Here is a 72089-nt window from a genome sequence, read left to right as displayed (position 1 = left end):
TTGAAAAAAGAATGTTGATACCCAACATATTTTTACTAACAATGTATTTCAGTTGTTTTCGAAAGATCATAGTCTGGTTTAATACAGAAAAAGTGTTTATTAACATTTCACCTAAACCCGTTAGAAGGAAGGAGGTCACAGGAGAACCAGAACCAGCACTGGGTGGGGCAGAGTGTCAGAATCCGCTGCAGTAAAATGAGAGGTTTTCTAAAGGGACTCTTATAAAGGGAATATAAAGGGAATTTTATATATATGAATAAACAAATGTAATCGTCATAAGGTATTCCGGTACACAGTAGTGAAGAGATGGCTTCTACAGGACTGAAGGTTAGCATGATGAATGTGCAACGACACCAAAATGAATGTTGAAAATGTTTGAGGTTTTACTATTAGAAAGCTGAAAACGGTGTGTGACGTGACCGGTATCAGCTGGAAAGTTTGCTGAAAAGGTTGAAAAACGTCCTCTAAAAACATCCCTGAAAAACAAATCTTGCCATCGCTGTAAGGTTGGTTTGACATCTCTCCTGTGTAAGTGTGAGTGACACTCTCTGAGGGCGAAGTGCTCGTGACAGACAGAGGCAGTGAACCGAAACTCACTTGTTGGATGAAACCGCCTTCACACTCTGCTACCCGGCCTCGTAGAAGACGCTCAGCCTGCTGACGGGAGGCGGTGACTCACCGCACCTCAAACAATGCAAGCTGATGAGATGTGACATGAAATCAGATGCAAATCATCATCATACGTACACATTAGCTATTACTTTTGTCCAGAGTGCCTCTGTGCATGAATGTCTGTATTATTATAGGATGGGTGGGGAAATTGGCAACACAATGCTTAACCCTGACAGCTATACATATAACCAATATTACAGATCAACTGTAAGTGATTTCAGGCCAGCTGAGCTCCTCAGGCAGGTCAATCCAAGTTGCCTCATGAATAAAAACGGAATTTATTTTAGTTGCAGAAAAACTCATTCAAGTGAAAGACATTTTTCCCCCTCTTGCTAGATCTCTCACATTAAAAATCTCTCTCTCCTGCACCCTCAGAGTGTGAGTTCCCAGGAAACTTTGGGTCACAGGAAGAGCTCGGTGTGCGTGCCGCGGGCTTTGGGCCAGCTGTTCATCCTGCTGCAGTACCAGACACCGGCCCAGCGCATCAAGGTGATGGTCCGAAAGGCTGAGAACCTGGCCAAGCTCACACGGATCCCAGGAGCTCCAGGTAAAAATAGATTGTTCGTCATTGCCGTATTGCCCGCATGGGAGTGTTTTCTGATCCGGTGCACCTAACAACAGGTGCCACATTTGTAGACAAGGTCTTGTTAAGTTTTGGCAACTACAACTATTTGGATAAGGTGAGGGAAAAATAGCAATGCTACTTATGTATTTGCTTCAGTACAACTGTCAAACATGTACTTTTCCCTTCACTTTTTGGACACTATGAGACAACGGAAACAAGTTACAACACAATCCTTGCATGTCATCCTTTTTAAGTTGCTACAAGAAACTTGGTAGCAAACATTTGCATACTTACACATCCAGCAGTTACGGAGAAACGGTAGCAATCATTTGGTATTTCTTGACCCTTAATGAACGTAAGTCCAATATTCACTCTCATTTTAGCTCTGTTTTTGTTCTCCACCGACTGCTGAGGGAAATATTTGTCTCTTTAGCTGCTTAAAGCTCCACTATGTTCTATAGTCACTAACTTCACCTGTCAGCTGTTTGATGCTGAGCAGGTTATGTACAGTGGATTTACTAGCTATAATGTGGAAAACAGCTTCCTGCTGCTGCTGGAAACAAGATGAGAGCTGAGAGAGTGAACCAAAAGAGTAACGCTGCAGGCGGAAAAACAAAACAAAGAGCTGAACGACGCTAAAATGGGCCGTAGAGCTGAAGGGAACTGCTGAGCCGTGTACTAATTCTCATTTGGTTAGTCACTACGAGCAACATCTCATTTGCAAGTAGTCTTGTGATCCATTTAAAATATACTCTGCATAGGCACTTTAAGAACTGACTCTTGTATTTTATGGGGAAAAAACATTTAAATTCTTAGCTTTAAATGAATGAATTAATACGTTTATTTGAACCCTTTCTCAGTTGACTTTTCAAACATTTGCATACGGCTTTGAATCCCCAAGTTGCAAATATTGTCACTATACTCACACTGTAAGCTGCTCTTGAGGTCTCACAAAACTCTGTCTTTATTGTCTGTATTCTCCTCCACTGCCTCCGCCACAGTCAGACAGACCGGATCCCTGATTGGCTTGTAGTATAATCAGTTTAGGATCCGATCAGCCCGATGTCATTTCCCCTCCTGTCTGAATCATATCTCACTGCATCTGATTTAAAGCTCTGCTTTTATGATGCTGGTGAGGAGAGAAAGCAGTGGGAGATTCTGCAAGAGGAAAACAACTTTTATGTTTTGGTTTCTCACATTTAAAGTGACAGTTCGAGGCTACGTGGTCAGTAATTTGTTTCAGGATGAAATTGTTCCTGAAAATCTGTCCCAATACATGCTGTTTACACATTGCTTTTTAATTTGAGTAAATCCAATTTGCATGCTCGGATGGATACACGAAGGAAATTATGTTTTACAAGTGATGATACAGATTATAAACAGTGACAATAGGGAGGTGTTCGGAGAGGGTCAAGACGTGTAGACCGTTTCATGTGGAGATGAAACAACACAACACATTAGATGGCAGTGAGCGTAGATTCATTCATTAACACCAGCAACAACCAGAAATGTTGATTTTCTAACCATGATTTTTACAGCTCCTATTTATTTATATACTTTTGTAGAACCATCTAAATCTGAAATAAATGAAACAGAACCACGACTGTGGATGTATTTTTTCCCCCTACAGACCACTACGTTGTCATCAACCTGCGTCAGGATGGGAAAGTAATTGGTACCAAGGAGACCAAAGGGGCCAGCGGTCCGAACCCCGTCTGGAACGCCCCATTCCTGTTTGACCTGCCCTCTGGTGACATCGCTCAGCTGCCATTGGTGCTTGAGTTTATCGTCATGCAGGTAGGAAGTTATTTGGCAAACTCCCTTATGTGCTAACACATTCTCGTGCAGCTTAGTCAGTGGTACTGAGATTCAAACTATGACGCTCTAGGTACTGCGTCAGTTTTACATGCGTCAGTGACGACGTGTTACATGCATAGTGTCTTTTCAAAATAAACCTCTGTCTTCACAGGAAGTTAGGTTTAGGCAACAAAACCACTTAGTTGGGTTAAGGAAATGAGTGGGAACAGAGCTCTCCTTGATGCTTTGAGTTGGTGTGTCGCACACATAGGCTATGCTAAATGAGCGTTGGTGTCAGACACCAAGGAGCACTGACTAAGCTGCATTATTTGGTGTGTTGCGAGTGAAAACCAATGTATATTCATTGTATATCAACCAGCGACACACAGTTTTATGTTCATATGCTGAAATATTGGTAACCGACAATCTTCATAGTTTAATCCAGCTATCTCTTTTATATCTACAGGGCCGTCTCTACACTAAGAGCAGCATTCTGGGTCGCGTGTCGATTGGCAGCGATGCCTCAGAGGCAGGACAGGGACACTGGAAGGAAATGTGCAGTCGTGGGCAAACTGAGACGGCTCGCTGGCACACCATCCAATCAGATGTGCTGTAGGACAGATTGACTGACTGAGGGACTGCGCCCGCTTGTCCCTCTGCCGCCCAGTGAGTGAAACACAGAGAGATGGAGTTCGATTGGAATAACATGCGATTGGGGCGCACACGCTTCAAAGTATTTATTTTGAGTCTTTTTACTTTAAGGTCCGGTGTTGATTTTTTGGTAGCTTTGGCAACTTTGATGGATGTCTTTATCATTACTCAACAGATAGGGTAATGAATTAAGTAACTGGTCATGCTGTTTCGGGAAGAGACAAATATCAGACAAATATCCAAATGGTCCATGAGTATCTGCAGAGCTTTAGAGAGAGAAGCACTGATTACTGTATGGAGCAGAGATGTGCGGCAGCTTTCTCCATATCAACAGTATTCTGTATCCCGGCATTGCCTTTGTGATTATTTCCACTGTGACCTCTTAAAAACTGTAGTCTGTATAACTGTATCATTCTGGTTATATGCAACTTATGCTGATGTCGTGGTACTGTTTGTTTTCGTGCCCAGAGGCTACAAATGTTAATGTTGAACGTTACGGATGTCGCCATTCGTGGTTTTTGCAGTGGTGTATTACTGTGGCAGTATTTGTCTACATACAGTACTGTAAACACCTCTTCTTGCGAATATTTAAGAGGCCATGACAGTGGTGCTGCTGAATTATTGTTTTTCAGTTCCCAAGAGGATTTGTAAGTTTTGTCCACAGGAAGCTACAATAAACATTCACAGACGCCACAGCTCCATTTGGAATACGTATTTACAAGGTTTCAAGACTTCTATAATAGTTACCACTTTATTCAACAATAAGGCAAAACAGATGGACATAAGAGTGAAGAACCACTTTGTAATGTATCTGCTGTGATGCAGTCTAACATGGGGTCTTTGCTGGTAGCAGCATTACCAAACAACATTATTGAATGTCATGCACTACTCACACACTGTGGCTGCCTTGCTATTGGCTTTTATTATTTAACACAATCTGCTGCAGTGACTCCATTTTTGATTCACGATGCCTCTCAATACAACAGAAGCCTCAATGGAGGTTACAAGTTGAATTGATTGCATGAAGACTTTAGCATAGAGCGTTTTTTCTGCGGCCAATGGAACACTGTAAAATAGAAACTGAACCTAAAGGGTGTCGTACTATATCATCTATTTTACTTACTTAAATTTGACCATAAGTTACTAAATGAACGCCACAGTGTCCAAACTTTAATTTCAATATTTGAAAAATGTAACACCTAGACTAACAAACTGAAGTGGGTTTAAACATAATTATTAATATGGTAAGATATTGTCCCTTCAGGTATTTGATGACAGGAAATTTCATGTGTTTTTGATACCGACATGTAACACTTTTTTGGTTTTAAAGGAAGGAGTTATTGTGTTGTGTTTGTATTTATTGTCTATTGACCATGTAGATGCCTGCTGGTGGCATGTATTGTCTTAACTGTATATGAATGTCTTTGCTTTTAAAAGGGAATAGTCTAAAATAATTAAAAAAATAAATTAATATATTATATTAAGGAATTTTGCCAAAGATGTGGATTTTATTGAGTTTTTTTGGACCGACAAACAATTAAATGTATGTTTGTGAAAGGGATGATGTGAATTTGGTCATTTCATTGAGTTCTCATCCTGCTAACAGTTAGACTGACACAGAACTATGGAACATAATAAAGAGAAATAAATGTTCAGTCTATGAGATGGCTTATCTAAAGCAACATGAAATCCATTGCATTGTGATTTTCATAGACTGAGCTGCTGCCACCTCCATTTGTTTTCAATTTAAAGCTCTGGGGAGCCCTGCACTAAAATGATTAACCTCTTCTCTTCGCTTTTCATTTACAATTCTACGCCACCAGGCAACAGATGTTTGCTGCACACAAACAACATGGCCATTGATGGAAGGATGCAGCTATAGCTAGCTTGGCTTAACAAAAAATGTAAAAAAAACTTTGAAAATCAAATGTATGTACCACCAGACTGTGGTGATGATGATGGCACCAAGAGACAACAGCTGGAGCTGCTCCAGGGACGGTGAATTACTGTCTTCACACTTCAGACAGCCATTATGGTGATTTTATGGGGACATTTTCTGCTTCATAGCTGAAAGTCAATAAAACTCAAGTGTATGTAGTTGGAAAGAAAATGTTGTTTAGATGCTGAATGTCCCTTTAATTCCAATTCATAAGCCTGAGCGATATGTAAAACCTGCTCTTTCCTGCTGGATTTTTCAACCTGCCTGCCTTCAAATCATCTGGTCCTGATAGAGATTTTGTGTCAGCTAAATGCCTCCTGACTAAATCTTTGTCATTGTTTCCTCCTCACAGTGGGTGACAGCCCTCCGATAGTTTTAAATATCCATAGGATGTCCAATCCAAACATGATGTAATCTAACTCCTCGGGTGTTCTTACGTCATATCAGATCACCAAACAAATGTGACGACTGCCACATACACACGGTGACAGTACACACACTACTGTGCCAATTCAATTCAACTTACGTTGTATAGCCCAAAATCACAAATTTGCCTCAGAGGTTTTTACAATCTGTACACATGCGACATCCTCTGTCCATAGATGTCATGTGTACAGAATGAACGACAAACCAGAGTTACAACACATTCAAAGCATATATATATATATATATATAATAAGAGTAAGTATAATAATGATGGAAGAATTACGACTCCTAATAATAACAGCAGAATAATTGCACACACCCACACAAAAAAATCACGGCTCGGGTCCTTGTGTGTCAGAAAACCATTGCGATGTGTAAAATGTGGAAATGTATATCTCATTAGCCCAGTTGGATGGAAAACACATTCTCGCACTTAATTACACTCATCCTATTGAGTTATGCTTCCTCATTCTGTCAAATGCATCTTGTACCATCACTTCTGTCCATGAAGTGAGGCCCATAGAAAGCTCCAGATGTGCTCCAGATTACTACCAGAGGGTCCAGAGCAAAGTAAAAAAATAGTTTCATATGACTGTCGGTTTATTCAGTGTACAACAATGTATCAGGTGTATTTTTATACCCCAAATAGAAGCTTAATAAACGCAGGCAGTAAAATACAGTCAATCTATAACCATTATTTCCCAATACCGATATACAGGATTATCTTTAACTTTGCAGTACTGACTGAATCAATTGAATTTGAGCCAATATTTTTCCAAAGATGCTTCTGTGGGACTTGGTAATAAATCCTTTCAACATGAAAGCACAGAATACTGCACATCCTGTTTAGTGTAAATATGAAATAGAATTCCTGGCCTGAGGCTGTAAAGCATTTGATACAGACGTGCCTCTGATCTGACCTCCCACGCTGGGGGAGGCTGAGTAAAGATGCTTCAAAGCAACTAAGAGGAGGATATGGGAGTATATTTGCATTTTAGCACAAATGGACCTTCCACTGTTTATTTGCAGCCGGACCATTTAATACATTTTTATTAGACTCAATTTAGACTTGGAGGTGGGATTCAAATACAAATAGTGCTTTATCATTATATTATTTATCAGAATATCATAAATATTATTTCGTATCACATGACTTACTAACTTTTTCTGATGGCTTAAGCCTTGTTTTAACGTGACACTCTTTTCTATTGATAACTTTATTAAGGCACATCACTGCAGAATTGATTGACTGCAGATAGTTTCCTAAATTACTTATTCTTTTATGACCTTTGAGATTTTCTTTTCTTTTTTTTAAAGCTTGGTAACCCAAAAGTTGCTCTTAATAGGTGATCTAATGATAAATCATTAAATGATTAATTAACTCTTAATAAAGCTATAAGCCACAACTTGCCTTGTGTAAAAGCAGTACAAACTTTCCCTATTTCATCAAGCTGCACATTATTGTCTCATATATTGTACCTTGTTCAACCAGACCAGAATGAGTTTCAGGAAACAGGTTCTGCATAATGCTACACCGTGAACCACGAATCAGTTACGCAAAATAAAACTACCAGGACAGAGAGTGGACTGGACACTTTGTTCTCTCCCGTGCAAAGACGGAAAATGAAGCAAGAGCTAACTCTGTCCAGTTCAGTAAGCAGCAGCCCCTGACTCACAGTCCCTGAACACCTCTCCATTGGTCTGGCTGTGGACCTTTCCGGCACTATTGATCCACACGTACCAGCTTCTCTGCCTGTCCGTTCACCTCTCAGGATAGAAGTCAGTACTGAGTCCCCTCTGATACAGCACACGGATCACACTGACAAAGTTTTATCCATTTGTGTGAGGGCAACACTCATGGCTTGTGTGGGGAAAATATCTGGTGCTGGTTTATAAAGTGTGGAACATTAGCATCAGTGTTAACCATTAAATCTGGCTAATGATTTTGGAGCTAATGATCTCCAGACTGATGGAGTTTCAACATCCTCTGCGCACTGAACTGCCGGATGCATCGGTGACTCACTCCTTTAGTCTTGCGCTGCTTCAGTTGCCTTTAGACCAATGGTCTGACATTTACTGCCCGTCACTGTGTACCTGCTTTCATCTGAGGAGACAGCAGGGACTGTCTGATTCGGGTTAGAGGGGACGTGTCCTCCACTACGCTAAATTGGATGCTGAGACGTATCACCTGCCCAAACCAGTTTTCCAGTGCAGCAGTGACAAACAGATTAAAAAAAACGTTCAGTTCTCTTTAAGAACACAACAAAAAGCCCATCTAGACAAAAAACAACAACATCCCACACACTGCGTTATTAGAGATGATGACAATATATAACTATGGAAACAATGTATATTTATGAATTATTATTTATGTACAGGCTGATTCACCTCTCTGTGTCACACCCAGTCTTGGCCACATGTATTGATGTGTATGGGCTTATATATCAGACTGTTCCAGCTGACTGGATGTTGATCAATTATCTCTATAAGTGTATTCTAGTTGCTCCGCCAGGAAGTTGGTCACATCTTCTGGAATATGTTTTTTTCTGCTGAAGCGTCATAAGTTCCACCACCAGTGCAAGCTGAAGAACATAGTGGAGATCAGCCGTCTTTATGCATAAGACACGTGTCTCAAAATTGTCTGAATTTAAATAGTATTTTTCATTTGCGCGGCCTTGAAAGGATTTGGAATTGATTTAGAAATCACTTTTAGTCTTACTCACTTTTGGGTGAGTAATGCGATGCAATGGGGTCCAAAAAGACTATTTTCCATAGACCTAGATTGGAAAAGTGCGTAATATTTTTTTCGGTAAATCAACTTCCCAGTAAAAACACTTAATTAGCCCTCATTAGGTCCCAAAAGTTGTAAATGCACTAAAAGCTGAATCCAGAGTTATTTTCCATCCTCAGTTCATGTGAATGAGCCCAAGAACGAGGCTGAACGAGGCTGAACGAGGCTGAACGAGGCTGAACGAGGCTGAACGAGGCTAGAACGAGGCTGAACGAGGCTGAAGGAGGCTGGAACGAGGCTGAACGAGGCTGAACGAGGCTGGAACGAGGCTGAACGAGGCTGGACGGCGGGGTTAAAATAAATGCTACTGCGCCTCTCTGTGGGCCCGTAGATGTGGGAAATCACAAGAGCATCCAGGTTATTTGATACACAGAAATCCAACTTCATTTTGCTTCACTTTTTTCAACATGTTAAACTATGACTTTTTTCGACATACTATACTATGATTTTTTAGGACATTGTACACTTTGACTTTTTCAACATAGTAAACTATGACTTTTTTAACTTTTTCAACATGCTATACTATCACTTTCTTCTGACATTTCTTGACATATACTATGACTTTTGATACAGTACTATACTGTGACTTTTTATGACATGCTATATTAAGAATTTTTGTATTGACTTTTTTCAATATGCTACACTTTGTCTTTTATTTTCAACATATATGACTTTTTTCAGACTTTTTTTGGAAATACTATACTATGACTACTTCATGATTTTCTTGTGACATACTAAATTATTACGTCATTGGATTTAAATATACTTTGACTTTTTTGGACATACTATACAATAACTTTTATAGATTTTTTGCTATAGACTTTTACCTGACTTTTTCAAACATACCATATACTTTATATGACTTTATACTTTTTGAGACTTTTTTTAGTTCTACTATATTATTCCTATACAATGACATTTTTCAAAATGCTTTAATATGACTTCTTATTGAATTTTTCGTAGTACTATCCTATGAAGACTTTTCTCGACATACTGTGATATGAATTTTTTTGAAATGCTATACTGTCTTTTTATGACATTTTTAGACACACTATACTTTGACTTTTTTGTGATGTTTTTCGACATAGTGAAATAATGCTTTTTTACTTTTTCGACACTATATCTTTTTATGACTTTTTTTGCATACTATACTATGAATATTTTAATATTTTTTCGACATACTTATGACTTTTGACATTCTATGCTATTACTTTTTTATGACATTTTTTATCATACTATACAACCTTTTCTTTAATGATTTTTTTCAACATACTATATGACACTTTACTCAACATTTTTATACTATTACTTTTTCAAACATACTATACTATTACTTTTTAATGACTTTTTTTGATATACAATACTATTACTATTTGATGACTATTCCTGACATACTATACTACGACTATTTACTTGTTATTGACCTTTTTCAACATATGACTTCCTTCCGACTTTTCTCAACGTACTATGATATGATTTTTTTACTATACTATGAATGTTTATGATTTTTCTCAACATACTTATGACTTTTGACATACTATAATATGAATTTTGTATTACTTTTTCTGGCATACTATACTATGACTTTATTATTTCTTTTTTCTTAATACTATATTCTATGACTTTTTTCCAAATGCTTTCATATGACTTCATTTTGATTTTTTTCTTAATACTATACTGTCTTTTTTATGACTTTTTATGACAGTAAAATATTACTTTCTTTTTTTTACTTTTTTCGACATGGTGTTGTTTAGTTCTGTCTGGGGTTGGGGTATCTGAAAAATGTCTTTGTGAGGATTTGTGTCTTTACATATAACCCCGACCGAAACTTGCATTTTTCATTCTTACAGTAATTAAAGTGCTTTATAGTGTTATAGTATATAGTTTTTGACATATGACTTCCTGACCACAATGAAACTCTGACCATGATTTCTAATAAAACTGCTTAAATGTCGCCCTCTTGTGGAGCTCTGAGGTAAAGCATCTGTTGGCTGAAAATATGACTTTGCTGTTGAGATGCAGCAGTCAGAATCAGGTCACTTCAGTACAAGTCAAACACACACACACAAACACACACACACACACGCGCACACACACGCACACACACACACACACACACACACACACACACACACACACACACACACACACGCGCGCGCGCATGCACACACACGCACACAATTACTAGATGGCTGTGGAACAAATAGCATCAAAGGCCTGGCTGTTGCCCTGCATCTCCAGGTGAAAGCTGCTTTCTCCACATCAGTAATACAATAATTCCACATTCAAGCTGCATTAGGTCAAAATAAACACACCCCGCCACTCGGCTCTTTGAAGGCAAAATCCTGCACATGATTTTACAAAATCCCCCGTTTGTGTATGTGTGTGTGTGTGTGAATGCATGTGGGTGTTACGTGCAAGACAATGCGTGTGCATGAACCTGTGGGTGTGTGTGAGTGATCCCGCTGTCGTCCCTCACATCTGGAGCCCACTACGGTCCTGGTGGAGGATCAGAGAGCCACAGCGTTGCCTGTATTAGAACTTTCTGTGACCATGATTAATGAACGCTCTGTCACGATTAGACCAGCTTTCATGCCCTCTTGCGCCAGCTCAGAACTTTAACCCCTCCGTCTCAGGTTGCCCTGGGCCCTGAAAGCACAGCACGGTCAGAGGTCTCGAGTCTATCGGCACCGGATCAAATGCCTGCTGGATCGAAGAAGACAGGTTGCTGGGAGTGTTTAACAGCAGTCAGAGGAAACATGTGAACTCTCTCACAGATGTGTTTTTAAAGTCCCACTCACCACATCCATATGTGGACCAAATCAATTTCATAAATGACATCGTGTACTGTACAAAAACTAAAGTAAAACCCTCCCATGCAGCATTTTTATTATTTTCTATGCACACTTCCCCAAAGAAGAAAACTGCAACACCCTCCAAGCTTGTATCTAAATAAATATGACAGTAAGGAATGGGTCCAATTTGTTTAACCATTAATAACTTAAGATGATGAAGATTTTTGAATGGAGCACTTCTATTTACACCATTTAGCCACCAAACTGTCTGACTGTTGCACTGTCCAAATATTAGAAATAAATATGAATTGTTATGTTTAAGAATAATCCCAATCATTTCCACACAGTCCCTTAACGATTAATTCCTCTGCTGCATCCTCACCACTTGAATCACTTTATTTTATATTCCTTAATGAGCAGCAATGATTCAGAATATAGTATACTTATATATAAGTTTCGCATGAGCCTGAAAAAGGGGGATGGTTTTAATAATTTACCTGCCATTATATGCCAACACTGTTACCTTTAGACTGAAGCTGACAAAAGAAACCGAAGAGTCCGAATGCGCTTGAAATGCAACAGGTGTTCCACTACACACAGTAAACTCATACACATCTCTCGGCCACAACAAACTGTCCCTGCTGTGCCTTCAGCGGGACGGCGTGGTGCAAGACTGCAGCTGCAGGGGAGGGTCGGTGAGAGCTACAATGAAGATGTGTAAAAGACCGCGAGGCCCAAATATTCCAGAGCAGCTGGACTCAGTGTGCCTCTCTCGTGTCCGTGTAAACAAGGGGCCAGGCAACGTTAAGCAGAAACACATGAGACTCGTTCCTATTCAAACCATCCCTATTGTTGTGTTTGCTGACAGGCCCTTCTGCACGGAACGCATGTTTAAACTTTTGATGGGTTTGAGGATGCTGTGAAAAGGGGCTATTAGTGGTGTTTCAACCCTGGAGAATTTCAGACCATTCAAGGACCACATTTCATGGGCGAAAGCCTTAATTGCTGGATGCTTTTCTGTGAAAGAATTTCTAATGGCAAAATCAGAGAATTCAATAATTTTTCAAAAAAGAAACACACTTTTCACAATATACGTGAGTGTCGAGTGAAGAAAAGCGTCATAACAGCACAGCCTTTTACAATATTTCTCCACTTTTTATTACAACTGTTAGTTTTTCAAGTAAAATATGTGAAGGCAGAGCTTTTAATGGAGCATTATGACATTGAGGTATTATTTTTGATATATGTAAGGACTCAACACAACACAAATACAAGTTCAAAAGACACAAATTGGGGTTAAATGCCTTGCTCTAAGGTACTACGGCAGCATTTGTTTAAGAAGATGAACACAGTTACTTTACTCACTTACTTTAGCCATCCAGACTATTACAGCTGTCAGCCGACAGGAACGTAAACTGTTGGCCTTCAGGGTTACAAGCTCACTCTTATTGGGATAACAGTTCATCCTGTGGGGGGGGGGGGGGGGACAATTAATGTTACTGAATACAACACTTATTTTATTCAGAATAAAATGCTACTCTCGCATATTTTTGTAATTTAAAATGCCAGTTTTTCAGCCATCATAGAATATACAATATCCAGGGACATCAGATCCCAGGAAGCAACAGTTAAGTGTAAAAGAAAAGATAAAGGAGAGCAACAACGTCAAACGAAGGATCGATCAGTTGGTCTCGGAATGACACACATTGATTCTTTACTTTTTTAACCACTGCAGTGTGAGCCAAGCTGTTGTCCTCACTCCTAACAGCTATTGCACACCAATCCCAGACAGCAGACTCTTGCCGCGCTGCGTCACCTCGGCTCTGTTCGCCTGCCAGGGGAAATAAATAAATAGGAGTAAACCAATAATGGAAGTCAGATGATTATGTGACAATGATGTTACGGAATACATCTGAGGCTCAACATGTGATGCACAGAAGGTCAGCTCTGGGAGTTTCTAATGTGTTATATATTGCCTCTAGCCAAATCCCTTTTAAGTGTAACGTACTTGGCACTAAACATTTATGATTCTTGTAAAAAGAAAGAGAAGACAAAGCTTTACGTAGTACCTGCAAACATACGACACCCAGTCTTTGAGGGCTTGATCATGTATTACTTACTATCCTTGCTGGATGTCTGTTTTGAATGAAATGAAACAGCTCATGTTTCATCCAATTTGATCACAATAAGTTCTTAATTTGGAGTCTCAGATCAAAGTCATGGCACGATGTGTCTGTGACACACAATAACGTTTGACACGGAGAGGCTAAGAGCCAGGGATAGAAAGCTGAGTTTAAATTGTTCTGGCTCAATCAGGCCAGTGTGACAGACTTTGTGTCTATTGTCATGACTATGTCTCTATAGACCTGAAAGAGTCTGTCCCGGATCCTATTAACCCCTTTTTCCTTATCGATCCCTTTACTGCCTTCGCTCTCTATCACGGTGGGAGGTGAACGTCAGGCTGCACAGGGATACAGACCACACAGATGTGCCTATTTATTAGCGGACACACATTCATACACACACTTAGACATTCAACAAATGCAGGTACAGTCACAAAGTTGCAGACGCACACGCACACGCACACACACACACACACACACACACACACACACACACACACACACACACACACACACACACACACACACACACACACACACACACAGCTGCCTGTTTGTCATCCGAGGTGCTAAACTCTCAAAAAAGTTGTTAATCACCAAATTCCCTGTATTTATTATTCCCATATATAGGAACATGTATTCTAAATATTTTTTACATGATCTATTTTCCTCATTGCACAGCTCCTGTCTTCCTCAGTTGCTCTGCTTCCGGCACATCTTGTTTTAAGTAGAGCTTTTATCCAATCAGATTTCACCTCTATGCTGTCTCGAGATAAAACAAATCTGCCCGGAGGCCTTCAGAATAACCAGGGGAATCCCTGTGCAGTTTAAGTAAATGGGGACGATATTGTTGATTGTCATAGTCTTCAACCAATCAGATCTTTAGTTTGATATGTTGGGCGTATTCTTTGACATGTCGGAGCCTTCTAACTGGCCTAGCCATACATGATTGGTCAGTGGGCTAGCGTGACATGTTGGGCGGTAACAATTCCAATATTTACTGCCTCTGTCGAGCAGATATTTTAGTGTATTTGTAGGTGTTGAGCTTCATTTTTACACAAAATAAATAATAACCTGTAGCTGTGGCGACATAATGAGGTTAATAGGAGGTGGTTCAACTGTAGTAGGACAGCACTGAAGGCCCAGGTATAAAATGCACGGCCCGCCACCGCAACAGGACTCAGACTGTTTGAGGGGCAAGGAAAAATACATATCAAAAGGGTATTGCGTGCAGTAGGGCACCAGCATGCAGAAGGTTTTCTAGCATGTAGGGCAGCCTATATGGCATCAATTTTAGGGCCACCTAAGAGGGCACTGCATTTCATTTTCTCCACTGGAAGGGCACCCTAAAGGGTACTTTATGTTTTTTCCACTGGAAGGACACCTTAGGGGGCACTTTATCATGTTTTATCTTCCATAGAGGCATCCAAGAGGGCACTTTTCTTGAGCTTTGTTCAAACACGGGGGAACAAAACGGGGCAGTCGCCAGAATGACACTTTTACAAATAGCAGACTACTATTGCCTTAATATACTAGAACTCATTTCATCTGCAAGAATGTTTTGCCTCCCTTTTCTTGAATGGAAACACCCATTCACAGACATGTGAAACTCACAACTGTGCGCAACAAGTTTTTACCTCTGCTCAGTTATGTTATGTTATGTTATCATAGTAGTCAAGTAGTACTCGTGTTTTTCTTGCCTCCCTCTCTATGAGGTAGAGAGTTAGAAAGACAATTATATTGTGTTACAGTCCTCCACTGTTTCCACTGTTCATTCAATAACCGATAGTTACCTCCTCGACACTCTCTGCAGTAGACTATTGTTGCTCATGATCAGATGGTTCTGATTAATGCGATCAGAGGCTTTTAATTCATCCCTGCTTGCTCGAATCATTGTTTGTTAATGACACAACTTCCTTGGTACTTGCATTTTACCGTGCTGACGACCTTCACAAACCTTCGCAAATTTACAGGACACAGTAAAGACCGCCGAATAATAAAACCAAACATTTACACAGAGCAATTAGAGGGCTTTACCACATGAAGTTTGTCCCCATCTGCTCCTGCTTACTGGAACCTTTACAGTCTTAAAAATCACCACTTCCCAACCATTGCCCGCCTTGTTAAGGACTGCAGAATTTATTTGTTGCCTGAAGTCCAATTTGTTCTACATTTGTTTATATTGCATCTCACATATCTAAGATGGGCCCTCAGTGCCTCTGTCAGGTCTCGGAGGTTTGACCTAAAAGTCTGCATGCAGGGACGAGTGCCTCGTGGTCCTCATGAAGGAAATTATGGAACACGGTTTTTATTAAGGTCAGTGACCATGGGAACACTGCTGGTCTGTCTTATATTGTTAGCATGTGTATTCTTTCAGCAAGGAGAGTAGAAGGAAATTGTAAAACAACATAGTTTCAACCGAACGCTTTGATTGGCCAAAGATGTGTTCCAGTCATACTTATAATTCCTCATAAACAGAACTAGTGTTGCTTTGTAAACAACATAGTGGCTCTTGCTGAAGCCAGAAAACCCGACTCGACTTAAGCCTCGTCATTTACCAACTGTAGTATTGCAATAGTGAAGGTTGTGATACAGCCTCTTCGCTGGAAATGGTTCAACTTGTAGTTTCTGTTCCAGGTTTCTGATGATGGGAATTCAGTTTGTGTGTCCTGTTTCCTGGTCTGTGTGGAGACTGTCCTCAAGTGCAAAAAGACAGCACCAGTTAAAATAATAATTTAACTTCCAAAAAAAGTAAACTCTTGTTTCTTGGAAGGCAATGGCCAACAACCCATTTTGTTGTTTAACTATCAGTGTAAGTATGGTTATATAGCAACACTGAATGGCAGGGAAGGAAAAGGTATTCAGATCCAATCCAATCCAGCAACGTAATATTTCTTCTTCAAGTCAAATTTACAAAGACGAAAGACACAAGGAAAGAAGGGAGATAATGAGGGACAGGTGACAGCAGGGCTGGTGAAACTCGGTGAAGCTCATGAAGACAATCACACAGGCAGGAAACAAACAAAGGCAGGAAGAGAATCAAGACACATAAGGAGATGACTTTCAAAATAAAACAGGAAACACACTCAACTAAATCTACTACAGCTAATCATGACAAAATGTCTCTTATGTGGAACGGCTTACAACTAATAGACTCATAGACATGTGACAAGGGAAACACAATATATAACAATAAATTGTATTTTATAAGATGATCACGTTTTTTAATGTCAAATCTTAGGTCTGATCAAATGTAGTCTAGAAGTATAAATAATCTCTTTCATACACTTTTTTATAACTCGGTAATAAGTAAAGTATCACAAAATTGTACTTCAGTACAGTTTGTTGTGTCTGGTGACAGAGTTTTTGTTTCAACTCTCATTCTAATAATAATATGATAATATGTTTTTTTGTTTTTTTTGTTTAGCACCTTTCATTCAACACGGTTAACAAAGTGCCTAGCAAGAATACAAAATGATCAGAAAAATTACAAAACAATATAATAAGTAAAGCAGATTACCAACACTATAGCACGAGGTGACACAAAGACTGAAGTCTTCAGCCGCTTTTTAAAGGCGTCAACAGAGGCCGCAGATCGAACGTCAACAGGAAGAGCACGCCATCGTGTCGGAGCCACCACATCAAAGGCACGGTCACCTTTAGATTTGATTTGAGCGCGAGGGACAACCAGCAAGTGCTACCAGTGACCTACTGGTGATATAGTGATGGAGCCGGTCAGATATGTACACAGGTGCCTGACCATGCAGGTTTCTAGATGGGAAAATTAAAACCTTAAAGTGAATCCTGAAGTGGAAGGGAAGCCAATGTGAAGAAAATACGATGGGTGTGATGTGAGTCGTCCTATAGTCAATAGCTTTGCAGTGCAGACGGTTCAAAGACGATATAAAACCGTGAATGATCCTCTCTATCTCAGGAAGAACTCCCAACTTTATTCTGTTTATTATTGTTCCTAATTTTCTATATTTTTACAGATTTTGTGCACCCGCTCCAAGTCTTATTTCTACCTTTTCCTTTTCTTGTCACTCCGATTGTGTCTGATACACTTTGTTTACTAACACCTCAGAAGGTATTCTTTGCTGAGACTGTGTGTACAACAGTGATGCAATACTTACATTGTGCAGCTGTCTATAATCCATATTGTGAGGGCCCCTTGTTTCTCAGTTCGCAGTTTTTAGAGCCCTTGCAATATTTCACCTTGTTTGTCTAACACAGCCACACACACACATACAGAACACATGCTAACATCATGTGGTAGCAAGACCTCACATGCAGGGAATGAGATTTAGAGCGCGGCTCTAATTAGAATTGCCTGTCCTCGTTATTCATCCAGTTGATCTGATTAGCTCTGGGTTCCCTAGGAAGCATATTGTCCATTTAATCAAAGCATGGCAATACCTTCGCCGATCTGGAGCTGGGTGGACAGTGAGCAGGCCCTTCGCTTTGGCTCAGTGTGCCGTAAGAGAACAACTGGCCCCATTAGTCGCCCTGTCTCTGGTTAGCTTTGGGGACAGCGTCACCTCCAAAGTCAGTAAAGACATCAAATATTTCTCTAGAGGGTGAACAGAACGATGAATAATCCCGTGCTTTCCATTGTGTGTGTTCTACCACCACCTCTGTGTGTGACTTACAGCGTGCAGGAATGTCTGTCCCAGGCCACACAGCTGCGCCGGGTTCGGTGCAGCCTGACTGCGCAGCCTGATTCATGGCGAGGGTTTTCACATTATCTTTTACAGAGCTGTTTAATTTGCAGTTTCACAGAGGAGATTTACACATTTTCCCCATTCAGCTCCCCACTTCATGCTGGCAGGGTATAAATTCAAAGTCAGTCGGGAGAATGGAGTTCCAACTCTGCACGCTGTTTCACTGTCATATATCTTTTTTTTGTCTGCATGTGGTCCCATTTAGCTAAAGTGGCAGATCACTGCCAGGCGTCGGGCTCTGATTCCTACTGTGACAATGCATGCTGGAAATGAAACCCGATCACACAGTATGTTACATTTGATTGTGGATTTTCGAAAGTCCTGCAGTGCTTGAGGATCAAGTATTTAACAGTTCCTGTGAAGGAGGAATATATTATGATCCTGATGCAATAAAACTAAACGCTAATCTACAATATTTGTTTTGGGGGTCAGTGACACAGTCGGCCAGGGGGTCTCTGTAAACCATGCAAGTCTGTATGTGCAGAAAAATTGTCAAGGGCTGCACTTTAAAGTCACAGAGCCTTTTCCCTTGAGGCCCTGTGATGTTGCTGATCAGCAGGTCTGACCGCAGGACCTGCCCAGCGTGTGGAAAGAAAGAAGGTCCGTCCTCTCCCACAGCTTGTAATCCCTCCCGTCCAAGGAGGTCACGGCTGCGTCGGAAGGCATTCCAGACACAGCCACCGCTTCTACCCCATTAAACCGACCACTGAACACACACAAAGCTTGAGCTCTCTCCGCCTGGCCGGGTCACGGTGCTACTGCGGCGGGATCCCCCTCTGGCCTGACTGATTAGGATGTAGTTGGGGGTTTAACCCACCTGAATCAGTTTACACAGCTTTTCAGTTATGAAAACACACCCTCCCACTGAGCCAGTACAAATCCTTACACTTACAGTAAGTACCGGTGCCGTGACTGATGGAGGTCACACATGGGACAGGATTTTTTTTTTTTTTTACAAAGTAAAAGATAAATCCCCTCCCAACTTCAAAAAGCGAACTATTACCGTATGTAAATCATTAGGGAGTATTTGTACTGTTGAATGTTTTATCTACAAGTTGAAGTTCCTTGGTAACCGTCTTTCGCCTTTCTCTCAGTAAATTAAAGTTGAAATCTTTTTTTTTTGCTGTCTAACTGACTAGTGATATCTTATTGCTGTGGTGTTTCTAAGCTGCACAGCACCTTTGGTAGAACATTGTGACATGATTTACCTAAATATATTGCATTGATAAGGATTGACTTATGAAAGTAGTACTCTTTTCAGGCAAGGTAGATATTGTTATTGCTCATGCCTAAAGGAATAGTTCAACATTTTGGCCTCTTCACTTCCTTGCCGACAGTTAGATGAGACATTTGCTGCTCTCTTGTGTTTATTATACACTAGGTTTGAGGCTACAGCCAGCAGCGTGTCCTTGGTAGCCTCACTGTGACAACCAGGCTCCAGGAAGTTACTACGCCTGCCCAAGAAATAGTCCCGCGCAGAACCCCCGAAGCACTCGACTCGTTATAATTAGGTTTACCAGATATTAATTAGTGAGATTTAGAGGTGCTGGGAGGCAGGCTGTGTTGGCATTGGACTGAACCAGGTTAGTTCTCTTTATGCTAAGCTAGGCTAAGCTAAGCTTTTATTTTCTCTGTCAGTCGCTGCTGCAGGAACACTCTTTTAAAGCATTTGTAACATCCGGGCATGTCTACTGCAACAGTTTCTACTGGGATTAACTCAATAAGCTTTACGATATACAGAACTCTGCCACTTGACTTACGAGTTTTATTTGTATTTTCTCCCTGTGTGACAGGTGTGAGTTTAATATTTATTTTATCCCACAGTATGTAAAGTATCTTTGAGAACTAAAAAGTATACGTAAATCTGATGTATTATTATTATCATTAAAAACTTCTGTTGCCACTGCTTGGATTACTTCCTGTACAGTAACTGATTTTTCAGTGAAAAAGACACACACACACACACACACACACACACACACACACACACACACACACACACACACACACACACACACATCAACAGCACAAATGAACTGATTTAGCATATTCCAAGTTCCAACATTGCACATGTTTGTTCATCATCACAGTCTCTCACCTGTGATAACACAAGGTCCTGTAATTTGTCCCCAGAATCAAACTTTTGGTTGTTGTTCTTTCTCCTTATGTAGGCTCCTTCATCACGTCATCATCCGCCGAGCAGGGCCAAATCCATCCCAGTTGACACAGCTTCAGCACAGGGCTGCAGGGCTGCTGAGGTCTGAGTCACGTCAAAGCCGAACTTGCTCGTGAGCGTCTGTGTTTTCAGCTGCTTACTGCTGGGCGCACCTGTGAGAGCAAAAAGAACTCTCCCTTTTCAAAGCATCCTGCAAAGTATAAATCATAGAAGCTTGTGCAGGTACAGTAGGGGTAGCACAGCACTCAAAGGGGGCAGAACGGCAGCATGAATTCACACGAGAGGAATCGTGTGAGCTGCGTGGAAAACCTTTACTGATTATGTCAATTTATCTCCACCATTACCTCATAAATGAGCATTTCATCAATTGTTTTCATTAGGACTGTATATCACATTGAATATACAAAGAAATGAGGAAGCGTGCTAATCAGGAGGGTAGAAAAGTACTACTACTGCCAGTATTACTTTTATGAGGCGAATATACATGAAGCAGTGTCATTTTTTTTTCTCGAAATACTACATTGTGATGCATTTTCCATCAAGAGCCAAAAGTCTACCACCTCAGCTGTCACCAACATGCACACTGAAACTGAACACCCAAGCATCGATCACAGAGCCTGACAAACGTTTGCACTTTTTATTAAACTGCCCGTAAAGATGCATTAACGGCGTGAGCTGTCTTCCCCTTAAACAGACATTTCATCCCCATCTTTTTGTGCTAAACTATCCACCGTCTTATTATAATCCAGGCCGGAGCTAACAGAGAGATTACATTCTCGGGATATTGAGTATTTTCCACTCATCATTGTTCCTTTTCGCGCACTTTTTAATGCACAAAAACAAAGTTTCATGTTGATTTCCCCATGAGCTCTCATTCTGATTTGTTTACCCCCTGCATGTTCGGAAACCCGTCTCTGTAGAAGGCCAGGAGACAGGATTTTATGATTCACAGTGCTTGATGTACTGCAGACAAATTATGGGGTACTGATTATTTGGAGTAGTTTGACAGTTCCAGGAAATTTGTGTGAATGATTCACCTTTATTCAACACAGCGAACCTGCAGCAAAGAAGTATTAAAAATTATATTTTCCAAAAGAGAAACGCTTCTCAAACTGAAAGTCAGATGTTGCACAGCAGTTGGAAGGCGGAAGGACAAAACCTTTCAAAAAACAATTTTCCATTGGCTGCGCTACATCTCTAGAGCTTTTTATACGCAGGGAGGAACTCTACTTTTTCCAGTTTGAATTTCATGAAACAACAAAAGGTTATGCCGCTGTGTTTTTAAGTTCATACCAGGTCCCTGTGGAGCAAAGGCCCCAGGTCCATGTTAGTGTGAGAATTGTGAGTCTGTACTACATGACACCTTGACCTCAACTCCTGCCGAAATGTAACAATGAGATGAAGGCACGTAAAAGTAGCAGTCTGTTGGTTGCTAAAGAACAGGCTCTCCTAAATCCATGGTTGTCTGTTGTTATACAAAACACCAAATTGTCAGAAATTATGACGGAAAGACACACACAAATAAAAGCAAGCCAAGCATTTGTCCAAAGGTCAGCCAAATGTCAATTTATTAACTTTCGTCTCTGTTAAACATAAACCAACACCAAATCATTTGAGTTGTGAAATGTGCAAAGTCGTATTCCAAAAGAGGTTTTCCCTCCACATGATCAGTTATGACACTGATGGATCACTTCTGTGTCATTTGGCTCCAACGGTCAGGTGTTTACCACGATAAGAGAGGCATGCAGCGCTCATGTTTCCGAAACTCCCTCAGTTTCCGTGCAACAGAACGACAATAAAGGCAGAATTGCAGCAACATATGTCCACTTGGAAGACATGAAAACTTTGGCCAAGTTTGCTTCATACATCTCCTTGGCAGTATTTTATTGACAAGCTGTGTCGGATGGTTGTGTTGCTAATGGCATCGAAAGTCTATTAATTATGAAAAAGTCACAGAGTTAAAAACAGGTTACAGAGATCTATTTGTCCTCTGAGTACACATGTAAAAATTAGTTATCTCTGTGACATGACTTCATGATACTTGTGTTTATCAGGCAAGGGAGATTTTGATATCGTTGCCAACAGCATGAAGAGAGATTGGGAAATGTTACTTTGTCCAATGTGCATATAGTGATGGGCCGCAGGACAAAAAGCATTGTGAGGAAATAGAATTAGTCACAGTGATTTTAAGTCGGATCCTTTGTTTTTTTTTCTTGGTGTGTAATATCACAAATATGTCTTTGATGTGCAGGTGTTTCACTGGACTAAATATTAATAAATGCCAAAAATTAGGAAAGTGCGTGCAGTATCGTATCTCTTAACATTGTGCAATGTCTGTAGTGTATAAGACTGTTTCTTACTTTGTGAAACGGGACACCAGTTCTTAAAATGACCGACAGCGCACAACTGAAAGAAAGGATGTTGGTTTGAGAGAGCGTTTGAGAGTCTATTCAAAAGGTAAACAAAGAAAGACTGCAGTGTGTTAAAAGGGACTGCTGGACATGCTGGTGGGGGGGATGCTTGCTGAGTTTCGTACGAGTGAAGGTCATGCAGTGGGAGAGATGGATTCATCACGTCCTCGAGCTGAGAGATTGCAGCTTCGTTCCCGTTGGGGCAGCGCCTTGTTTGATGAACTCAACTTGCACCAAAACCAGCGTGAGGTCATCCGCCGGCATACTTGTGTGGGTCTGTATTTTTAACTGATAACCGAGCTTTGATGCCTCTCCACCATGCGTCTTGTTTCCAATAAGAAAGAGTGGAGCCTCTCCACCCAGATACAACAACAACAACATGTTGGACATGCAAAGAATTTGTAACTCCTGCTGTCCAGGCTCATACCATTTCACATGTCCAGATAATGAACTTCCACCTGCACGGACTTGTCTGAAAGAAGAGACTCAAGAGATAAGATCTTCTAGAGAGGCTAATGTCTTTTCACTTACTCAACACAGATAGTATCATCAAGGCCTGCGCTCCCGGAGCTAATCTAGGGCAAAATATAAGCATGGAGACAACACTCATCCTTGAAGTACTCCTGATGTCATTTGGTGTGTTGTTGCTAAAAACTCCTGCTCTGAAGGTACTGGAAAGTCTGAGATTATATAGCACAAAAAAATGCTCTTTCAAATGCCTGGCATGCTATAATCAAGTCAGTTATCAAATATGTGATCTTATTTTAATGTATCGAACACGCTCCCACAAATTTGGGATGCGGCCTTTAGGTGCAGACGCCACATTATAGGTTTTCCTTATCATTAGAAGTTTGTCTTCCAATGGTGAAGAATGGTGAATTGCGCAACATCACCTTCATTCTTGCTCGTTGCTGTGGGCCAGTGGGTAGCTTGCTCCTTAGCAAACATTATGTAAAAAAACAACCAGGACTTTCACTAACAATTTGTGTGACTTAGTGCCAAACAGCACTTTGTTTTTGTTCGTTTCTGCAATTGGAGGCCGGGGAAATTGTGGCAAACCGGGGGAAAGGCCAAGCAGATCCAGCACAGGGGGTTGGATCACCAAGCTCAGGTTGGGGGAGGTGATAAAGGGAGTCTTCTATCCAGTTCAAGCGCTGCAGCCACTAAGCTCGTGACATTGGTCACACTTGGAGCCCATCAAGTAATTAGAGCAGGCATATGTTCAACGAGCTTCGAAGCAGCAGCGGCAGACAGGCCGGGGAGACAGGCTGGGCAGAAGACCAGGAGGACCTCCTGAACCACTGGAGACAAGCCGAAATGAACAGGAGGTAATTAAGAAGACTCATCTCTCTCTCTGCTCTACCCACACAAGACAGAGGAACTGCCTTGCCTTGGGAGTAGGCTGAAGGCCAAAGACCCCGAACGGGAGGAATCTTTAGTTTAGTTTGACCCCAAGCTCTTTATTGAAGGACACTTTTTATTTCGTACATGAGTCTCATGTTTTATTCCGAATCTCTCCTTCACGTCCCCTGGGTTGCCACAACATGCCAAAGAGAGACTGCGGAAACTATAGTAATGATGTTGAGGAGTCGCCAGGCAAATGATCTTTTTTCACATCCTGTGTCACCTCGAATCCAAAACACACATGAAAGAATTACAGTATTGGCCTACCGGCAACAGGCCCAGAGGCCCAAAGATTCAGAGGGCCCCTGGCCTTCATCCGTAAAAAAAAAAAGAATAATAATCAAAGAGACCGACCTTGAATAGCTTCAAAATTACCACAAAGAGAAACAAAAAGATGCATATTGACGAAAAGACGCAAAACCACCACAAAGTTTGTGTGGCTTGCTACAACGTAGGGGAGGTGGTGGGGCCTTTGGCATGTCTGTGATAGGAGCCCATTGTCTCGTACTCCACCTATGCCAGTACAATACGTTGCAAAGCCATCCACTTGTGTCTAATAGAAAATGAATAGGACGAAGGCAGCATTCAGTGGGTCTTCACTGTAAGAAAGACTGTGTAAAGAAAGCTCACATTTAGCAGAAAGGTGCACAAAATGGCTTGATTTCAACGGTCACATTCTTATTAAACTCCCAATCACAATGAATTTCCTTGTCTTCGTCTCCACACAGCCCGTATTCACAAACTGGGCCTTTAAAACGAGCCGTCAGGATAACAACTTTACAACATATAGACCATTTGCAGTTTTAAACATTCTAAATGTGTCCCAGTTTATTTCCGGTAGTTACATTAGCTAATTAGTACTAATTAGCTGATTAATGTGCATGAAAACATATATATATATATATACATGTGTATATATACATGTTTATATACTGTATGTTTGCACTACAGTATATTTTCAGTGGTTAAAGGTGATGAGCAGTAAAGCGGTGCCCATGTAATGCCACAAGTTTGAAATCCCCTCTCCATTAGGAAGTCAAGGATAAATATATTGGCTTTTATGTGTTCCACAAATTGTTTTATCCATGAATGACGTGAAGTTGGTTGCGATGCAGAATGTGGCCCCAGCTTTCAATGAAAAACACATTTCTTCGAGTCTGCTCATAAGCAGATAGACAAACACCAAATAAAAACCACAACCAAAGTAAACCAAGACAGGAGACTCTCCTTCGTGGGAACAAGAGAAACCCGTGGCTTGTGTGGTCGTAATAATGAAGCAGAAACTGCCATATCAACAGCTGCCTTTTGCTGCGGTTCTTTTATAATGTTGCTTTATATGTTTTATGAATTCATTTGATTCTGGAGGGAATGGAGCCAAAGGAGACTGTGCAGTTTAATTTGATGTGCTTAGACCGAGTTACCGTGTGCATGCATGTACACAGTGTGTGTGTGTGTGTGTGTGTGTGTGTGTGTGTGTGTGTGTGTGTGTGTGTGTGTGTGTGTGTGTGTGTGTGTGTGTGTGTGTGTCTAAGTGAGTGCATGTGTATTTCTAACATGATTCATTTGTGGTGAATAAAACCATCTGTTTCTATTGAACAGTGGCCAAGAACCCCATGCACCGGGGGGAATAGACGGCGAGTACAGAGTTACCTAACATCGCCTGACCATCCGCTGACCAGCCCGCTGTGCTTTCCAACTGAGGTGACTATTGGTCAGATCTGATCTCACAACACCGGAAGAGACATTTATTTCTTCTGAGGAATCATCAGAAAATCAAGTAATGCAACCAAGTCGCCCTGAAGGAAATATCATATTCAGGGACAACGAAGTGTTTTCATTCAAATATTGATTTATTTTACGTGTGATACACAGATACTGATTAACGCAATTAATAAATTACTAACTACACTTACAGTTCTGTAGGGATTTATGTGGAATATGTCACTGATGTTTCTTTACTACAAATCTTATTTTTTCTTAAGAGATTCTGTAGGCAAAAGGTTGACTGTCCAATTTGGCTCTGATTTCATTCAATCACTCATGCTCTAATTTGTATTAATGTTATTTTGTATTAACCATATGTCAAGCCGAGGAATAAAGACACAGCATCTTAACTGGCAAGTACAGACAGTTTCAGTCCGCAGTCAATTGAAAGACCTGTGAAAGAAATGACGAATGTTCATTTCAGCGCAAATACAAATAAACTAACATTCAACAGGGCTCGCATGAGTTCATTAATGTCTTTAACGGCAGGATGTTAATGTGCGTATTGCCATTCATCATAATAATGTGAAAATACACATTCTGTACATAGTGTGCTGAGTTAATCAGATAGCAGTATGTGTGGTTCAACTTTGAAAGACAAACGTAGAGCTCAAGTAATCAGACTGTGATTGCAAGTGTGATTAAAAAAAACACAACTAATGAGCGGATAAATATTATTAGAAAACTGGTCTCTACGTGGAGGTTTTAAATCACTTTGCTTCTTCTATTTTCGAGTCCTCGTCCCTTCCCCTTTTGCCTATTTTCCAAACCATACATAAAAGATAAGTGTGTTAGCAGAAGGTTTATCTTTGTTTCTTTCGGAACTGGCATTTTTGAAAGTCGTTGCATGATGAAACAAAACAGAAAATACAATCTCACTGAACACACTGATCAGCAGTAACTCCAATAACAAGTGCAGTCCAGTCACAGAGACCATGTCTAATTATTTGTATAAAAGTGTCAGTTAAAGTGCACGAAACAAAGCAGATCATGAGCAACACACAGCAAATCATCAACAACTTGCTTGGCTGTGAATTTGAAAACACAGGCACAGAGCACTGGGTGCGCCTGGGATTACCACATCTTTCAGTTCTTCCTGACGCTGTCTTGGATCTTGTTGTTCCAAAAGCCTTTTGCAAGTGGACCCTACTCCAAGTTTTGTCTCATCTCACGTCACGTATTTGTTATTGCTATGACAACAGCCCGCTGTTTTCTAATTTTTGTAAAGATCTTGTCCCAAAATATGGGATGCAGTTGGGACTTGAGAATGAAATTGCTCTGTGGGTCTGTGGCTGCTTGGAACGAGTGATTTTCATATCATCATTTTGCCGATGACACTCACATTTACATATCTGTATCATAAAATGAGCATTGCCTCATAGATAGCCTCATTAAATACACCGACCAAGTCAACAGTGGGGGGGAGCAGGGCCTACAATAAACATGGATAAAAGAAAAATAAATGTTGGTGCCGAAGAGGAAAGAAAGTTGCTCATGACTCTGAGAAATGGCTGTCAGACTCTATGTCATTTCTTAAGCTTTCCTTTGGTCTTATAAAAAAGGCGGACAGACAGGAGTCCTAACAAAGACCACTTCACACCAATTGTCAAATATCTGCTTTGAATTCCAGAACTAATGACAAATTACTGTTCCTTTTTAAAACACTAGTGGTTAGGGACCAAATTACATCTTCATCTGCTGCGGCATCGACAGAGGCTGGCACTGGTCCGGTTGTTCCCAAAAATGAAATCCAAACATGGTGAAACTGCTTTAAGCTGCTCTGCTGCACATACTTGGAACTTCGGGAGGTTTTTGACTCGTCTCGACCGTTTTAATTGTTTTAATCAAAGGGGAGAATGCACCTGTTTTCTAATGTTATTGAGTCAATGGGACAATTCTATCTATGCTCCTATTTCATTCTTGTATTTTCTTGATGTTTTCTTTGTTTATCATTTCGTTTGCAATTTGATTGTCCTTTGTCATTTAGTCTTTGTTTTGGTGTCAGTGTAATACTTTAAGTAAAGCCCTTTGTATTAGATGTGGTGTGTGCTTTGATTTTCAGGTAAAATTGTATTGTTGTCTTTGTGACATACTATTAATGTGTCATTAGTTAGTTTAGCCTATTTATTTATTTGTATTCAATATTAGACATATTACTCTCATTTACCTAATTTCTTTCAAATGACACAGCATCAAATCGCGCCCACTAATGGCCGATTTCCCCCCAGGCTCCCTATTACGTTGTGAGATAAACGTATTTCTTTCATGAAATTTGTACTTTGAAAATGTCAGCAGTATATATTTGGAGGTAATTTTGTGATGAGGGGGCTTTAACTGATTTCACCATTATTATCAATATTGTTGTTATTGTTGTTATAAGCATTATTATCATGCTATACGTCATCACCACCAATGGGCAGTGCGGTGTATACTCAGTCTCTTCTTTAAAGGCAGGAATGTAAATCCAGAGGGATTAGTGAGAACACACTGGGCTGTAAACCCTTCATTTGCTCTCCAAGGGGTCTCTGCCTCAGTGCGTAAAGTTGGGACGGGGCTCCGGACGCACCGCGCAGCACTTACTATCCCACTGGATCCATGTGCGTCACCTCTGCGGGATACTCGACGAGGATTTCTGATATTTTGATACCACCACCCGCGCGCGTCCCTGGCAGATGAAAACATTGGGCGTTTTGCTGATGTGAAGGCGCGTTTTCCCTGGAACAGATCATCTGTCCCGGTGCGCAGAGGGGACATGGGTCAACTTTATGGTGCGACTCTTTTACCATTTGGCGCCATCTGTGTTGTTTTCCTGTGGGAATCTGGTGCCAGCTCTATCAGGGCGACGCTTGCAGTCGACACCTCGAGGTAAGCCTCATGGACCTGATTAGAGGATCCTACAAATATCTTGATCTTCTGTGAATGAACGACAGAGTGCTGATGAATCCTTGTCAACCTCATCCATAAAGTTAATCAGGCGTGTAATGGTTTACAAACGTCGGTTTTCCATCCTGACGCAAAACTCCGACAAACTTTTCAAATAGTATTCATTTGTAAGTTTTTTTTTCAACATGAACCACAACTACTGAATAACAGTTTACTGATGTGGTTTTAGAGATTAAAGTGAGTTTGAAGCTCCATAAACATCTTGGGAACAACCACATCACTCACGTTACTTGTTTGTTTCGACTTTTAATTTAAACTCACTAGTATACAAGTACCTCCCTTGTCAGTTTAGCGCACAGTGCCAAAAGCCATAATAGAGTTTAGTCTGTGTTTTATTAGTTTCTGCTCTTTACGACATACTGTGAGAGCAGGCTGTCAAAGAGGAGACCCCTGGATGAACCGCTGCAGCGCGTCTAATCTAATGTGAGTTTCAGGGAAATGCCAGAAAAAAAGGGCAAAGGGAAACTCCAAATGGTTGGAATCGGTCGCGGTGCACGGAGCCAAATGTTACTTGTGCTAAGACAAAACATGACAGATGCTATTAAGGTGCCTGGACACAGTGGGTCGGGAGGTGAGGAGAGGATGTGAGTGGAACACATTCAGCCGATCTTTTGAGGAGAGGAAACCACTTGGAAGAAAACTGCTGCTAATAACCCCATAATAAGACAGCATGCTTTATTTTATTTTATGTAGACCTTTGTACATTCTGTCCACTTAGTCTAAAAGTAGAAAGGTAAAGTAAAAGTACAGTGTAAACTCATACTTTTATACTGTAATTGATGGACCTCCCACTGTGACTATGTATGAGGAGTGTTATTTGCAATGCCTCTATCGGTAAAATGTGCATGTATAAAATCAGACAAGTAGCTTTGTTTAAATGTTGTTATTTTTGTTTGCATCTTGAAATTTAAAATGATATATTAGATGGGATGAGTGATTTATTCATGTGTGCTGTGTATGAGCACGAACAGATAAACATTCCTGTAAAGTGTTTGATGCTAATTCTACATATTTCCTCTGGAACCTCTTTAGTAGCATTATTTTCCAGTCTGATCATTTCTTCATTTATTTCAGCATTCATTTCTTCATGTATTATCTTGTTTATTTCTGTATTTATTTCAGCATTTATCCATTTTTTTCTAATTTATTTATCCATTATCTATTCATACTGAAGTTATTTAACAATGGGTCCATGTTTACGTCCATCCCTGGAACCATGTAACTCCCCCTGTTTCATGAGTACAGTATATAACCGCTGGACAAGCATGTAAAAAGTGCCAGTGGATCACGTTCGTTTACAATGTGTCTTTCTTTTCTCAGAACGGAGTGTCCAGATGATAAGATCGTGACCGTGGAGTATCCCTGTGTCAGAGCTGGGGGGAAGAACAGCACTTGTTTCAGGTAAGACTCCCAGCTGATGTTTCTACTGGTTCTAATAATCCTGAGCCACTGAGCGAAACAGCAGGGAGTTACTATACAATATACATTTACATTTCCGCCTTTCCCAGAACTGGGATTTTTACTCAAGCACACTTTGAGTGTTTGATCAGTGGCTGCTGATGCCTGTAGAGAGGATTGAACCAGTAACTTTTTAGGGAGCTGTGGAACGATTTCTGTAACCACTAAACCACCCGCTGTGTCATTTCCCGAACTCCACACAGTATATCCCTCTTTTGGCAACTGTATCACTTGGGAGAGAGAAAAAAAAAAATGATTTCCTGAAGATCATCACTCTGAAGACTGAGACTGAATGATGATCTTAATTTGTCAACCAACAGCAGCGATCCTTAAAGAGGTCAAGATGTTTTTTTTAAGTTTGGTTTTAGCTTGTTAGAGAGCTACATTTTTGGGGAAAATAGAAGTGAATCATGTCATTTGAGAACATTTGTTACTTTTACTTTACTTTACATGTACTGCAGTTTTCCTCTGCTCTCCACTGACCTCCACCAGCCTGGCTCTGTGACAGTAAAGCAGAATCTGTACTTGAACTTCCTCAGCTTGGGTCCATTTAAGGAAGCCCCCCTCAGGGAGTTAGGCCTGCTGTATAACCTAACAAGTAGAAGTAGTGTGACAGAAGAGGATGTGATTAGTTTTGTTATTGCACTCTATCCATATAGAGAAAGACAGGGACTATAGACGCATTACAGTGATTACTAAACACCTAATTTGGTTTCGCAATTGAATCTTCTGTGTTTTTGTAATTTAAATGAGGGCAAAAACAACAACCATATAAGAAGGAAATACGGGTCCGTTTTTGAAAGGTATGAAATATTTCTTGAAGAAATTGGTTCTCTCGGTCTTCTTTCTTTTTAAGAGGCTCCAGGGTTCCTATTCATGAAAATATCCTTTGATATCATATCGTATGAGCGTCTTGAATTGTAGGTTGAAGGAAATAAATCAATTCAATGCAGGCGCTGTGGCAGGTTGTAAGACTTTTAGCTCATGATACATCACACACAACAGAAGAAAGTCAATGTAAATCGCTCATTTTTGACGTGTAGATAACTTTCCTCTGAAGCCAAACGTTGGCTTGGATTTGCTTGTTGGCGTAAGAAGATCCTTTAATAAACGAGGCACCGGGCCTGGTGTGAGGCCAGACCATCTGATCTGTTTACTATCAGGGTTAGACTGTGACAGGCTCTGTGTCTTGTTTCATTCCTGGCTCTAAGAGATGCGTGTTGCTGGAGGAGGCGGATTAGATGAGGTTGTGTTCTCCTTGCCATGTTTCTCGAGGCGGTTCAGCACAGACCTGGATCAAAATGATTTAGCAAATAACTTCGAGGTCGACCTGATTGATCCATAGTGTCTGTACACGAATATCACTTTCAATTTAATTTCAACAAGAGTAGTAATGTTGTCCAGACAGGGCAGATGAAGCAGCCACTGCTTATTTTCATATTTTTAGACAGACGGAGAGTTTAAGTTGTAGTTTGTCTGGATGGATGTTGTACTTCTTAACCGTTATGAAAGTAACAGAGATTTTCTCAGAGCCCACATGAGTCTGAAATGCCCTTACTGCAGCACATGTTTGACCCGGAAAGCTGTTTTGGATCACAGAAAGTATATTCAATCAAACAATCTTCTTGGGGGGGTATGACAGGTTGTATTTATTGTTTCATGTTTCATAGTCATTTGATGGATTATTCAGTACTTAAACACATCCGGAAGTTTGCCATGTCAGAGTTTTTCAGTATTTCAGCAAGTTGGGTTTAACTGTCAGGAGTTGTGCGGTCACACAGCATTTATTAAACCATGTGACAGATTTAACCAACAGAATAGGCCTTGAGATGTGTGGGCGCAGTGTCTGTTTTGTCTGCACTGGTCCCATCAGGACCATGAGTGACAGATGCAGTGTTACTAAATGAGTGAATGAAGGTTCTCACTTGATGTATTACCTCAGTATACATTGTTTTTCTCTCGTCTCAAGTCTTCTTCAATACAGCTTGATGTTCATTTAGTAAATTATTATCCCATTGAGAGTAAATTTGACAATATAGCAGGGTATGCTTTCGGGCGTGGCTACCTTGAGGCGTAGCAATGCGTATCCCTCCCCAGCCCCACCCACCCGTCCAAATATGGTCACTTCTGGCTCAAAAAAAGCCAAGATGGCGACGGCCAAAAAGCCAAACTCAAGGCTTCAAAATGGTAGTCGACGAAAACAATAGGAGACGTTGCGGTGGCTCTGTCCACTTTTTATATACATAGAGGATATGCTATGCTATGCTAAGATAAACACACCGTTTAACCAATTTCTTAAACTTTTGCTCGAGTGTTTTTGGTTTTGGAGAGGCGATTAAACCGCCCCACGAACTCTGCAACACATGTCAAGAAATCCTAAACTTGACAGGCCTGCCGTGCCTAGTTACGGTTGCTATGCTCTGAATGAACAATTGAGGTTTTTAAACTGTATGTGACCCAGACCTGGTCAGGCTAACAGTATAATCTCTTCCCACAGCTCTGCCGTGTTCAGACAGGCTGGACACTTTCCAATCATTTCTGGTTTGCTTCTCTTATTTCTTCACCTGGCACCACTCTCTCATATTCAAATAATCTGGGAAAGGGAGTTATTCCTACACTTATAAATTGAAGATGGCATGTTAACCATTTGGAAAAAGTCACACCTACCCAAAGAAAGCGGGCTGAGTTGCTATCAAAACAGTGAAGCAAATTATGGTACTTAATGGTACTTCAATTATGGTACCGCTTAACATGAGGCAAAAAGTCTAACAGTGATATTCAAGAAACATTATAAACAATTTCTTATGATTTATTTTTCTCAAAAGACATTTTTTCCAACCTGTGTCAGTGTGATTGTTTCTACTTTTCTGATCTTCTTTGGATAGTAAGACTGTTTGCTACATGCCCAAACTATAAATGTCTCTGTCTCAGAGGGTTTTGCGGTGTTGTGCAGAAGTAAATCCTCAATGCTCTCACCCTCTAAACAAAGTCCCCGCCGGCCGCAGGTCTCTTTCTCCTCCGCTGTGGCTTTTTTTTTTTTTTACAGCAAACCAGCTCAGTTTTTACATTTCTATTGTTCTGGCCGTTTTGTGTTCTTATCCTGTCTTCCCCAGAGGTCGGATTTCAGCCGTGCCAATCCAAATATGCACGGTTCGTACCCAGATCCTGAGTGATGCGAGCGTGTGTGAGCTTGCATGTTTGGGAGTCTGCGTGAATTGCATCTGTATTGTCGGTGCTGGCAGTTACAGCCGGTTTATGATGATGAGAGTTGATTTGCCGCTGCTTTCTGAGCCCTCTCTCTCTCTCTAAACACTCTCAGCTGTGGAGTCCACTCTGACAGGACCGACGGGCTCCACTAAACTGTAAACCGCTTTTTCAGTTGATTGGCATGTTGTTCTGGTTTACATACCCTGCATGGCTCACTATTGCAGCAGATAACACCCATGATATCACTCTACTTGCTCAGATTAAGAAATGGATGATGAAAAAAGTCGTGGTGACATGATTGATTTTTATTGCTTCCATATTTTAAGCTTCTTTTGTAGTTACAATGATCCATCTCTCCCACTGGGATCATCATCGTTTTGTATTGCATAGTACACTATGAGTTCATCAGCACTGATCATCTTCTCTTTCAGCAGCAGCATCTCACAGAGTATCTTAATAACTTCATGTGTTTTGAGGAGGGTAACATTTTACTGATTCGATTTCGTCAGAATTGAGTGTTTTTATAAGTGGGAACAATGGCTGGAGCTAAAAAGTATTATTTACATCAGAACAAACGTGCTGGCTTCCAGCACCTGATCAAATCCCCGAACAGCATGGAAGTTGTAAGTGAAAGTTTTATTGTGAAAAATTCCTCCAAATGTACATGTTTCACCTGTAACAGTCCTGTAACTGAAAGTTGAGAAGATATGCTGCTTTTATTCGTCTTAGATGATAGTAAACTGGACATCTTGGGGTTTTAGACTGATGGTAAGACAAAACAATTCATTTGAAATCCCCACAAACTTCAGAAAATGTTGTCAGGCTCTTTTCACTAATCGATGAAGCTAATAAATTCAAAACAAATGAATCAAGGATGAAAAAAACCACAAGTTGCATCCCTAAAATGATTCACAGGTGTGATGACGCAGTCTGTTTGGGCTCTACAGCATATGATCTGTGCAAATGTAAAAAGAAAAAGGTGCCGATCCAGAAGCTGACCTCACTTTAGATGATGCTTGAGAGCGGTGGTCTCCGAACACATATAACACTGTATCTGTTTCCTCGATTCCTCGAATCCTCTTTCCTCGCATTTCTCGCGCCTTAAGTGAGGCAAGCAAGTGAAGACAGTTACTGAATTAGCATCGCATGACCACATTCTTCCCACTTCTCCCAATTTACTTTCTTCCACAAACGCATACCTACAGTACAGCAAAGTTCAGAGCGTGTGGTCGGATGACAACAGCGCGACTGTATTTAAGAGAGGGAAAGAGGAAGAAAAGGGAACGCTTACAATCAGTGTTTCTTGACTTTGCTTCCAGAAATATCTCAAGGCTGAGTCACACAGGCTTTGGTCATTTTGCCAGAATTTTCGCCTCTGAAGCTCTCTGTGGGGGTCTCTGATATCATTACACTGTTGGCCCCTTACACACATTTTTGCTTTCAAATTCACCATTCATCTGTTGCAAATGAAGTGATAACTTACTCAATCACTCACTTTCCACGCATACAGATGACCTGACGACACCTTCATCAGCATCACTAAACATTGGCGCTCTTCATTGCTGACATGGTTTACCTGCTTCTGATACTTTGAGCCTGTTTGCTCTCGGTAGAGCTCGACTGTTCCAATGCATAATGCCAGCTTTAATACCATTTTAACCACAACCACTTCCTGTCTTGACTCATTATACCATCCATGCAGGGTTCGCCTCAGTGACCATGTGATTGCGTGCTGACTGTTTAAGGCAGGAAGGCATTTTTACAACTGGCATTCACATGCGTCTCATATTTGAATTGTGTCCATATCAGATACACTGTAGCTGCATTCCCTCTCTTCAGTTTGTCTATCTATGTGATTTCCACCCTTTAAAACGATATGCGTACATCCTGAATCTATGTTATTAAAGTATTGGTCTATCCAAGTTGTCTGTTCTCTGGGTTTCCTGGTTCAATGTGGATGGAATTGTGTGTCTACGTAGCTGTACGGGTGAAAATGTTAACTTATTTACCCAATCCATTTATTGCTTATGCAACGAATGATCAAATTGGAATCATGTGTGCAATTTTTCCCACAGAAATCAATCCAGTTCAGAACCATTGTTACAAGCCGAGGCAGAGCAAACCACAATTCAACCAGAATAAGCTAAATCTAAACTTTCTCTGCAACTAAAGTGGTCTTCTCAGCTCAACCTCCAGATCGTGTTTCACCTCTAACAACCTCCACTAAACAAAAGTTCCTTTGGTGTCAGTATTGCAAAATTCAAGTTGCAGATGGCAACTTCTGGTTCTGAAAAGTGAAGCCAATGTGGAAGTGCCTTGAACTTGCATTCCTTCTAATGGCCAGCAGGGGGTGACTTCTCTGGTTGCAAAACTGTGTCTGATTTCATAGAAGTCTATGAGAAAATGACCCTATTTTTTGAGTTTATCATCTCAATCGCTAGTTTCAAGTCTTCTTCAATACAGCATGATGTTTGTTTAGTAAATTATGGTCCATTTAGAGTCAAATAGATCAAATAGAGCAGGGTATGCTTTAGGGCTGGGCTATCTTGTGATTGACAGGTCGCTACCACAACGTTGTCCGGTCTGGGAGTTGTCTGTGGTTTATAATAACATCAACATCAACTCTTTCAGTATGCTTAGTTCATGAAAGTTAATGTAACATATTGGTAATTTTCCAAATGCACTAGTATCATTCAAAAGTATTGTTCGGTTCGTAAGCCTCGTACCGAATGGTTTAATACGGATACGTGTATTGTTACACCCTTAGAAACAAATAATAACCCTCAGCTGTGGCGTCATAATCAGGTTATTAGGAGGTGGTTCAGCTGTAGAAGGACAGCACTGAAGGCCAAGGTATAAAATGCACGGTCCACCACTGCAGAACAACTTGCATTGTCCTCAACTTTTAGCCTCTGTGACACCTGTAATTCCCAGTTATATGATTTCTGTGTTTTATGATGCCTAATTAACATTCTGATCACCCACCTAGGAGACAATATCAACATCTGAAGCTTGTAAAGTCTGACCAATGCAAACCCAGAAATATGATGCCATTATTTCGTAAAAGACCACATAAGTTTCAAACTTGCACTTAGTTGCTTTTAGTCAGTGAACATTGTTGTCTGCGTGACTCAGTGAGTTCAGATCTTTGCTGGTTTTAGTTGTTGAACTGCATGGTTGGAGTTTGCTTGTTTCGTTTAGTGAACCTCACTGTTTGTCTTTGTTGGGTTGAGTTAGTGGGCCGCAGCTTTAGACTTTGCTTTGCGTTTTATGCAATCCGTATTACTTTCCCAAAGGTGAGTTATTTTGCTGATCTCTACACATCTGTAGTTCCCTCTCTTTACCTGAGAGCTAAATGTCTTAGCTCATTATACAGGCCATGCCAGCTCTTAGTCATTTTATTCGGTTTCGGACATAAAGGCCTTTCACGAGGTGCCTGGAGAGTGGATACCAGTGGTTTTTAAGGTCATGCCACAGTCTGTTTATAGCATAATTTGAACATCCTGCCAAACAAATGTTTCCTTTGTTGCCTTTGTTCTTTTGTTCAGAAAGGACATGGCGAAAATTATAAAGACCATGTTTCAAAACTTTGAAAGTGGTCTTTCAGAAGAGAAGTACATTCCCGACCGAAGACCAAGCGCAAGCCCCCCCCCCCCACAGTTGCCCTGCCTGTCATACCAGAAACGTTAAACGTGTCCATTAATGAGACCCGACTGAGACCGACTCAGGTCCAGGCCTGGACTCGATCTCCACTCTTCAGTTTCTCTCTCTCTCAAATTCTCTGTTTTGCTCTGGAGAGACAGAAGCCAGGCCTCCGTCTAGTAGCCTGAGTATTAACACTGGGGTTGAGGTCAGGTCAGATGAAATAAACAACAAGTTACGTACATGCTAAGTGTTATTGGGGAGTGTGCGTAATCACAGTGCTTTGATGGTTGTTTGAGCTTCACGCTAACCAGAGAAGGTCAGCAAGGTTAGCGTTGAGAAATCGACCCTGGCCTTGTCCTTGTCAAAAATGATCATGTCTGGTACTAAAATATGATGGGAAACACTTATTTCTGTCTTGAGCTGCTCTTAGCACCAACATCCTCTATTGTGTCCTGCGAACTCTGTTCCTCCTCTTCGGACAGTATTGTCTGGTTTGGGGGGGGGGGGGGGGGGGGGGTTGGGTAGTATGAGGCTATAGTGGAGCATCTCGGGTGTCATGGACCCTCTGAGAGTTTCAGCAGTTGAAATAACACAGAGACGGGAGACACAGAGTCTGCTTGATATCCTGACTTGATCCCGACTGAACGTTTAACTGGCCAATTAGCTGACTGACTGATTGACTCACTGGGATGATTGATTAACATATTGACAGCTGTTGGCTTGGAGATCCGCTTGTATAGTGTATTTAGTATGTGATGCATGTATAAGAGTGTGTTTGTGTGAACCTTGCTCCTTGACACCTTCAATAGAGGACTGAAGATAAAGTAGCGTTATCTCATGAGTCTTAAGCTCCCTTTCATCTCCTTTGTTTCCCCTTTGGATTTACGGCAGTAAAATTGGCTCTCACCTCAACTCTGGATCCTACATGGTCTCTGCACATACTTGCAAAGCTATACTAAACTATACCCACACAAATAGACGTGCTTGTGACCCCCCCCAGTGATATCAGTAGTGATGCCTTGCTAAGTTGTAAAAGAAGGACAACTGAAAGCAGGACTCGTTTAGAATAAAGTGCACAAACAAAAGAGCCATCAGCAGTTCAGAAAAAGAGCAACAGCACAGAAGATTAGATATAAAGGAGTTATCCGGCTAACCAGACACTAACATGACAGTAATTGAGACTAACAAGACACACACAGAGTAAACTGGGTTGATAAAGACATGGAAGACCCCGTTAATGAGGGAGAACATAATGTAGTATGCTGCTGTAACGGCTTTTCTTAACTTCCTAACATCATGGAGACTTTCATGCAGCCATCAGCTTACTAAATAACTCGCCATAATCGGCAATAAACATGTATTTAAGCTATCAACAACTATGATACGATGCCTGTCTGTCACATGTAAATGAAAATGCTGATGCATGTTTCTTTGGTAGTCATCCGAAACACAGAAAACTGTTGGAACCGGAGGAGGGATGGATGAAAGAAGAACTCTCTTAACACAGTCTAGATCCCCAGAACCGGTTTTACTGCCCAGTTTTGACCATCTACTCTAGTTACTCAACCTCAGCATTTTGACTGTTTGTTCCACTTTTTAACACTTTGTAACTCTAAGTGATATTTATTTATAGATATATATACAATTGTCCCACATGCAGAATTTGGGAGACTATAGTTTCTTTAAAGTGTGCTGCTGTGGAGCTAATATCACTCCATCTGATGTACTTTTCTTCGTAATTAAATTTGTTTTCCCCAATTGGGCTGATCCATGCTAACAAGGATCATTGAGCATAATATCAAATTATAACTCAAAAGTTTGTTGCGGGCTCCTGGGCCATTCACAAACAGCGTAGTGAGGATAGGAGGTTGATACAAAAAACAAATCTGCAAAAATAAGCAGGGAAAACTACAGGAAGGTGGCAGATGTAGAATAGGGAAGGTAAGGGGGGGGTTGGTGCTTTGGAAGCGGAGGTATTTGTTTGATCCAATGAAATAAAGTTGCACCCTGGCAGGCCGAGTACACTGCTCAGTGGGGGATGTGCCTGGAAAACCACGTAAAAGTCTTTAAAAAAAGAGCAAGACGGGGAAATCAGAGCAGGGATTGTTTTTCTCTCTTCTCTGTAAGTGGCTTCCCACTGAGATGTGACATGTGGTGGGATGCTGACTGAGGCTTCTCCTGCCGAATGTCAACTGCTCAGTAGACAGACAATATTACATTTACACCCAATCTTGGATTCCTTCACAAATTCTTTCATTCATTCTTGTTTTTTTGAGTCACTGTTTTTTTCTCTTTTTTCCCCCCAGACTATCTCGATCCATCCCGCCCATATTCTTCTTTTCTTTTATCTCTTTCTGTAATTTCTCTCTGCTGTCATTTTGTCTTTTATTCAGCTTTTTCCAGTTTGTACTTCTTCTCTCTCACCCGGTCTGTGACTCACACTCACAACAGCAGCCGCCATGGAGCCCACACTGTCACAAACTGCACTCCCTAAATTCAAGTGTTCAGTTCATGTTCCCTATCACTGTAACTATCGTGGTGGAGCAAACCGCCTCAGCTCCTAGACTACAACACTAATGCAGGAGTGCTATCTTCGAGTGAATAACTCGACTTTTCAAGATCATTAATAAGGACCCTAGATTAGATTAGGTTGTCTTTTATTGAAAAAGTGTTATTCAATAATAGGCTGTTCAGTTTTCAAGCATGATATCAACTGAACCAGGGACAGGTTTAGATCTTTGTGATACACAACTTCAAATACATAATGAGAAACTATTATAAAATAGGTAACGTGCAGGGAATCTACACTTTCAGATGACACACACAGCTAACTCTGTGGAGATAAACAACATGCAACAGAAGATACACTTCACTCAACGCAAGGCAAGTTTATTTGTATAGCACATTTAAACAACAAGTTAATTCAAAGTGCTTCACATAAAACTATTAAAAGCATCAAAACATAACGCAAAAGAAAAGGAGATTTAAAAACAATTAAGAACATTCATTGAAACATTAAAAACAGTCATTAAAACACTAAAAAGCAATGTAAGAAATAAAATACAGTAGTAAAATGCAGAAATGCAGGAGATTGATTAATATCCTTGAATGTGGTTGAATTAAAGGCAGCAGCAAACAGAAAAGTCTTCAGTCTTGATGTAAAGGAGCTGAGGGTCTCAGCAGACCTGCAGCTTTCTGGGACTTTGTTCCAGATATGTGGAGCAGAAAACCTGAACGCTGCTTCTCCACGTTTAGTTCTGACTCTGGGAACAGAAAGTAGACCGGTCCCAGACCACCTAAGGGGTCGGGATGGTTCATAAGGTAGCAGCAGGTCTTGTTGGTCTTAGTGAGGACTCGAGCTGCAGCGTTCTGAACCAGCTGCAGCTGAATCTGAAGATAAAGTACAGTAACAAAGCTAGGTTAACCCAATTGATTTGTCGCTGGGACCCTTGTCCCGTCGGTGCAGCAGTCTCCCACAGTCTGGACTTCAGTTGAACACAGATTGCTACTTGTTCAAGGAGAACCAAAGGCTACAATTGCTAGCCTCGTCGATGCAAAGTTGGTTTTGTGAGCAACATTTAAAGGCTGTAACTACAGTCTAAAAGTATGAACTCTGTTTAAAGCCTACGAGTTGGAGTTTTAGCCCAAAGGTAACGTACCTGTCACATGTCTTTCTACCACCATACACCACAAACCAGGAAGTGGTTGGACCCCAGAGAACAAGAGCTGGCCATGCATGTGTTTATCTGTCCTGTTCTGTGGATGGAGAGTCAATCATTGGTTACACCTGCCCTCCTCACCAGTCCCTGCTGGCTACAACGGCTTACTAAGAGAGTCGAGCCATTCGTTAACTACATTATCATTTACACCTGTTTTTTTTTTTCAACTGTAGGAACGTCCACAGTGCGTTACGTTAGCAACATTACCGTGTTAGCCTGGCTTCACTACTCAATGAGTACTGAATGCAGTCAGAGAGCAGCCTATCCAAGCTAATGTTGGCATCTAACATAGGTCAAGACGAACGCTCCTTGGACTGTCTGGTCAAATGAGCACAATTCCGTATTTTTGCTCACAGGACGTCTGGCTCGTTGTCAAAGACAAACGGGTGTTATTCTTGTTCAGTGAAGTGTTTTATAATAATAATGAAATGGAGGGGAAACTAGTGTCTCCTTTCTCCCGCTGTGTCTGAGAGACAGATGCAGAAAGAAATGAAGCAGAATGTATCACATCATTGAAGTCCTATTCATCTTTCATCTGTAGCTGGTTGTAGAGACAGAGGGCTGCTTTCTATAGCAGGTGATGAGAAGCAGACGTGTGTGTGTGTGTGTGTGTGTGTCCATATGTTCCCTCTTCTGAGTGCTGTATGTTGCGGTGTGTCTCACACTGTACAATGCGGGCCTGAACGTTCAGGGCCTGCTGGGATTTGCAGTCAGAGGTCCCGAACTTACGAGCCATAAAACAAGCTATTACATTGCTGCTGTCGCTGATAAAATAAAATAAATAAAAATAAACATCCTACTGCATGTTCTAGTTTTTCTCAAGTGGAAAACGTGCATCTGTATCTCCTCATTTTTTTCGAAAAGACCTGCTATTTGTACAAGCTATCATCGCTCAATAAAACTTGCATGCTTTTCATTTCACTGGGATCCACAGTGGCCCGTCCTCCGCTAATGGGATCGACTCAAGAAAATGGACAAACATTAAACAGGGAAATTAGTTTAGAAGCCAGTTATGTCAAACAGCAGTAAACGTGTGACTGAAGAATGGAAGGAGGTGATTTGATTTAGGTTTTAAACAGGCAACAAGGACCAGATGCCTGCACCGGTGTGTGTGCTCCGTGCGTCTCTGCATACGTCCATGAGCAGCACGTGAATATGTTTGTGCATGGGCGGCATGTGCGGGGGTTGTTTTACCTTGTGGATGTCTGGGTCGAATATCGAGACATCGGATACTTTTATGTGCGTTTGTGCCTGTCTGTGTGTGCGTGCACAGGTGCACGCAAATATGAGATCATCCTTTGGGCTTGTAAATGTGCGCAGGAGGGCGGATGCAGTCTCACTTTGTAGATCTCTGGTGGTATTGAGTTGGACGTTTGATAAACTGTAAACATGTGTGTGTGTGTGTGTGTGTGTGTGTGTGTGTGTGTGTGTGGCATGAACATATTGTGTGTTCTGGTGATTAAATTCCCTCTAACAGCAGTCTACTGTTCATCCAGAGGCTTTTAGCGAGGCACCGACAGCTGTCTTCAGCTCAGTCCTCATCATTAGAACACAAGTCATTTTTTCTTTGGCCTTCAGCTTAATGTTAAAACAGTTGTTGAAACCTCGCTCTCGACATGTGGAAACGAATAGCCGACTCGCACGTGAGGGCAACACAATCGGACCGAACGCGATCCGCTCGCGGATTGTTTGCACTGCATCCAGAAGTCCACAGGGGCGCCCTGTTCAAACTATCGCTCTCTCTTTTCTCCCTTTGGCGTTTTTTTTCTCTCTGTGTACCTTGGACGGTGATCAACAAAGCCCAAGCTGTGGGAACGGCAACCTGTTCATTTTTTCTCACACTTCGGAGTTGACGCCAGGTTATTTTCGGCAAAAAGCTGTGCCGCTCTGAGTTTTTGCTGTTTCATTACTCTGAGAAGAATTCAAACGGCGTCTTCGTTTTCTCAGAGAACATTTTTTACAAGGCCTTTGAGTTACGCTTCCTGTGTTTAATGGAGGTAGTGTATTCGTAGGGCTGCGGACCAGAGTTGGACCTCCCCAAAAAACTCCAGTCATCGGCCTCCATCTTTTTCAGATTAGTGTGCACCTGAACGACCCTCTGGACAAGCACAATGGCTGTTTTTTTTTCCCCCCTCTCTATTTTTTTGTGTACAATCTGCTGTAGATTAGCTCTTTTCACTCCCTTTATGACTGTCACTGTCGATACCTCGACAAAGCAAATCACCGGCCAATTGATCACAGACTGGGACGGCATTGTTGATGCAGCATTGTTTGAAGTGGCCACGCCCAATGGGGCACATGTTCCTGCTTGCACGGAGCTTTTGTGTCATGTAACAAAATTGAAAACGGAGAACAGAGGAGGTGCGGAGTGTAACAGCGGAGTTACAAGTGAACAGTTACAACTCTCAACATCATAGCAATCACAAGGCCATTCCCAAGACTTAGAGGGCCCTCTTGGTCTTATCAGTCCATTACTTTGAGCCTCTGTTACATTCTCCAGAAGGGATTTATTTAGTCTGGCATGAAAACTCAACCAGACACATCATTATGAGCGATCTGTCGTTAGCGTGATCTCACCACCTAACTGCTCTCAATTACCCTTATCTCGCTCTTACCCATCCCACATTGCTCACTGTTACCCTCATTCAGCTAAAATGTGTTTGATTGGTATTTTTACACATACGTAAAAAAAACATGATTCAAGTATCCAATAAAATAAGTGTTACTTTTGACAACCTCTCTCTCTGTCACACACACACACACTCACACACACACAACTGTACAACTGGTGATTGTAGTGATGTAATCCACTTATTTTTATGCTGATATTTTATGCCTGAAATGATATGATGAAAAATGGTGGAAACACATGGAAGGTAAATAGCGATATCGCAATATTTCCTGCGGCTTCCCAGATATGGCCTCAAAGCGGGCAGGAGGCATCAACATCTGGTAACAGTGGGCCAGTGAGTAAATCAGAGTCTTTTTGGCCTAAAACATTACAGCTGCTACGTGCATTAAAATACCATCTGTTAAATATTTGTCCATCCGACAGAAAGAAATTTGTTTAGCTGACATATAAACTCAAACTGATCAATACAAAAATGTTATTATTCAAGAGGGCCGTGATTCACTTAATTCATGATGGAAACCCACATAATTTACCTTTTTATATGTGGCAACATTTTAAACATTTACTCCTATTTGTCTGCTTCGATATACATAGCAGCTCGGAGGGTCAGCGATGCCGCATTCCTGCCAGAATACTTAGCTTAGACAAGGTCCCGGAGGCCAGAGACGACTGGGAGGGCACAATACATGGTCGTCACAATCATGAAATCCTCCATTTAAAAAAAAAGGAAACATAGCAGGCTCTTGATGGGAAAAGCACTTACCAACCCAAACCACAGTACTTATGAGCCAATTTCAAAATCTGGCATGCGAGTGTGAAAATGAGTCATTCGCCTAAGTTACATCAAAATCTGGTCAGTAGTTTGAGAGAAATCCCGCATGACGAATGTAGGGTAATTTACAAAATGTCACAATGAGGTGGTGAGACTCTGCATCATTCTCAGTCATCAAGTAAATCTGGTCTGTGGTATCTGAGGTTTTGTGTGTAATGGAACAAGGAACAGACAGGAAGAACGAGGGTCTGATCACACACTTTAAAGGTGCAATATACGGCATTCAAAGCATTAATGTAGCCGCAAACAACTATTTGCTTAAGTTATAGTGGAGCAATTTCTACCTGGGCAGAGAATTAAGTCACTCGCCTTCTGTGTGTGTTGTAATCCAAGCTTCTTTGTGCTTGGTTACCTTGCAGGGACAGCCGGGAGAGCTTTTGGTGCATTTTGGTGCATGTGAGCGTTGGCCACCACTCTGCACTGCGCTCATACGGCAGCTGATAATGCCGTCCTGACCCGATGGGTTCCCCCTCAGGTTACAACTTTAGCTGTGCCATAGTCATTTTACCATAGTTTGCACCGTTAGCTGCGAGCCACCAGCTCAGCCGTCGCCATGTTGAGAGCCGTTGAGAGACCATTGAAATGCTCCCAATCTCTTAAATAGCACCTTTAAATAACGCTGACAGTTATATGATTTCACTTGTTTTCTTTCTTTGACTTGACTGATTTTAGGGAAATGGCTCAATATGTTTTGGGGCGTGGTTAGCTTAAAGAGTGGAAACATGGGGGAACAGCTAGCCTGGCTGTGTACAAAGTGAAAAAAAAGGTCTACCAACTCTCCTAAAGCTCACTAGTTAACACATTTGTAAATTGCTTGATTAATTCGTACTTAATAAGTGACTACTGTATGCTTAAGTCTTGTCATCGTATGAGGTTGCCAGGTTTGGCACCATTTTGCCTGCAAAGACGCCTATGACAAAACTGTACCTGGCGACCCACACAATAGGCAGAAATACTGCGTGGAAGTGCTGGGCAGATGGATAAACTAAAAAATGATTGATCTTAGCCAATAGCGATAGTCTAAAAGTTTATAATACAGTTCTGAGATAAAATACAGGATCCCCAGGCTGACAAACTGACTTTCTTCTTTCTCAGGCCTTCGTCAGATCATGGCAGTAGAAACATGACAGGAAACGATTGAGTGAGATTTGCATTAAAGGTCCCGAGCCAGACCCGAACAACATTCAGCATCTTAACACAAAGGCCACGGGGCCGTCCTGTCCCTAATAATAAATATTTGATATGAAGAAACGTGTTTCATCTTTCCGGTGAAATATCTCACATCTTCAAGGTTTTGAGAGTTCAAAATCTTGAGTTCAAAACGCTTCACTTTCTTTTAAATTTATATCAGTTGTTAACAGACGCTCAGAAAATGGATGGGGAAATTACATCTGATGGAGTCGGTGAGAGTTTAAAAAGCTGAGTGCGTCAGACGTTCAATGGTTGTCTCAAAATATTCCTATGATCCTGCAATGGTGGCGGTTCGGAAAGTAGAGAAAGCAAAGAAAGGTCAAAGGGTGTTTTTTTAAAGAGGGGGTTAGGATGGGAGAAGGGCAGGAGACATGCTGGAAAGATGAGAGTGGGGAGAGGTGAGGCATAACAGAGGGGAGGAGGAGGAGCGCAGGTCAGCTTGTATTCTGGTGGAAGTAGTTCAGACCTCCTGTGCTCCCAGTCAAAGCTTCCTCTGTTAGACCAGAGCTCTGATGTTCCCCCTGAGGCCTGGGTCCTGGAAGTGGGCTGGCAGAGCAAATAAACACAGCACACGCTCGCCACACTAACACCTTCACATATGTATACTCACAAGAGTACACACACACACACACACACATGCATTTATACGCCAACACTAAAAGAGCTGCGCATGCGGGTGAGAGCAACACCTTCACACCTTGAGGATGAAGGCGATTTAGAGGCAGGTTTAGTTTAATTTGTGGAGAGCAAACCTCCACGATCATGAGAGGATAACGATTTGAGGCAAAAGGGTGGGAAAGCGATACTAACTCCCAAAAGAATTTACTGTATATAAAGAAAGGACGTGGCAGCCCTCCAAAATATGTGTTATATTGTTGATCTCGTCATGCTAATGTGTTTCTGCGCAATCCATCATCACACCATCACGCGGGACTCGACCAGCCAAGTTTTTGAACTGCGTGCAACTGTGTGGGTTGCTGAGCAAATAAATCAATTACAGCATGGTTGATGAATACAGCATGCTGTAATTGTAACACGTATAAGCCACATCAGTAGGAGGCATCCATCAAACTGACAGGACGCGCACACACACACACACATGGCCTGATCTCCTGTCCTGGCGTGTCAAGAGGCCATTGACCTCCACTGAGCTCCACTTCCTGTGTTCCTCCCGCCGGAGTCCCATGAGGGAAACTCTAAGCTGACAACAACCTTCATCCCTGTCTTTCAACCATCCTCCTCCTCCTCACTCACTTCTTACTCATTTCCTGCCCCATTGTCTTAACATGCCTCCACAGATCATCCCCAGATCCAGGCGATAGACAGGAGATGGGATTTATTTCAGCCTCTTATAATCGCCCTCACATGTAGAAACTCTACCTGCAAACTAGGGGAACGACACTCTGCGATGTGAGTGGGGCTCGTAACGCATGGTGACAGCATCGCCTATGGAAAGCATCCTCCATACTGGGCCCCTGCCCTCCGGACCTCTACACTGTCTGGTTTGGGGACTCAGGGAGGCAGTGGGGTTTTCTTTCTTGGGGTGCTATAATGAATATCCCGTCTTTGTAGCGCATTCCTGCCTGCGAATGCAAAAATAAATCACAGTAACGCTGGAACAACCCCCCGCACACACACACACACTGGAAGGAGACCCCCTCGCTAAAGTACATCATCTTCAGTATGAAGTGCCTCTGGATCCTGTCTCGGTGTTTCGTCCAATGCTGCCGTGCTGATTTTGGCAGCTGACTGGGAACTAGGCAGGTAGCTGCTGGGTCAGCCACCACCAACACAAGGGACTGGTGGGAGAAGGTTGGTAGCCAAAGACTGGCAAGGAGGGTGGGGTTAGGGATGCTTTTAAATGGGATCAGGTCAGTGTGGCATGCAGGCCTTCACATGCTGGAGGTTGCATGTAAACACTATCAGCCATCCTCAAGACACACCACCGGGCTATGTCGGAGGCCTGTCGAAGGTGACTAGTATTTTTAATCTGGCTCATAAACAAATGTCTCTCTGCAGGACCTGTATCAGAGCCAATCGGTGCATTTTTTCATGGATTGGCCTGAGCTATGTAATGTCCAGTCTACTTCCAGTTCTTTGTTTTTTGTAATTTGTCGCTCTCTCGGTACACAAGCTGTCAAAAACAGCGGCCAGCAGTCACAGCGATATCCACACTAACAGTGTGTCAGGGAAACCCCTCCCAGACCATTCTATTATGCTTGTTTTTTCCTAATGCAGCTAATCAGCTGTGAAACACGCAATTTGCTACTAATTACGATATATCAGAATATTAATGCAGACTTTTTTTGGCATTTAGGAGCACGGGATACGTTGAATGTCGCCGTTTCTGCACCAAAAAAATAATTTCATGAATGTGTTTCATATCAGCCTCGTAGCACGCTTGCAGAAACGTACGATGCCACTTGGTAAACGATGTGAAACGATTGACTGGGTTCAGGAAAGAAAACTACTTGGTCATGGATAGAAAATTTGTTTTGCTTAGTGTTAAAATAATAACTCACTAATACCAAAGTCAATACGTACTATTTGTCTCACACTGGACATGAACAACGGTCTCCAGTATGAAAGTCCTGTGTTTGTTTGAGCCGTGCAGCGCTTAGTGGACTTGCTTGCTCGGTTATACTCGTTATCACACCACGTAACTTTAATGACAGTCGCTTTATGTACTTCGTCACTTGCTCTGCGTGTCGCTCGCTGTAGTACATCGCTTGCTCAGCCTGAATGCCAAAGCGCATTCAATGAGGTTTGCAGAAACAAACGGTGACGACATATTTTCCCTGGCGACATGGCTGTTGGTGCTCTAGTTTAAAACTGGCTGCTAAAGGCTTTGAGCAATCCTCCTGGCCTCAGCAAGCCTTGAGAAAATAGAAAAAAGTATTCCTCTGAATGAAATAAAGATGGTGAAGGCAGACTCTCTCATCTGGTTTCATGGACAGAGGGCAGCACGGGGCCAACAACATGTCAGTCTGAAGAGAAGAGAGAGAGAGAGACAGACAGAGATTATGTCAACAACTAGAGGACCAGTGGAGCGCACTGTAAAACGAGAGGCCGATAGAATAGGCCTGAATATAAATCTACATGTTTCAAATCGCAGACTCGTAAAGTGCACAGAGAGGACAGGAAAAAGGGAGAGAGGAGGAGAGGAAGCTTGTTAGCATCATGGATCGCTCTCACTAACAAACTCTGACTGACGTTAAAAGGCTGTACCCAATTACTGGATGGTATCCCAGCCCTCACACAGGCACACGCACACACACACACACATGTGCGGATGTGAACACACACACACACACAGTTAGATTGTTCTGGAAAGTAGGTTACTGATTTTATGCCAATATGTTTTGTGCCAATATTTCATTGAAAATACTACAATTTCATAGATACTGATAAAAGACACACACTTGCATACCAACCAGACGAACGTCTACACACACATAAGTCAGATTCCACTGAGTGTGATGCTCTGTGTTTTAGGGGCCGTGTCATGTTGACCGGGGCCTGTTGCCTGTCTGACCAACATACTTTCACATTCCAAAACAAAAACACACGGGTCACCTCTCCCTCCACCCTCTTCTGCTTGTCCAGAGGCCCCACGGCCTCCCTGTCCTGTCCATCACTAACACCCAGGGGGAGAGACTGACAGACGGCCTGTCGATGTATGTGCATGCGTAGTGTGTAGTAACGAGAGATCAGTTGGTTTTAGCTGTTCTGTTGATCTTTGATACGAGTTGTTTTTCTGCTATCTGCCACTGTCTTGGTTCTGTCCCTCGTCTGTCTTGGCTTGTTTCGCATTTTTGGGCAATGGATCAATTTGTGATGCTTTTCCACTTACATTAGGGTTTCAATATGTTAGGATGTGTGTGAGTGTGTGGGGGAAGGTTAGTCGCTTTGAAAGTATGTGCAGAGGCCGTGCACGATCCAGAGTTGAGGTAAGAGTCAAGTCTAACGCCGTAAATCCGAAGGGAAACAAGAAAGGTGCACTCAGTAGAGTGCAGATCTCCGCCAGGTGTGTCTGCAATGACCCCTGCTGTAACGTGGGATTGAATGAACACAACCCACAATTGTCTAAGCCCCAGTCTAGACCGCAACTGTATCGGACGTGTTTTTTTCGAACGCACATCTCGCACATACAGCTCTCATTTTAATCTACCCTGTTGTCTGCACCGGCTCTGCATCCCAGCTCCGTCTTACGGACGTAACCGCAAGTTGGAGAGTTTATTCAGGCTTCAAGTCTATTTTTCTGACAACATCCAACTTGTGGAAACGTGGGGTTGATGCACAAATATAAAAGCATGGAATAACTGTCCCTGGCAGCAGAACAGTGGCTGAGCGTCAGCGATGGAGTCGGCTTTGTGTGAAGTTTCGTTAGCTGGTTTGCCAACCGCACCGTCCAAAACAATAAAAGTGGGCAAGCAGGTTAAGAGTATTGCGTGAGAAGCCACTAGCATGACTGAAGGCTCTTACTGTTGCTAACTCACCTGCAGAGAGTATTGAATGCATCTCCTGTTTTAAACTTATCAGTAATACAAAGTAGTCTGCTCTCTTGGTTCTTGTTGGACTAGATACTAACACAAACCCCAGCCCTCTTTGTGGTTGAGTGCAGTGTTTTTTCTTCTACCTGCACATATCTACCTGTAAAAGAAATTAAGATATTGCAGTATTCATCTGCATCGATACCAATCTGGCTTACCCGATCGGTGCGTCTCTCGTTTTCGAGTATTTGGTTACAAGTAAGAATTGTGTTATAACCATATTAGCAATCTCAAAGTTTAGGATGGTCTCAGGATGAATTCAGTTTTTGTGTTGTGTCCTGAATTGTTGTGTCAGTCAAATGAAAAGAGAGGTCGTCCTCTTGAATAAAGATCTGATTAAATATCAATTTGGACTTTTTGTGTCACATCAGAACCAGATCGACTTCAAATAAACTTTTTTTCCTGGCCAGCAGTAGACTTGCATCTGCAGTGCATTATCCCAACTGAGACGACCGACTGATGGATTTATTGACTGATTGACTGACTGAACGAGTGACATCTCAGCGTACACTCTCCTGTCTCCACCTCAGCTCCATGCCCGGCCGTATCCATCCCTCTCAACACTCCCGGCTACAGGCTGCAGATTAAAGCTGCTCTCATCTGGATCTCATCAGTTTAGGCCGGGCCTCGCCATTTTATAGGTTATTTTTCATTCAGGAGATGGAAAGGGGGGGGGGGGGGGGGGATCTCAGAATGATTTAGGGTTACACTGCATGGAGGCTGGAGGAGAATAAAAGCAACTTGTTGTCTTGAGGGGGCCATGAATGAGGCAGCATGCTAAACTCCCCTCCAGTAACAGCGTGCAGTTTTTTAGGACAGGAGTCATGCACTCTTCTCCTTTTTCTTAAAGTGTGTGTGTGTGTGTGTGTGTGTGTGTGTGTGTGTGTGTGTGTGTGTGTGATGTTTGTTGCGTGGCTGTGCTGCTCCAATCTCTGAGCCATTTCCTCTCTGTTTTTCCAACTGTAATGTGTGTAACATGTGGTGGATTGCTGCGGGATGGCTGGACGAGTGTTATTGCCAAACACCGTAAATTAATTTGGGGGTAGAAATTGTTTCCCAATATTCATTGCACAATGCTGCAGTTAAAAAAAATACTGCATCTACTGAACAGTTACGAGCTCACGTCACAAAAGCCGAGGCTGTAAAGGAGTTGAAACCTTAAGTTTCATTCAACGTTTTTGTTTTTTGTTTTCTTTGATCAAAGTTCAACTTTCAGTCAGGGAACAAGAAGGGGAATACGCCAAATCCCAAAAAAGTAGCACCTGAACGGCTTCCACATATATTTACACACATCAGTGGACTTTTTTTTTTTTTTACTGTGAAGGGAAAACGGGAGAACAGACCAGAAGCCGTCAGACAGCTGGAGTCACAATGTGCTTATAAATGTCTGCAGTGTATAGTCTGGCTGCAGTTCCTTTATAATAAAGCCTGGGTCAACAACCTTTTCTATGAATTTACAAAGATGAATTTTGACATTGTTTGTAATAATAATAGTGATGTGGGCCATCTCTCAGTCATCACGTTGTGATGTACTGTAGGCTACTAATACGAATTATGTTAACTGGGCTTACCGATTGCGACCCCTGTCCATGACCTATAATTGGTCTGAGATGTTTTAATCCACAGCCAGTGTGCGGTCAGTGCAGCCGTTAGAGACAAGTCTCTAATCTTGGCTGATGGTGTCATTATCCTGCAGTCCGTCAAACTAAACCTCTGCGCTGTTGACGGAAGCCTCCATTAAGTATTCTGTAAATGGTCTGGCAATACAGAGATATCTGGTGCTATACTTTGCTAAGCATATTTTGACACTGCTCTCTTGGTTCACTCAGCTTTATCAGACTCATCTTTGAAGTTTTTCTCACGATTATAGTTTCAAGCACATGCGGCCTGGTCTTCTCTTGCAACACGAATAAACTCTGTTTGGGTCCAACTGGGCTGGATTTGACCCTCCGTGTCGTGTGCAAATTGGTTAGGCGTGGCCACCTCTTTGCCAGGTGGTTACTGGTTGCGGCACCTGTGACCTCAGGACCTCTCAGCGCGAACTGTTAGTTTGTAAATGAAGAATCAACATATCACCAGGCTGGTTTAATCTGTTCTATCACTGACCTAATTTAGCAACTTGTAATCATGGGACTACATTAATGAAGTCACAAAGTAGTGACATAATGTCAGTGTGGTAATACAGTATAGTCTCTACTATATCTCTCCTCCGCTGGTCGCCTAGCAAATGGTTCCGACCAAGACAGAGCCACGTAACCTCTTGTTAAATCTGCCAAACGTGTTTTTTACATTTCGGTTTTGGAACAGATCAAGCTAACAAGATGTAACGTGGTAATTAATGGGTGCTGGTATAGGATACCTTTTGTTACCTTTGGAAAGAGCCTTGCCAGATGTTTCCAGGCTTCATGCTAAGCTAAGCTAACCGGTTGCCGGCTGCAGCTTCATGTTTTTCTACACAAACACGAGAGTGGTATCAATCCAGTCATCTAACTCTCGGCAAGACTGCAAAAAAGCATTTCCCAAAATGTCAAACTCTCCCTTTGACGACGATAGGCAGACGGGCTGGCCCCCGCTGATGTTTGAAATGGCGATAGAAATGCAAACGTCTGATTACTTCTTGTTTTGTTTTTCAGGAGGAAATGCTGTGACGGATTCAGGCTTGTGATGGGCCAGTGCATACCTGAAAGTAGGTAAACCATACACACTGTCTCATGACCTCACATCTGATCTCACATGCTCCAAATCTGATATAATCTCTCCAATACAGCAGTTTCTAGATTAAAACAAGCTGCACAAGACACAGTCTGGCCACCACATTTGGCCTCCAAAGAAGTCCACAGAATGCCCATGATGGTGGTTGACCTTTGTCTTTTTGGAGTTATTGTGTTTAAGGAGTCGTGTCCGATAACGTGCACGTTGCAGCGCTCTGGAACAAACAAACGTCCAACCTGTGAAGAAACTGCACACTGGTTTGGCACAGAGAACTGACACATCTTGTCGTGGTCATCCATAAAATGTCTGATTGTGAAATCTTTGACTTACATAATCATGATCAGGAACACAAGTGATGAGTATTTGACGGGTTTAGTGTCTAGCATCAAGGCTGGACTGTGGAATTCAGACTGTGGCATGCCTCCACAGAATAACAGTGAGTCCCATCGGCCACTAGAGAACACTGTTCCTCCATGAACACGACAGCCTTCATAAAGAATGGATCTGCCAGAAAACTCATATTGTGTACAGTCATGTGCGGATTATGAGACACTGGGCCCCTGGGTACAAATACACAAAAGGCCCCACCACTGTATAGTTGTTAAGCCTCTGTCTGTTGCTGTCTTGGGTCTCTTTGTAGTCGTTTTGCATCCCTCTGTATATGTTTTGGTGCTTTTGTAGTGGTTATTTTTCCCCTATTTGTAGTCATTTTGTGTCTCTTTGCAATCATTGTGTGTCTTCGTAGTTCTTTTGTGTCTCTTTGTGGTCATTCTGTGTGTCTTTGTAATCATTATGTGTGTCTTCGTAGTTCTTTTGTGTCTCTTTGTGGTCATTCTGTGTGTCTTTGTAGTCATTTTGAGTCTCACTCTAGTCCTTTTGTGTTCCTTTGTGTGTGTTTTTACTCCTTTTCATAGTTGTTTTGAGTCTGCTTGTGGTCTCTTTGTGGTCTTTTTGCAGTTGTTTTGGCTTCACTGTAGTCCTTTTGTGCCAACTTGTCGTTGTTTTATGCTTCGTTGTGGTCATTTTGAGTCTCCTGGTTGGTACGTGTCTCTTCGAGTAATATTTTGTAGGTGATGTCCAGGGAGGCAATTTATAGTACTATATAGTTACTCAAACGTGGATCACACCAGTTTATAAGCGTCCACTGTTCCACTATGTCTTGAGATTGATCTCTTACTTGATGTCTATTTTTTTAAATGGTTAATAGTTTTACTTGATATTACCTGCAGTGGTGCCTGCTGTGGCCGATGGAGAACTATGTCAAACTTATATCTAAAGAGCTTTTTATGCAACAAGGTGTAATGTATCACTATGATTACTGTGATGTTGCTTTCAGTGATCCTGAGTGACTTGCTCAGCTAACTATCTGCCTCCTCTCTCTCTCTCTCTCTCCCTCTCTCTCTCTCTCTCTCTCTCTCTCTCTCTAGGTGTGGATGTGTGTGCAGCGTCACCCTGCGAGCAACAGTGCACTGATAACTTTGGGCGAGTTGTCTGCACATGTTACGCCGGCTATCGCTTCGACCGAGAGAGGCACCGCAACCACAAGTCTCCTTACTGTCTGGGTCAGCATGCTCCCTTCTTATATCTCCCACTTGAATACTTTTGACTATCATGTCTATTACTGTTTTCTCTCTCTCTCTCTCCTATCTCTCTCTCTTTAACTGGAAAACAGCGCCCTCCTCCTGTTGCAGTGAGATTTGTTTGTTTAATGTACATTTCATTCTCTCTTTGTCCCCCTTCACACACACAGACATTGATGAGTGTGAGCACCCAGGCGGCAGCATGTGTGACCACGAGTGTGTGAACACAGTGGGCAGCTTCCTGTGTCACTGTCACAGTGGCTACATACTCGCACCGGACCAACGCTCCTGCATCCCTGTACACAACTGTGAGTTCACGTGTTTCAATTGAACTATACAGCATTTGGATGAACATTCAGTGGCTAACCATCTATTTCAACAACATAGTTAATGATGCTGATGATTCTGATATGGACGGTGGGTGTTTTTAATGGTTGTACAGTAATTGTTTGACACTCTGGAAATGAGGGGATTTCTGATTGTGATTCAGTGTGATTTGACCCTGTTGTTCAAATATCACATGTATGGAATGTCAGAGGTTTGGTTTCCCAGTGTGGCCACATTTTAGATGTATGTTTTGTGTTGCAGTGAGTTCATCGGGGAAGTCAGACACCCTGATGAGTGCTGGTACCTGCTCCTTCACCTGTGAGGATTTTATGAACATGAAAAACAGTCTGCTGCAGCTAAAACTAAGGCTGGGCAACACACAGTCACCCAACCAGGTAGCATGTGCACTTTATATAAAATGCATTTAGATTTGTTTTATATATATATATATTCATATTTTATATGATTGATAACATTCATTAAACTTACTACAGCCGATGTGTCAACATGTTTACATGAGACTGTAAAATAGAAGTTTAGATTTGGTTTAAGGGTGACTTAAATCCCAAAGCGGGGGGCTTCACACGTTCCCTTGCTTGCTAGTCTGGCTTACATCGTCTTCCCTCTTTGTGTTTTTAGGTACCTGACCTGGCCAACAGCAGTGAGAAGCCATCTCTGGGGAGGGCGGGAAAAAGTCCTGATAGCCCTTGTCTTCCTGGTCTACCCGGTCCTCCGGGAGCTCCTGGGGTCCCAGGTAATGTGGATGTTGTTAGAGAGTAGTGTGAAGAGGCAGAAAAAGACAATCAAAGAAAAAGGAAATTATCTACACATGTTAATAAAAACATGAAGAAAGAAAACATATATACAACATATACAAAAGATTAAAGCAGCAACAATGAAAGTGAATGAAAAGCAAGTCCAGGTTTTTAAAATGAGCTGCCTGAGGAGCGTAGCTTCGTAGTATGTCTCCCTGAAGCCAATAACTATCCGATGTTATATAACTCTGTTTGTCGCTGTATCCATCTGACCTCACCAGGACACCCAGGAGAACCGGGAAAGAGAGGTGACCCAGGGGACAGGGGCCCGCCTGGTCCACGGGGAGACATGGGACCCATGGGTCCAGAGCCTGACCTGAAGCATGTGAAAAGAGGCCGCAGGGGGCCAGTGGTACGACAAAAAAAATCCATCTATCCCATAATGAAGGGGTTATCGCATCTGTTTTTCAGCTAATTTCCCACTGGAGCTTCTACTTCAGGACATCAACGTAGCGTCTTAAAACCTGGAGGTCACGTCCTCCGTGTGTCAGCAAGTCATACCAATACGGGTTTGGTGCCACTGCTGCACGTGAGACGGCGCTGTCGGCCGTTGTCCGTCACCTTTCAGTCTATTCATTTAAAACCGTGTGGTGTTTTTCTAATCGCTGAAGGAAAAGTGCAAAACCTAGTGACGTGTTGTTCAAGATGTATCTTTAGAGCTGCTGCAACTTCTTGTCATCTCAGGTTTTAAACAGACTAACGTTGACAAACCATACATGTGTCTTGTCATTCATACAGGGACCCCCCGGGGCAGCAGGAAGAGATGGACTGAAGGTCATTATTACACATCTTTATTTTCCTCATTAGTGGTTCGAATTACTCCTCTCATGTTTGTACATCTTTGATTCCTTTCCTCGCCTCCTCTCCTTGCGTATTTGTCCCTCCCACCTGAGATGCGAGTGGCACTGAGATAGATTTCCGGGTCAAAGGCAGGAGGACGGATGAGAGAGGGAGACGAGGAGACGAAGAGGCACAAAATAGAGAAACGAGAGGAGCGCCTTGTCTTTTACGTGCGTCTGTGTTTGCATGTGTAAAGCTAAATATAATCACGTTATAAAATGCTTTTCTGGACAGCTAGCTCTGTCGTGCTTCTGGTTTCTTTAGTTCTTCCTCACAGATATACATTGACAATGATTACATTTCATATATTTTTAACCTGCTTGACATTCAACTGAATGGTTTTCAGGACACTTTAGAGTTATCTGGGTTCATTTGTGTTCTCTCTCATCTGCAGGGTGACAGAGGAGCTCCGGGTCCCATAGGTCCACCTGTAAGTCAATTTAGACTGATACCTGCTAATAAATTCACATTTTATTAAAGCTACTGTATAAATCTACTCATTAACATGCTCTAGCTTGTCTTAAACCTGCCGCCTTCATCTACATGTTGCCCTCTCATTCTATAACGTAAATGACAAACACATGTAAATGAGGAACGTACACCTGCATGCTTTTTTTTCTGAGAGGCTTCATTGTGTACCTTAAAACTTGAACTGTGAATTTTTTTATCTACAAATTGCGTTTGTGAACCTACGAATAGTTGCCGTAATTTGTTTAAAACAAAGCTCTGCATGTGCATGGTGAATCTGTAATTTAACAATGTTTTGATTGTTGCTTTTAATGAAACTTTTCATTATTTGCTGCCATAGCGGCCTGGTTTTCTTTTTTCTGGATCGAGAGCTTACGTCTCATGTTGTAGTCCTGTTTGAAGTGGATGCAGTAATCAGTGAGGGGGCTGTTGCTTTTGACTTGTCATAGCAGGGATAGCGCAGGTGAAGCTAACTTCAAGTGTCCCAGCACGTAAATGGAACAGAGTCGTCAGTGTCCCTGCTATGACATGCCAATACGTCTGCCATGCTATTGGGCCTCATACCTCAAACCCAGTTTTCTGGTTGTCAAACCCAGTGAAAAGGTGACATGCAGGGCATCTTAATCATTTCCTCACTTATGTCAACCAGGGACCGCCCGGCTCCTTCGACTTCCTCCTGCTGATGATGGCTGACATCCGCAATGACATCATCGAACTGCAGGAGAAGGTGTTCGGGGAGCGCCGGGGCATCTCCCTGGACAGCCCTCCTCATTCCAGCGGGGAAATGGATTTTGTGGAGTGGGGCTCTGGACAAGGAGATCTCCTGCTGAGCACCTGACCCCGCCCCCCCCCCCCCCCCTCTCCCCACCCACAGCAACAGCCACTCAGCAAACCCTGCAAAAAAAAACTCCACACTCTTGACTCTTTTGTTTCCTCGTTGATAAAGGATGCTGGCGTTCAAGGAGCCGACATGTAAATAGACCAAAATCAACCACACAGCCAGGATGAACTGGGCGAGGAGCCTCGATTGCATTCTCGACACTGCCACGGACAGTGGAACAGAGAGATGCAAGGATTATTAAAAACGGTAAATCGGACGCTCTTAGCCACTGCCAGCGCTGGCTGGCGGCCTTTCACAATGCCGCAGCGTGAGTGTGAGCGATGTGTGTGCAGGACATGTAGAGTGAGGAAAGATGCAGCATCTGCCTTCACATCTCAGTCTCTTAGCTCGAACCACTTCAAACGATGAACTTTATCGTCTGCATCTCTTCCTGTTCCTGAGTCGGCCCCGTTGGAAGCACTGCTGCCTCCGAGGGTTGGCCTCGTACAAAGACAGAGGACCAGAGGACCAGAGGACCAGCGCTGTGAGCCTCCCCCTGCACCCTCGGTTCTGAGCTCTGCAGCTCCTCTGTACTCTGAGGCATCTTCAGACGCTAACTCATGAGATTCATGAGAGTATTACAATACCAATCCTGCACTGTTGGACAAAAACAGCAATGTCTGATGTATTTTCCTAAATTGTACAATTAAACGACTCACGCTTAAGTATGGTAAAATGTTCGTCTGTGTATAATCAGAGAGAGATGTTAAAAGTGTGAGACATCCAATCCTTTGACAGTGCATTTTAAATAATGTGCTGGTATTTGTGGCTGAGAAGGTCGTAGACAATCGAAACTTGAAATTGAAAGGATAAAATGGATTAATGCATTGGGAAAGATCCAGGGAGACAGGGAATGCCTTTTTAAATTGTCCTTCAACCCATAAATTATCAGGCGAGTTGACTGTGTGAACATATTCCTAAATCAGAGAAAATGGCCTGAAGGGAACAGTTTCAGTGGGACGAGGGTTGAATATATTCTCATACCAGAAACAAGGGCTAACGAGCTGCTCAATAAAGGTGTGTCTAGATTTGAATTAACATTTTTAGTTAAACAGATCATCAAATTTCAAAGACGTAATAAACATTACATGTTCTTAGGAAGCATGGCACAGAAAATAATAAACAATAAAATAACGAAGATGAAGCCATAAACAAACTAATTATTGGAGTCATTTGACGTTTTGGGAAGAATTTGCTTTCTCGCAAGAGTTGACGAGATACCAATCTCATCAGGGGGCGATTGAAGTCTATGACTCTACTTCTCACTTGATTTGTTACCTCAGTAAACATTGTAAACATGAGTTTATGGCCTCAGTCACTATAGTTTCAAGTCTTTTTCATACAGCAAAATGTCAAATTAGCAAATTATGGTCCCATTTAGAGAAAAACAGGGTAACGCTTTAGGGTGTGGCTACTTATGATTGACAGGTTGCTACCATGGCGTTGTCCGGTCTGGGAGTTGTCCGTGTTTTCGTCTTACACCTTTAACCCTTTCACAGTGTGTTTTCACTTCATGAAAGTTGTTTGTAACATTTTGGTTTCCTCAAAGTGACGTTAAATGTACCCAGCACCACCCTCTCGTGTCACTTCTGGTTGCAAAAAAAACAAGATGGCGACAGCCAAAATGCCAAACTCAAGGTCTCAAAACGTAATGTCATGGTAACTTCGTTCCTTCTTTTATACAGTCGATGGGCTGGAGAGCAAGCGCTTAGGCTACTAATTAACATATTGAATCGTGTTTGTTTTTCGTTACAAAAAACCTTCAGAGGAGCTTTAGATCCAGCTCATTCAACAGAAATACTTTGAAGAGTGCTGTCAATCTACCTCCCTGCAAAATGTCAGAAAACACCTTTTACTGTCACTAAAGTGGTTTTGCAGTTATATATATATTTATTTATAGATTTTACAATGTGATGTGAATGCTGCGTCAGCCCTAGATGATCTGTTGGAAATGCAGTGCCGTTCATTACTCTATAACCGTGATTAACATGGTTTAAAGAGCTGCACACATGTATTGTTTCTGAAACCTTCAGTCTGATCTCCTGCTAATTGAAGTGAAGCCTGTCGACCAGCAGAGGGTGCTAAGTCAGAGGCGATCCACCCCCTGGAAGTTGGGCCTCACCACTGGCAACCAAAGCATTAGGCTACATCATATACACAGATAACCATCCAAAAATAGTCATAGTTTCCCAAACACGCAAGTTTTTGTAAAATACGTAAATCATCCTCGAGTTTATGTACGAAGCACATGAACCCATCCGCTCATTATCCTCAGCACTGTTGAACTGTAGCGTGGCTGAGTGTCATTATGAAAAGGTGTAAGTATCAGAGGTTAGAGGTCAGATGCCTGGGTATAAACAGCTGGAGGGATAATTATAGACCACAGGCTGTCAGAGAGGAGGCCTGTCTGGGCTCGTACCCCACCACCAAGCGAGAGGGCTGAAAAATAACACGCTGAGCGATTGATCTGCTCTGCTAGAGTTCAGCCTGTCTGGCCTTTTTTTTTTTTTTTTTGCAGTGTTTGATGCTTTGATCCTGAGGACCAGATCCCCATGAATTCTGCTGTGCTTCTGTGTTTGTGTGAGAAAGAGAGTGTGATTCTGTGTGTGTGTGTGTGTGTGTGTGTGTGTGTGTGTGTGTGTGTGTGTGTGTGTGTGTGTGTGTGTGTGTGTGTGTGTGTGTGTGTGTGTGTGTGTGTGTGGGTGTGTGTGTGTCTATCCCGGCTGTGTGTGTCTTCGCACCAATAGATTCATGCATAGATAGATATCCATTGTATGTGTATTTGAATGTGTATCCTTATACCTATGTCAATGTGTGTGTGTGTGCGTGTTACTTGACAGGCCTCTCACCTACAGCCCCGCCCCCTGCCGTGCGGTCACCCGCTCACAAGCAGTGTCGTCGCCGGGGCAACCGGGATCAGGAAAAACAACATGAAACAATTTAAGAGCCGTGTCAGCGAGAGAAAGGCGAAAGAGTGAAAGAGATTATCTCATTTCCTTCACCGCTTGTCATGCAACGGGAGGCTCTCCCCTCGGCCTGTAGGGGGCAGCAGAGGCGAGGTCAACGGAGTGCACGGTCGAAGCAAAAAGGTCCACATACTGTACCACCTGCGGGAATAGATCCGTCACCATCCACCTTAATTAGATCGGCAATAGGAGGAGGAAGAAAAATGAAGGCGAATATATAATTATTTTACAACTTGTATCATAACTCATAGGCTTCAGCTTATTAAATTGAGTCATTTTTATCACTGTTTTTGTTTTTAAAATATACTTTATTTAAAAAAAGAAATCATCATATCTGGGACATAACACATTTGCGAAAACAGTTTTTCATCCCAGCTGTCAGGGATGCCAAGCTCAAGCATTGATGTCGCCACTGTGAAGCGAGTTGTGTGTGTTTTTTTTTGTTGCCATCTTTAGATGAGAATAAAGATACAACAGATAACATTTGGCCAGATGTTTCCTAGTATGAGAGGAATTTCCTCACTGGCACACTATGGCCATTCATAAATACAAGTCATGCACGACGGGGCTGTCACGTTTAAGAGTCTGCGCCTCTGTGTGTGTGTGTGTGTGTGTGTGTGTGTGTGTGTGTGTGTGTGTGTGTGTGTGTGTGTGTGTGTGTGTGTGTGTGTGTGTGTTCCGTGCTTGAGGGGGTCCGTTTGTGGGGTTGTGGGTAAGAGAAGCACGCTTATGCCTTGGGTGTTTTTTTGGAAATGCAAATGTTAGTATTCGTTAGTATGTTCAGGTCAATTATTGCAATTATTGTCTTTTCTTCTTTTGATCTACGTCTGCGAATCTTCCCTTTATAGGCTGCCTTCAGGGGAGGGTCAGGGGTCAGACTCAAAGGTGGTTCATTATTCAGTGTTTTAACTCAAGGATGGTTGTCTCCAACTCACTAGTGGTATCAAAGGGCCGTACCAATGTTTTTGCACATTTAAAAATGTTCGGTGCTAGACTAAAAGTTTTTGTGTGTTGTGAAATTGAGGAAGATGTTTCTTTATTTGATTCTGTTGTGTTGTATGTATTTTCTTGATTTACAGTACGTTAGGCTCTCAGGGCCATCGCAGCATACGCTTTCTCTAAACTATATAAAATGTGTGAAAAGATAATCACACTGACGATGAAGGTAATGGCCAATGAGGCTAAACTCTCAAAATGACATCAGAGAGACGTTTAAGGTATAATTTCCCAGTGGGCTTCCTGAAACCCCTCCGCATTTCTTCTTTCATTTTTGTGATGAAATCATTTAGAAACTGCAGCCATCACATGAGAGGGAACCACTGAGCTGTGCTGTACTTTTCGCCACAGATTCGTGTTGGTAAGAAAAAGTATTCACCCTGAAAGCAGCATAAGTAAGCCTCCAATGTCGACAGAATGAATAGTTTTCAGAACGAATGCATGCCCCAGTAGCAGGTCAACATAGCTACAAGTTTATCATTCATCTCTTTCTTTGATGGCACGTACGAATGTCTGAGATAAAAACTCAGTGGCAGGGAGAAAATATTACACATGAGCGACACAAAATCCGAGGGATGAAAAACAAACAGCAGCAGGTGAGTGCTCCATCCAGAGAGAGCTGGACTCACCTCTGTAACATCTTCCACCTCTATTATTCCTTTAGATCCCTGTGGTGTAATAAGCAAGGGATGCAAACTTTAAAGCTGCATCAGTAATTTTTTGCCTCCGTGCCGGTGACAGAGTCCAGTCAATTCTCGTGAATGTTAAGAAAGCTTGCCGGGAATTTAATCATACTTTGCACAACGGTTCACTTGGACACAAGGATGAACTTGGAATTAGAATTTGGTGGTCAAACGTCACTGTAATAACTCAAGAATTCATATGCTAATTTTTAATAATAAATTGGATAAAACAATGATGTCATTTTGGACAGGGATTCAAACTGCAACTTGTGGTGGATGGCAGAGGCATACAACTGCGAGGCGGTAATTATACTGACAAAGGACAAAATGACTGTGTGTGATGCAAAATAGCCCACAGAGAATTATCACCATCCGCTCAATTCTACAATTCTAACGTCTTAAAGCTCGTTGTTTTGATTTGCCCACAACTTAGATCAAAAAAACTTTTGATTCACTTCCATCAACCTCGTTTCAAGCGCTTGATCCAGCAAAAAGCTCTGATAAACCCACTGTACTGTACGCTACCTTGCTAGCATCAAGCTATCCACCAGCTACTAACTGGCTAGCAACTAGCTACTGGTGAGCACAGTGGGGCGTTTATAGCAGCTAAAGTTGAATGAAACTCGCCTCCAAACGAAGGCTAATGCTGCTACAAGTCTGCAGGATGTGTAAATAAGCAATTGTTTGCATGCTAACATGTTGACTATCACAACTTTATAAGTTTATACTGCCGCATTCCTGCATTTTAGATATTACTCTTACAACTGTTGTTTTGAGTTTTAGCTTGGCAGGAAGTGAAGAGAACTCATTATCTGCATGTCAGTTGTCACCTACAGGATTGCTTTTTTTTAGGGTTATGTGGTGTGAAAATTGAGACGGACAAAAAAAGCAACGTCTTTCAATCGCAACACGGGTTTGGAACAGCTTAAGTCAGAGTCTGTGAATGAAACCCACAGGCACAGGTCATTTGGAGAGTCGGAGGTGACACAGAAATTGTACAGTTTATAAAACCAGATTGAATGTGTCAGTCAACAAATGGGCGAGGAAGTTGCCGGGCCCAGCAGCTGAAATCCCTAATCAATATTTAGATGTTTCCAGGGATCCGCAGCCTTTGCAGGGGTTAGGTAGAGCACAGGTGTCCATCATCGCCCGGGTATGCAGCTGCGTGCATGGAGAAGAGGGAGCACACACGTACACACACACACATGTGGACATGTCTTACCATCTAACATGCAGCCACACACGCACACCCAATCTCCCGCACGAAAAACGCAGACATGCCACAGAACACCTGACAGGTGCAGGCGTGGTCTGCTGCGAGACACGCTATCTTGACACGCTAACTCATTCGTAAATCTGAGCTAGGTGCCTGAGGCTCTGAGTGCTAAGCACCCTAGTTTACTCTCTGAAGCCTGTTCCTCTTCCAGTCCTTGTCTCTGGGCACACCCTCTTCCGATTGTAGGCCGACTTCTGTCATTCTGTTCATAATGGAGCTGCTAAGAGGCCTGAGTATCGGAGCTTGTCCGATGAGTAATGGACTTATTAGCTGTGTCAAAAGCATGCCACCAATCCCATGATCAGTATGTATCTGTTGTCCTGTTGTCTGTTTAAGAGGCCACTGCATGAGACTCATTCAGAGAAACTGATCCCTGGCATTACAACAGTGGTTAATCTGACATTTTAGTTTCCAGGGGAAGCTGTTTACACACTGTAATCGGTTGTATTGTGTTTGAGAATGTGTTTCTGTGCAGGTCCCTCTGAGCCACACATGCAAGCTCAGTGGAGCTCAGTTTAGGCAACAAATCAATGGATAAAACACAAAATCGTTATATGTTGAAATGCATTTAGCCATGTCTGCAAGAGCACTAGATTTCCACATATTCTCACAGTTAGCAAAAGCCTGATTTATGTACCATGTATACGCTCGATCCGATTGTCCACAGCAGTGCGTCTTGGCAGACGTTACGCAGATAGAATATCCCATCTGTAAAGAGTGCATATCAAACGCTTTTTTGCCTAGTTGCACAGGAGAGCACTTGATTGGCATTGTTATGGCGGACATGAATAGAAAAATCTGAGAGGGCGGATTAATGGCAACACTTTGTGTAAACTCCCCTGGCCTGAGGCACTTGGTCTCTATACACCTTGGCTTCCTCTGTCATTTACAAGCTGTTCGCATGCACGCAGCGGAGCCAAGAGTGTGAAAAACCGGATGAGCAAGTTCACAGCTCTCCAGTCTTTTAGGGAGAAAAAAATAAAACGTTGCCTCTGGTTGCAGAGTTGCCTCGCGTGAGGACAACAGCTTTATCTTTTTAGTCCTGCCGACCTCCTGACCTGGCCTGTGGCAGCGGCACTTTTACAACTTGCTTTTTTTTCCCTTTTCACATGCTTAGAAGCATAGCAATTCTCAATGACAGGCCGTAAACATATGAGTACTATATGCCTCTTAATGACTATTTGGAGCATCTCACCACCTGAACAGAGAGGGTGTTTTAGAAAAAGGCTTTTATGTTTGTGAATTAAAGCAGATATTAGCTACATCGAAAAAGTAGGAAAGGTTGTTAAAGATACATAACACATAACAAATAATTTATCTCCTGACACTGCGGTTCTTCTCAGCTCATAGTTATGGTTTTACGGCCCACTACTATTTTACTGTTTGGTTCCTGCTGCACTGTTGTTTCCAGACATATAGCAGACAGTTGTTACAGGGTAAAAAGCTCTAAGGAATCCAGTCTACGTGATGCTACCTGCTCAGCAGACAAACACAGCAATTAGCAGCTAGAGAGCCAGATATTTCCCTCGGGAGTTGGTGGAGACCAAAACAGAGCGATGAGCAGAGTGAAAATTGGACTTATATTCATCAGTTGGCCAACAACATTAATGCTAATGCGTCTTTGCATCTGCTGGATGTGTAAATAGACAACTGTTAGCACTCTCTGCTAGCATGTCTGCTGCATGAAGGTGATATAATATCAATGTTGTGTTAACAGCTTACTGATCTACCCTTCGCTAAGTCCCCACCCCGAAAGCAGACTGGCCAATCATAGCGTAGCCTAGTAACAAGTGTTAGCACGCCTATGCTACTTGCAACTTCCGCCGCTTCCACTTAAAGTCATCATAACATCAGTTAGCCAGTTTCACAATGTGTTTATGAGCACATGATGAAAACTGATTAATGTTTCGAAATTGAGTCTGTTCTCACAGCAGCAACTCTTTACACAACGTCGCCCTGTCAATCATCTCCCTGTCAGCAGCATAATAGCAGCATTTTACACATGCTTGTTTTATGATTTAAGAAAATAATAATATTGCTGCAATGACGTGTGTTCCAAGAGTCCTCACATTCTTCAAAAGAAATGCAAGTTGTAACATATCCTGTCAACAGTGTTCGGTTTTGCAATGGCAGTTAAACTCCTATGTTTGCTTCCCACTTACCTGTTGTGTGAAACTGAGGACTATTCTGGGGGCCAGACCACAGCTTGGTAACCGTGACGGCATGCCGACCCAACCACTAAATCAACCAATGGCACTCATGTGGGCAAAGGATCTGTTCAAGACACCCTCAAGCGTTCAGGTTTAACCCCTGTTGAATGCACGGCCTCTTGTCCTGCTGACAGTGGCGCAGAGAAGCGGACACACACACAGACGCACAAGGCACAGCACAGCATCACAAACTGTTGTTTTTGGCCCCAGCAGACTGAGTTTTCTGGCATGATAGTGGTTTTCTATGATAGTGGAATTTCCAAGGGGCCTGCTTTGGAAAACAGGCAGATAATTCAATTAGAGCTTGGCAAACCAAATGCACAGACACCAGTAGCATTACGAAATGACTCCCACCATAACAAAGGTCATGCTTAGACAGCAGCTGCCTGGAACTGGCTGGAGAGTGGCACGGAGACTGGAATTCTTGTGCCCTTTTTTTGAACCGTTGTTTATCCAGCAGCAGGAGCTCACAGATTTACACTGCCAGCGAGGACACCGAGAGCTTTTTTTTTTTTTTGGTAATTTTTTCTTTGGTTGTATTTCTCCCTTTTACATGTGTTGAATACTGCTCACAGAATACGTTTTACTGTCAGGAAAGAAATTACAAACTGTAATGGTACTAATATGTACCCTTGTTAAGCGGTACTGCCCCGGTAACATTTAGACCCCTAAAGGTTTAAATTAACCACGTTATTTCTTTTCTCACAGTGGAATGTTTCAATTTTGATCAAACCTACGTCACTGACACAGTAATTAAATGAGTAGAAGCAAAAAGAATATGTGAATTTGATAGCTCCTTGAAGCAAAATAATTGGTAACCGTGTGATGTAGTTAATGCCAATAATCATAAATGCCAACAGTAGTGGAGTCAAAAAAAGAACGACATAAAAAAAACAGATGTCCATTTCCAGTTTTATCTGACTAAATACAAATATTAATTTTTTGGTCTCAAGAAATAAAGACAGAACATGACTGACACTCCAATCTTAAAGCAACCACCAACCTGTCAATATCCCAAATAGTATCCAGTAACATGTCCGGCCCTGTTAAATTGTTTTTAACACTACAACTTTCTCTTTATATCTGAAAGCATTGGAGTGTTCTGTATTCTTATTATTTCACAATCTGTGGACTGGGAAGGAAACCAAATATGTCAGAGTCAACTCATCTTTCCTCATGAGCCTCTGACAGAAATAGAGAACGGATTTGTGATTTTCCATGAAATGGATGTTTGGATTTGGTTCAGCAGCAGTCCAAACATATGTGGCTTTGATAGGAATTTAAAGGTGCAGGTTGAGCGTCTGCACCAGATTTATTTTTTGGATGTTTTACTATGTAAAGCAAAAAAAAACCATTTCATGTGAATGCATGCATGACGTGCACGCGCTAGTACATGTGCATGGGTATACTGGATCCGTATACCAGGTGTACGGACTAGAGGTGGAGTACAAGGCAGGAAACATTCCGCTTATAAAAATGTTTGACAGACAGTTAAAAGGTTTTGATCTACAGTCCATCATAGAAATCACGGAACATCAACAGGCCGTGGTGGCGTTTCATCGTGTCTCTTTGATGGATTCGCCCTGCGGGCACAGTGGCATTTCCGCAGCGCTTAGATCTCTAAAATTCTTGACTTGTGTAACAAAATTGAGTAAATTAAAGGAAATCCGTGCTGCCAGTCTATAAGATGTTAATGGTTTTTTGCTGCTGCAACACCAAAGGGGTTGTTTCAAGACTGGTGTTTCAACTGGGGACTTTTCTTTCTTTCTGTCTTCCTTTTCACAGAGAGAGAGAGACAGAGAGAAAGAGAGAGAGAGAGAGAGAGAGAGAGAGAGAGAGAGAGAGACAGAGACTGAGAGAGAGAGAGACAGAGACAGAGACAGAGAGACAGAGAGAGAGAGACAGAGACAGAGAGACAGAGAGAGAGAGAGAGAGAGAGAGAGAGAGAGAGAGAGAGAGAGAGAGAGAGAGAGAGAGAGAGAGCATGCCAATCCAGTTGATAATAGTTAAGGTAACTACAGAGCAGTGCCTGCTGGGTCATGAAAGTTCGTTAATAAAACAAGATCATGTTATTAACCCTGGCACTGCTCTCATTGGTATTTATGTTTTGTACTCAGCCCTTTGGTTACTGTAATTTTGGTTACATTCGCCATTGCGGGCATATCTCTCTGTGAATCACACACACTCATACCTGCGCTGTTGACTCATAAAGCTTATTGAAGGGTAATAGTTTTACGGGTGTTGTTTTGAGTGGAAGCAGCCAATTGCTGATATCATACACCAGAATGTATAGAATTTGAATTTGGAGAATGTCACCTCATATTCATTAATTTTCACCTTTTCACCAGACATTCTTGAGGAATTAGCCTTGAAAATAATAAAGGCATTATACAAATGTAATGGTGAAGGGAAGAGTGTTCTTCAGTTATTCTGGGATCAGTGTTTTTTGGACCCCAGTCGCATTGATGGTCAGCCAAGTCAAATCATGGTGAGTCAGGCAGACCAAAATATCCCTTATAGTCCTACTAACAGATCTCAATGTCCTTGTTGCGCTAGTTATGCAATCTAGTCACGCAAAGAGTTGGCCCAAACCCAGCTGGTGAATTATAGCAATGATGAAGGTTGTCAAGGTTGGACTAGACTCAACTGAGAAGTACAGTATTATTATAAAAAAAAAGGCTTACTGCATTAAATACTGCTGAGCTGTCATGGATGACGCATATTTGCAGTGTCGCAGGGATATTGTGAAACAATGACCTTGCATTGAGAAAGAGGGTGGTGGTCCAACGATTCTGAAAAGTGAAGCCAATGAGGAAGTGCCTTAAACTTGCATTCTTTCAATGGTTGCAAAAAAGAAGTCAGATTGTATAGAAGTCTATGACCTATATAAAATGACTCTACTTCTCGCTTGATTTATTACCTCAGTAAACATTGTAAACATGACTTTATGGTCTCAATCACTACTCTCAAGTCTTCTTAAATACAGCATGATGTTTATTTATCCAAATTATGGTCCCATTTGTTGTACTAAGCTCCACCCTCTTGTGTCACTTCTGGTTGCAAAAAAACCAAGATGGCGAAAATGCCGGACTCAAGTCTCCAAACACCATCCTCAGCTTCCATTAGACAGACTGTCACGGTCATGAGAAAGACTTTCAGAAAGGGCAAATATCACCTGATGATCCGCACCACAGTGGACCAGCTTAAATGGATGGGTGATGTGAATTTGTTAATCTAGTGTGCATATATTTTGTGAATATGGAAAACATTTATGTTTCACTCTATGGTGTGTACTGCATTGTGCAGGGGTCGCTGCAGCAAGACATTTATTCCCTGTATGCTGAAAGTTGGAGCTATGTTTACATTCTTGGCAGGAATTCAGGCATGTTGACAAGGGTGTTACCGCTCCCATTCGTGATATTCATGGCGGGGATATCAAGGTGCAACAGAGTTTCCTGTTTGGAGACATCATGGTGTACACTGGAGCAGTGTAATGTGGTTGGCATGGCAATCAGTACCGTCAAATCTGAGACCATGGCTTTCTTTTTTCATTAAAAGCAGCTCATTGGAGTTCTTTTTGGGCAACACCAGTTTAGAATTTTGGCTTTCGCTCACTGTAGTCTGTCAAGGCTTAACAGTCGTTTGCTTTGGACAGCCAACACTTGAAAACGTCTGTCAAAAGTATTTACTTCTCTCCTTCACACCAGTCGATGCGCTGTCACGACTATTTGCCTCTGATTTTCAAACTTGCTGTTTGTGAGATTCAAGAGGCAAAACTGTTCGATTCAAGTCAACTGTCATTTAGTGTTTTCCAGATTTGAATCTTGCAGTGAAAACTGATTTGGAGCGACACTGCCTGGCTTTGCACATTACATTATAAAAAAAATGTACATGACAAGCGTGTCATGGATACTGCAGTACAAGGTCTGGGTTCAGTCCCACTCGCATCGCCGCTGGCTCCACTGGACACAACTGTCCAAACTTATTGGGTGGTAAAACCATGGGATTGTGTTGCTGTTGCCACGGCCATTCCCCGCTGAGTGTCACGCATGAAAACATGAGTGAGTTCATATTGAAAGAAGTTTAAAAAGCAAGGAAACAATGCAATAGTAGTAAACAGTGTTGAAACTGTCCAAGACTAAAGAGAAGCAAAGCAAATAGATCACTCCAATGCAGCAAAAACTCTGGTGCTGAAACTTGAATATACATGAGTTTTTGGGGAAAAATGAAGCTCAACACCTACAAATACACTAAGTGCAGAGTGCAGATACATGAATACACGCATGGCGGGATGCTGCGTCATTAACGGACAATTCATATAGTCAAAATCAATCCAGCAAAACTGCGGCGCTAAAACACGTGTTCCACCACACACTGAAGAGCACGGCCCATTCAAATATTATTCACAACAGAGGGAACAATATTAACCATATCATAAAAATGACACCATAGACAAATTAACACAGTAGTAACTCTCATATCACTCCCTCCAGGAAATACACGACACCTTAGTTCTTGTTAGTGACGGATTTATTTGTCTGTCAACACAGAGAGGGAAAAAATGAGTCCACTTGAAAACACATGAATCTTCAAAGATGAGCAATTAAACACTTTAACTTAACTTAACTTTAACTTCAACACTTTGCGTGGAGTATGCATCCTCCTTTCTTTGTTAACAAAGAGTTTAATCTCACGGTTGTTCAGTACATCCGTGCGTTTTAGTTCCAGTAAGAAGTCCTTCTCGATTCATGGAGGCCAGTGAAGACAGTCGAGCCTCCCCAGTTGTATTTCTTGAACACGTTTTAATGCGTTCGTCTGAAAATGTCCGCTCGACAGAGGCAGCAGATATTGAGATTGTCACCGCCCAACATGTCAGGCTAGCCTCCTGACCAATCACGTATGGCTAGGCCAGCTAGCAGGCTCTGACATGTCAAAGAATACGCCCAACATGTCAAACTAAAAATCTGATTGGTTGAACACTATGACAATCAACAATATCGTCTCCATTCACTTAAACTGCACAGGGATTCACTTGTGAGTCTGCAGGCCTCCGGGCAGATGTTTTTAACCAAGAGACAACATAGGGGCGAAATCTGATTGGATACAAAAGCTCTACTTAAAACAAGCAACTGAGGAACACAGGAGCTATGCATTGAGATAATAAGCTAAAGTATAAAATATTTAGAATACATGTAGTGTATTTATGAAAAATAATTAAATTATAAAATAGCTATAACTTAGAGAAGGCTTTGCTGGCCTTGACGGCCCACCACTGTTGCCTATCAACTGTTATCTGTGTGTTTAGTGTTCATACCAAGCACTAAGCAAATTATTCCACCATTTCTGATTCAACAACGTCAAAAGGTCAGTGACGACAGGAGGAGAATCGATGAAACACTGATGGGCTTTCAAGACACAGCGTAACTCGAATTTCACGTCACGTCATCCGCATAATTTGCACAGCCCGGCGCAAAGTCGCGTCTATTCGCATCTCTGCATTGACTTTTAATGTAATTGTGCCGCGCAGAAAAACATGTCAAAATTAGTAGTCACATTTCACATTTCCGTTTCACTGCACCACTGTCTTTTTTGATAACGTCCCCTTTTTAAAATATTACTTTGTCTTCCTCCTGACATCTCAGCTCATTTCAGCCATGGCATGTTGAGATGAGGGGTGTACCACATGAACTAGGAGTGGCACAAATACACCGAAAGTCTTCTGAACCCCAGAGAAAATCAAGACACATCATGATTACAGATATAAACTCCTCTTGGGTATCATTATACTTGAGCAAAGAACTCAATCAAGCTATGATGGTAGCCTGTACTTTCAAGAGTTCTCTTCTTCCCTACAACGTGCAGGCGCGCCACTGCCAGAGGAAATAGCGTGTCCTCACTATGAAAAGGTTTTGAATGACAGA

The 72089-nt window shown here is 42.0% G+C and overlaps 1 protein-coding gene and 1 pseudogene across 2 annotated transcripts in view; both read left to right on the top strand.

The window, feature by feature from the left end:
* The window catches only part of LOC306696530 (synaptotagmin-5), a gene marked incomplete at both ends in the record, with an annotated part of 8070 nt that extends 4420 nt beyond the window's left edge, over window positions 1-3650 (top strand). The window contains 3 exons of the mRNA XM_079160183.1: window positions 1048-1219; window positions 2868-3034; window positions 3501-3650. Coding sequence (XP_079016309.1) covers window positions 1048-1219; window positions 2868-3034; window positions 3501-3650 — 489 coding nt within the window. The remainder of the gene's footprint in view (window positions 1-1047; window positions 1220-2867; window positions 3035-3500) is intronic.
* A 25180-nt stretch (window positions 3651-28830) lies between these two features.
* Window positions 28831-58000, top strand: LOC306699393 (collagen and calcium-binding EGF domain-containing protein 1-like; annotated as a pseudogene). The gene is made up of 11 exons (XR_013767706.1): window positions 28831-29100; window positions 30499-30579; window positions 53049-53101; window positions 54555-54689; window positions 54878-55015; window positions 55296-55429; window positions 55674-55788; window positions 56071-56201; window positions 56588-56623; window positions 57084-57119; window positions 57807-58000. The product of XR_013767706.1 is annotated as a collagen and calcium-binding EGF domain-containing protein 1-like (transcript).
* The last annotated feature ends 14089 nt before the right edge of the window (window positions 58001-72089 follow it).

Source organism: Pholis gunnellus (assembly GCF_910591455.1).
Source record: "Pholis gunnellus genome assembly, chromosome: 1".
Lineage (NCBI taxonomy): Eukaryota > Metazoa > Chordata > Actinopteri > Perciformes > Pholidae > Pholis > Pholis gunnellus.
Note: the sequence above shows the minus strand (reverse complement) of the source record. Positions and strands in the feature narration are given on the sequence as shown.